The sequence below is a fragment of the Dipteris shenzhenensis genome, chromosome 26 (genome assembly GCF_047967505.1).
Source record: "Dipteris shenzhenensis isolate YYH24624 ecotype China chromosome 26, Dip_SZ_1.0, whole genome shotgun sequence".
Classification (NCBI taxonomy): Eukaryota; Viridiplantae; Streptophyta; class Polypodiopsida; order Gleicheniales; family Dipteridaceae; genus Dipteris; species Dipteris shenzhenensis.
This window is the reverse complement of record NC_141621.1, coordinates 8,211,456-8,273,817: the sequence shown is the minus strand read 5'-3', so window position 1 is coordinate 8,273,817 and position 62,362 is coordinate 8,211,456. Positions and strand designations below refer to the sequence as shown.

The following is a 62,362-nucleotide window of genomic DNA, read 5'->3' as shown; positions in this document are numbered from 1 at the left end:
TTTTCCTTGGAACATAATTCCAAGCGCAATTATGTATCATACATCAATATCGTGGATAAATTTAGAGTATTGTGTCCTTTGTAATGTTGGGTTCGATTCACCAAAAAAATGTGTGATTGGCATGGACTTGAATTCATTGCTTGTTCTTCTTTCATAGAAATATTGTTGTTCTTAATGGTTTCTTCTTCTTACACAAAAGTGGAGCACAAACCCTAAGCCATCATTGTTAATTGGCCAATGATTGCAACATGCAAAAATAGAATGCAAGGCTTTTGAGTTTACAAACCACATGCCGTGTACAATTGCTAAAGACTAAAGAGAGTGAGAGAGAGAGGGGGGGGTGAGGGATTTATATGCACTGCACGCACTCTCTCTCTCTCTCTATCTCTCTCACACACACACACACACACACATCCTCCCATTGTAGGATGTGGCAAGAAAGACCTCAATCTTATAGAGGATCTTCTCGAGGTAGTATGTTAATGTATGATTTTGTTGAAATGAAGATTTAACAGGTACATCAGATTGTGAGAATGTGAATATTTTGACACATGATTAAAGAGATTAATCATAGTCTTAATCATAGTCGGACCATGGGATCCAGATTATTATATGACGTATGATACGAAATTATGTTGCAAAGGTATTATTGGAACTAGATAGAAGTACTAGGGAAAAGAAAATTGGAAATACACTAGCTTGTTACTTCTAGTCATTTTATTAATTAGAAGTGCTCTCATTGTGATACACACACACACATCCTCCCATTGTAGGAAGTGTCAATGAGCATATTGATCTTATTGGGGTCTTTCCCGATATGGTATATTACTATACGATAATTAAAAAATAATAATACACATATCGGATTATGATTAAGAGAATGCTTTGAGACTTGATCAAGGAGAAAAATTGTGGTTGATAGTAAGTGATACATATGTACAAAAGACAATGAGATATGGCTAGCACTTGTATACCAAGGTGTATTTTCCTAATTGACCTTAATTTTTATATTCAGGCCATGAGAACTGGAATTGTATAGGAGCTATGATGCAAAATTATGCTGCATAATATTATTGGAGATAAGTGGAAGTACTATGGAAGAGATAATGGAGTGTAGTAGCTAACTGCTTCTAGTCATCCTAACGATCAAAAGTGCACTCCATACTACAAATTGGACCACCATGGGGATGGAAATGTACCATGAATACATGGAAAATTATACCCGTATGTATAGGGATGAATGTATATTTAAAAGTAGACCCGTGAAGTATACCACCGAATATTGGGTGGACTATAGCTTGGAGACACCAAGCAACATCGATAATACTATGGGTAAGCAATGGATACATATGGGTACCCCTAGATATCGGGTGGGTTTATATAAGGGACCGAGAGAGGGAACGAAAGGAATAAATGAGATTGAAGGTTCTAACTTGATTATTATATCAATTGAAGGAACTAGCCCACATTACCGTTGGATATAGGGACGCTAAGTAATTGAAGAGACTTGGAGGACACCGCTCTACGATAAGACTCGAGATCTCAGCCTGAGCCAATAATAAAGCTGAAGCGTACCACAGGCCCTCCTTGGAGGGAACGTCTCTCCCAGCCCCCAAGAATTTTGGCATCCAAGGGAGGAACTACAACTGAGTAGTGAGAAGCCACAATTCTCAACCCTGCTGAACGTGAAGTCTGGACTGAACTGAGAACACTGGAAGAGATCCATGTAGTTGGTTGTGAGCCCCAAGAATCATCAAGGGACTGCATCGAGTACGTGTGACAGACGATGGACCTCCCACTGGAAGCAACCTTGAAGTACTGGCTGCCTTGGATTATCGAGGTGAATTGGAGTTTCCCAACTTCCCCAGTCGTGTACCGAGGAAATAATGAACACCATTAGTTCTCTCGTGCTACGCTGAGTGGAAATAAGATAGACGAGCAGTCTCCTTTGTGCAGCACATTGCATAATGAGGAGCGGGGATAGTTTGGCTTGCTGCTGTGGGCTCCCCAGTATGATGCTCCATTGCAGAGGGAGAGGGCTGCTCCTCCCACCCGAATTGATTAAAAGTTGGAACGTATATGAGGAGGACCATCCTCCTACCCGAGTCCCACCTCAGTCATACCTAAGAGAAGCCACAATTCTCAACCCTGCTGAACGTGAAGTCTGGACTGAACTGAGAACACTGGAAGAGATCCATGTAGTTGGTTGTGAGCCCCAAGAATCATCAAGGGACTGCATCGAGTACGTGTGACAGACGATGGACCTCCCACAAGTTTGGAAGCAACCTTGAAGTACTGGCTGCCTTGGATTATCGAGGTGAATTGGAGTTTCCCAACTTCCCCAGTCGTGTACCGAGGAAATAATGAACACCATTAGTTCGGGGATAGTTTGGCTTGCTGCTGTGGGCTCCCCAGTATGATGCTCCATTGCAGAGGGAGAGGGCTGCTGCTCCCACCCGAATTGATTAAACGTTGGAACGTATATGAGGAGGACCATCCTCCTACCCGAGTCCCACCTCAGTCATACCTAAGAGCCCCCCGGGAGAGAGTATGCTTTGTGCATTGGCTCACTACGTCGAGACGCTACGTAACGTCTTACTTTGGACGATGGCGTTATGTGGATTATATCTATAGTACTTGTTGATGTCACCGCAGTCCGCGTGAATCGGAATGGAAAGCTGTTTCGTGATCCCTTAAGTAGCCAAGCGTTGTTTACGTGGAAGCTATACTAATTCCCAGTCCTAACGTCCGCGGCGGAGTTGCGAATACTCCATAGCATTGTTAGAAATCGCAAGTAAAGATGAGCCCAAGGCATGTTGAACACTGGCGACGCTCTATATCGGGGATCATTAGAAAAGAAAGCTCAGTGATGGTTGAGGGTGGACTAACACCCTGGGATAACCGAGAGCTGAGAGACCCCTCACAGATGAGGTGAAGACCAAACAGCTAAACTACCGACGGGTAGAGCGATCCGACTTCACGAGAACACGATGATCGTTTCATATTGTTGCCAAGGGGAAGGAATAAATGTAAAGCTTTTGAATCGATTTCATTGTTTGACCGCTTTGAAATAGGAGCACGGTGCATGGCGAGTATGTAAGATTGACGAGTATTTCCTGTTAGGCAACGGCCTAAGGGACAGAGGGATTTACGATGCTTGGATGAAGCGAGCTCTATGCATGAACCCTCCAACCTTCAAGTACGTGATTAAAGGAGTATCCATGCTACTCCTCAGTTGTAACAATCATAATGGAAAGACCGACGGTGATTTCGTAACGACGGTTATCCAGTATTCTGGGGAGATAGTTCATATATTTGCTACTAAGTCCTAGGAATGGCTGAGTGTCTCGGATAGACACAGAAGCCAGAAAGGATTCACCCGAGTCTAATGTTCCGGTAGGATTGGAAAAAGACAAAGGCTCGACGTCTGTAATGATATTGCATTATGCAAACTAAGTAGAGGTGCGATAGCACTCGCATTTACAAAATAATACACTATCAGAGCAACGACGCCGACGTGATCGTTTGTTCTTATACATGAGTCTAGTAATAGAATCACAAATCGTAATCAATAATCATCTAGTTGTCGGGATTTCATGAATCGAGTGACGGAGGTGAAGGCATTCCTTGCATGCAAGCATTTGTATTTTGTGTACCTCCACCTGTTTGGATGGATGCCAATGCGAACATGTTCATACACCAAGCCATGCTTTCAAATGACAATTTGCAAGTCATTTTCGGCAACAAGAGAACATTTCCTAGAACCCCAAATATGTGGCAAAACTATTTATTTGCTTTTTTCCGTGGAACATAATTCTAGGCGCAATTATGTATCATACACCAATATCGTGGATAAATTTAGAATATTGTGTCCTTTGTAATGTTGGGTTCGATTCACCAAAAAAATGTGTGATTGGCATGGACTTGAATGCATTGCTTGTTCTTCTTTCATAGAAATATTGTTGTTCTTAATGGTTTCTTCTTCTTACACAAAACTGGAGCACAAACCATAAACCATCATTGTTAATTGGCCAATGATTGCAAAGCCCATCATGCAAAAATAGAATGCAAGGCTTTTGAGTTTACAAACCACATGCCATGTACAATTGCTAAAGACCAAAGAGAGAGAGAGAGAAAGAGAGATAGGAGGGGGCTGAGGGATTTATATGCACCGCGCACGTGCACTCTCTCTCTCTCTCTCTCTCTCTCTCCCTCCCTCCCTCCCCCCCCCCCTCTCTCTCTCCCTCCCTCCTCCCCCCCCTCTCTCTCTCTCTCTCTCTCTCTCTCTCTCTCTTTGTGTGTGTGTGTGTGTGTGTGTGTGAGAGAGAGAGAGGGGGGGGGGGAGGGAGGGAGAGAGAGAGAGAGAGAGAGAGAGAGAGAGAGAGAGGAGACTAACTGGAATAAGTGGAATAAGAAATACAAATGACTCACTCGAAAGACTCACTCCTCGCACACACTCACAAAATACGAGTAGGATTCTCTCCACTAGAGGCAAAAGAGGCATCTAGATTGCTTCACGCAGAGATTGAATGCCATGCCAAAGACTCTAAAAAAAAAGGGTCCTTGGAAGTTGGCAAGCAGCATTCGGTCACATGCAAAATACAATTGGAGGAAGTCATGCCGAAGCTAAAACGGTTGGCACAAGGCGGGGTCTACCTCTTCTTCATGGGCCGCATCCCATCATTGAATGAATTGCACCAGTCTCTCACGTATGAATGTGATCTATCACAAGATGCCTACACCCCAAAAGTCTTGGGAAAAGGGTTTTGCCTCGTCAGATGTATCTCTAAGCCGATCCACATCGATATGCTGGGGAAGCCACTCATGCTTGTAGGAGCGAAGGTTTTGGTAATTTCATGGAGTCCTTCCTTCTCCATCGATGAGCTCCTATTTCACGACTGCCCAGTGTGGATCAAACTTTCAAGCCTACCTCAGTGGCTGGGTGACTCAATCAAAAAGCTGGCAACTACGTCGGGTAGAGTACTACTTATTCCACCTTTAGTAAGAGCTCCCTTTGGAAGAAAAAGAGTATGGATCCTCTGAGATATGGCACAACCAATGCCTAACTTCATCGAAGCACAGATCCCGGGTGGCCTTATGCTCCCCATCCAGGTTAAGTTTGGGTTCTTCCCAGATTCATGTTTTGTCTATAGGAAAGTTGGCCATTTTGCTAGAGCATGCCTTGAGAGACCGATGAACGTCACCCTGGCACGGGGTGATAAGATGGACCAAGACCCAACCACGAAGAAGACTAAGGGCAAGATGCGGCAAGCGATTCCAAGCCACGGTAGGAGACCCCTATGCATTAGTCGATTGAACGAGAGGTCGACTCGGAGGATGTCATAGAGTTCTTTCCATCAGGTGATGGATCGAAGGTTGTTGGTAATAAAGGTAAGTCAGTCAAGGAACTTTCGACCATGCATGGCTCCGCGGCTAAGGCAGTTAAAGAAGAAGGTCTGAAACTTGCCCCCCAAAGGAAATGGCACTGGATGCGCAGCTGCTTCAACTAGTGGAGGTGCCTATTTCTTCGCAAGCGTCTTTCAATGATGAAGAGGAGAGCCTCCCAGAGCAAATCACAAGAAGAGAGTGCACGAAAATAAGAAAGGTGAAGAGAAGGGGTAGGGTGAAGGCAATGGGGCGTAGAAAGCTTTAGCTCCAAGTAGCCTCACCAGGAGGTTGAAAGACGTGACAAGGAGCATCGAGATGGCCAGAGAGAATAGATTTAATTTTTTCAAAGATGCCCGCAAATCCTCGGTGACAGTTAGGGGTGTAGGGAGGTCCAAGGTTAGGATCCAAGTGATGTTGTGGAATATCAGAGGATGCTATGGCAAATCTAAGTAGAGAGGATGCTTGGCCTTAATCAAGAAGGTCAAACCACATGTGGTTATGTTGCAAGAGATCAAATGCGTGTCCAAAGATGATTTTTGGTTTGCATACAATAAGCTGGGGTCCAATACCTTTGTGAATTTCTCATTAAGAGGCCGAGGAGGGACAGCCATTTTGGTGCACTAGTCTATTAAATCCAAAGACGAGATTAGGGATGATAATGATTGTTGCTGGTGTCTCCAAAATGCAGGAAAACAACCACACATGTCCACACCTGGCAATAGTAGTGCCAGGGTCGGACCTAGGTTGGACTAATGTCAGAAAGATGCAAAGACAACTCAAAACATCAAAAGATCTGAGATCTCTACTTTTACAATAGAAATATTCTTAGTATTCTAATAGACTACAACAACAACCCTCCTTCAAGAGGTGAAGATGAGCCTATAACAGCATCCGACTGCAGTCGGCAATAGTTAAAACTAGCAAACATTCCAAAACATAATGTGGGGGATAAGGCCACTCCTATCGGTTGTTAGGGGTAGTTATAGCTATCCCTACAGTTACAAAATTATCCCACTACTCCTAATGTAACTTCGCTCTACTAGGGGTATACTAACCTCCTGGGGTAAAGCCTACATGGGTGGAGAGGTAACTCTCAACAATGGTGGCCTAGTTGTGGTCTCAACAATGTCTGATGACTTTCAAGTTTTCAACTCTTGGGCCATAATGTCATTGTCATAGGCAAATGCCTTGAATGGTCTTTGCACAATGACAAATAAGCAGTTCTTAAGATTTGTCCATAGTTCCTGAGATGCTTGGACCAGTTGTGTCTTCATTTCTCTTATATCCGAGGAGCTTAAGAAAATGCCATCAATCTCCTCTGCCATCTCCCTGAGTTTCTGGTCAACTCCTTCTAAAGCATTGATCCTTTCTTTGAGTAACAAGTTTTCGATGTTTAAATCCGAATGGGCAACACACATTCAGTCTCCATTCGGTCCAGCTGTAGAAAAAACTCTGTCTTCATTTCCTCTAGCCAATTTGTGATAGTGGGCAAGCATTCTTTCTGAACTCTTACCTGTGCAGTGAGCTTTGAGACATTCTTCTCCTGCATGGTTCTGTATTGGGCATACTCTCTTTTGACCTCCTCGAGTTCTAACTATGTAGCATGTAGTTCCTTTTGTAGGTCGGCCTGCTTTAGAATGTACTAATGACTGGCCCACTTATCTTTGGTTAATTCTTGGACCTGCTGTCACAATTGCTGTTGAATGGTCCTCTGTTCCTCAACATAGTGTTGTAAAACTTATAATGCATGATTAGGGTTAGTGCTGTCCTATACTCCCTCTGTTGTCGGAACCTTCTGCTTCTGTGTTGGTGATGTTGCGACAAGTCGGCCATCCTGTGAACAAGGGAGAATTGCTAGAAACCGCTCCTAGGAGGTGTTGTCAATAAAATGCTAGCAAGGCTATCCTCTGGTTTGTTCCATTTCTCGGTCTTTAGAGGCACAAACTTAGATCGAAGATTGAGCTTGATCTTCTTTGAGGATTTCTATTCGAATGGTGAGGCTAGAAACTCCTCCCCTACCAGGGGTGTATCCTAGAGTCAATCTGCCAGGGACTATCCATATACTACCATAGATGCGTCTTCTAAGGAGTATTGGGCATCTTTCAAGGCTTTCATCATGTCCTTCTTTGCCTTGTCCTCCTAGGGTGTTTGCGCCTGTTTACCTTTCATGTGCTCTGGGCTGAAATGTTGAATTGTGTCCGAGCCCTTTCCATCCAATTGACGTGCAAATTCAAACAGGGCTACAATGAAAGGCCCAATCTTTGAATGCGCATTGGAAGCGCTTAAGTCCTTCTTTGCAATTTCACTCATCAATCGAGAGTTTAGGAGATGCGCCCACAAAATTTTGGTACCCTTCTCAACTCCGTTGAGGGTTGCATAGGAGTCTCGACTCATCATGTTGGTCTTGACAAGCACCTGCACCCACTCAAGATACCATACGATTTGTTGGTGTCTCCTCAAGTCTTGCACGTTGTTGATGAAGTAGTTTTTTTGCGTTTTCGAGGGGCCGAACTCCTTTTGCATGTCGGAGTTCACGTCTTTTTTGTAGATTACTTCCTCATTATTGATAATTGGTAGTTGGAAAACTTGTGCAATAATTTTCGGAGAAAGCATAACGTTGCCACAGCAAGCATACCTCCACTCCTTTGGAAGCTTTCGTACTGTGCGAGAGACTATGGAGAAGCTTTCCAGGATGCCTAGAGGAGACTTGCATACTGCATAGGCCAATCCATTTCAACCACTTCTGATGCTTTGTAGGTCGGGTGTGCCAGGATAGGAGTAGGCTACGAGTAGTTAGGGATGAAAATATATGCAAAAAGGGTTTAAAAAGGCTAAGGAAGGGTAGTCGGGGGAGAGGGAAAGTCGAGGGGGAGGGGTGGTTGTTGAGAGAAGAATACACACACACACACACACACAAACACATACACACACACACACACACACACAAACAGACACACACACACACCGAGGGGGGGTTTAGAAAAGTAGAGAAGTAAATATGAAAAGATTTAGGAATACTTAGAAACAGAAATTAAGGAGAAAATTAGGCCTAATCTAGGAATAATTTACAAAAAATTTAGGAAAGATAGTGAGAAAATAGGAGATAATTTGGGGAAATTAAAAATTAGGATAAAATTAAGAAAAAATAGGGTGATTTAGGAAATGAGGAAAAAAGGAAAAGTATGAAAAATAAAGATAAGATTAGGGAAATTTTTAAAAATAGGAGAAATAGAGAGAAATTAGAAACAATTTAGGAAAAATTAGGAGAAATAGGGAGAAATAGGAAATAAATAGGGAGAATTATGAAATCGGGAAAGGAAAGTTAGGGAAAGACACAGGAGAATGGGAAAGTTACATAAAAATAGGAGAGAATTAGGAAAAATTAAGAAATAATTAGGTGCTAGAGTGGGGTAAACTAAGAGGTTTTACGGTAGTTTAGGAGAAAGAGAGGAGAGAAAAGAGTAGAGAGAGAGTGAGGGAAAAAATCTAGAGAGAGGGAGAAAGAGGGAAAGGAAGTATAAAAGGGTTTTCAAGCGATTATAAAGGGAAGAAAAGTAATTAGTATGTTCAAGAGGAAAAAAGAGGATAGTAAGTGTGAGTGTGTGTGTGTGTGTACCCACATTTGTCCCAGTAGGATACAACACAGTAAGTGAGACAGTAGGTCATTACCTAGTGTGATGACCTACTGTCTACCTGAAGAGAAAAAGAAGTATTGAGAAGTGCAATTTAAAGTAATGGAAAAGGAATGGAAGAGAAGTACTTGAGTGCGGTACGTAAACAGTATGGAAGCAAATTGGTTGAATAGATATATGGGTAAGTTGTGGTTATAGAAATATTAGGCAAGCAAAGGAACTGGACAATTATGACAACAATCTAGGTTAGAAGAGTTTTATATAAAAAGGGAAAAACTAACAAGGTGAGTGTAATAAACCAGTATTGCACAAAAGAGAAATAAAAGGAGTCAACAGGCCAAAAGCCATGATGACTTAAATGTATTGTTTGGGAGGTGGGAGCCGGAATTAGGGGTGAGATGTTGAGAGTTTTGGCTTTGGACTATGGCATCCGATGAATAATTTTTCAAGAACAAGAGAAGGATAAGAAAGATGTTTATTATAAAAAATAAAACAAATAAAGAACAAGTTAAAGAAGGGAGTCAAGAAGCCAAAAAAGGCCTCAATGACTTAAGTGTACTATGTGCAACCGTCCAGAGTTGCAGGGGAAATGACCTGTGTGTAGAAGACTTGATAAACCCCTTTGCATAGTGAAAAGACAAAAGAGCGAAGCTAGACAATGGAATATGACTAATTGTATTAACAGAAAAGTTTGTATAAGTCGATGAATCCCTGTTTATAAAGGAAACTAGCAGTGGGCCATTTTGTAGAAATGGCTTTGTGGAAATTGTATAGAAGTTTTGAGCTTGGATAAGTCCCAACAAGCATCACTTTTATTGAAGAGGGGAGTATGCCTACCTGCCACCATCCCACAAGAAAACATGGTAAGAACCAGCTTAACTTTAATTTGGAAGACAGGTGTCATAAACACCCCTCCCTTGTTATCAAGATCACAATAAAAATTACAACCTAACCACAAACTTATCAAGCTTGATGTAAACTTATCAGTGTCAGCTAGATTGAAGTAACCTTGAGTGAATTTGAGGCTTAAGGTTAAAGGAAGGGTTGGTGAAATAACTCATAAAGGAGGGTTGGGAAGGGTGGAGAGGGGTTGTGGGGAAGGGAGGGGCGGGGGCATTGTGAATTAAGAGGTACTAAAATAAAGGCACAAGTGAATGTAATGGAGGGAATGAGAAACCGACTAATGATGAGAATCATTATTTAAAAGCTCCTTAGAGTCCAAGTTGCTAACTACAAGCCGTGAACCGATGGACAAAGAAGAGTTTACAAAAGAGGCAATGCAACATCAAGTGCAAAGAAATTAAGGAAAAGTACCAGCGAGAAAAAACCTCAAGATTTGTGGCCGGTCATCGAGGGCGAAGGGCATGAACTGGTATGGGGTGGGGTCACGGGATGCAGTAGGCAGAGGTGGGTGGCACCACGAACAGGTGATAGCGTCGCCAACAGTGAACTACATAGAAATTCAACAGCAACACATTAGCGACGAACATAAATGGGGAGGCAAACTCGCACAAGGTTGTTGAGGAGAGATGTTAGCTAGAGATAAGGGGGAAGTAGTTAGAGTAATCGTGCAATAGGCAACAGGACAGTGGAGTGTGGCAGTACTATGCTAACCAGGCTGGGTGTGCCATCGTAGGCTATGAGTAGTTAGGGATGAAAATATATGCGAGGAGGGTTTTAAAAAGCTAAGGAAGGGTAGTCAGGGGAGAGGGGAAGTCAGGGGGAGGGGGGGTTGTTGAGAGAAGAATACACACACACACACACACACACAAGGGGGGGGTAGGTTTAGAAAAGTAGAGAAGAAGTAAATATGAAAATATTTAGGAATACTTAGAAACAAAAATTAAGGACAAAATTAGGACTAATCTAGGAATAATTTAGGAAAAAATTAGGAAAAATAGTGAGAAAATAGGAGATAATCCGGGGAAATTAAAAATTAGGATAAAATTAAGAAAAAATAGGGTGATTTAGGAAATGAGAAAAAAAAGAAAAGTAGGAAAAATAAAGAAAAGATTAGGGGAAATTTTTAAAATAGAAGAAATAGAGAGAAATTAGAAACAATTTAGGAAAATTTAGGAGAAATAGGAAATAATTAGGGAGAATTATGAGATTGGGAAAGGAAAGTTAGGGAAAGACAAGGGAGAATGGGAAAAATACAAAAAATTAGGAGAGAATTAGGAAAATAAGAAATAATTAGGTGCTAGAGTGGGGTAAATTGAGAGGTTTTAGGGGAGTTTAGGAGAAAGAGAGGGGACAAAAGAGTAGAGAGAGAGTGAGAGAAAAAATCTAGAGAGAGGGAGAAAGAGGAAAAGGCAGTATAAAAGGGTTTTCAAGGGATTATAAAGGGAAGAAAAGTAATTAGTATGTTCAAGAGGAAAAAAGAGGATAGGAAGTGTGTGTGTGTGTGTGTGTGTGTGTGTTGGTGCGCAATTTTCCAATTTGTAGTAGAAAACCAACATAAAAAGAATGACAAGTCACTACTTCACACTACAAACAATGTTACTATTAGATTGTACATAGTAGATATAAAGAAGAGAATAAAGCATTTTAATCTTTAGCATAATGATGCATTTATGTCTTATACCACTTGCCCTCCCTTGCATCACCACAAGACTAGTCGCCCTAAGCAAATGCAAAGAGGAGCAGGACGTGACCTCCAATGCTGAGAATTCTCAACTACTGTCATTAAACCCCCAAGATGTGATTGGCTCAATTCACTAAGGGTGAATGCATCTAGGCCATGGGCTTGACCTAGGCGACTAATCTTGCCCCGTGCACAGGTGGTGTCCATGGTGCTCAAGTCTATAAACAGCCTTATCCATGCACTGATATTTGTTTTGTCAAGCACCTCCCATGAAACAATGTGCACCGCTAGATGCTACATCCTAGTCATTGATGGAGATCTATGTAGAAGCCCACGACTAATATGCTCTTATGGATGCTCTGATACCAATAAACGAAAGAGCTAATAGCACATTTTTATATTGCTTAACATCCAAAACAATTCAAATCAGAAGGCATTGCCATATGAGGGTCGTACGCTCCTAACATTATTTCAATTCAGCTACTTCGCTTTGTTTCTTGGTCATGCAACCATACCTCCATACAATCGTGAACATACCATTCTCAATTTTGGCTCCACCTCCGATATTTCGATGGACGAAGGTGCTTGGAACTTGATGATAGAAACTTCTTCTACTAACGTATGGATCAACACCATGACTCGTTTGAAAACCCTTCTTCTCAACTATCCTAGCCTCTTTTTGGCCTCCTTTTTTTGCATTGACTGTGCTAGCTAGCCTCTTTCTGGCCTCCTATCTTATGTTTAGATTGAATGTGATGATGATTATTTAAGTTCGAAAGTCATTAGTAACACTATAACAGTCGCTACGACAATGTTGTGTGCATTTTTGTAATTTCCAAAGCCACTGTTGACCCCAGTATGTCCCCTAGAGAACTTTTAATCAAAATTCCTATCAATTAGTTGTGGAGAAAAGAAGAGGGGTGAAAGGAAAAGGGAAAAGGCATGATTAAACTAATGGATAAATGGGGGAGGGGAGGAGTTTCAATTAAAGTATAATGAAGGGTAGGGGGCCTAAAAGAAGGAGGCACATGAGATTGGAGAAGGGGGAAGGACGTTCCCTTAACAATTACGGACAAGGGGGCATTGCATGTTTTACCACTAAGAATTATTGACCCCTTTATTTTCACTAGCAATTATGAATATGGATTTAAAAGGGAGGCATGTGTTGTTTAAAAGTCACCAAGATGATGAATGAGCTACCCCCTTATTATGATGCTATTGCTAGAAGGCATGTTGCTAGCAATTATGGATATGGATACAACAAGGAAGTTGTTTACAATCACTATTGGTTTAGCACCCAGGAAGTAAAGGGGTGGTCAGCCCTAACAAAACTTGACCTTGTACAAAATTTGGCCATGATATGCTAGAGGCCACGGCCTATGCTACATGCTGCAGAAAAAATCACACCCTACTCCCATCGGAGGAAAGCATCAATGGAGCAGATAGCATGACTGATCACTAATTCAGAGGTCTCCAAAACATGACTGAAGTCGTGAAAGATTACCTTGGTTGCTGCCACAATGGTGGACGGGGCTCTAAATCCCAACTGGATTTCGTGACAAAATGAGTTTTTATTCCTTACCTCCCATATAGCAAGAAGAATAGCTGCCCTCACTTAAGGCCAGCATGCCACCAACATTGAAGGTAAGTGCATAGTATCTCCCAAGAGTGGTAGGCACCACTGATGACCCAGTAAGAACTTGGCCACCATCAGTCCAAATGAGTGGACCGCCAATTCCACTTTATGCCACACCTCCCTAGCTATGGGACATTTCCACAAGAGGTTTCTCACGTCTTCGTTCATCTTTTCACGAAGAACATAGCATGGGTTTACAACCACTCTCTTCCCAATTTTGGCTTTCACAAGCAACCAGTAATTCAGAATTTCCCACATCATGAATTTGGCTTTGCCCACTTTGCACTCTTTCCAAATTCCCATAAACCTCGACCTCCACCAGGTAGACCCCCTCCTAAGGCCCCATATCTTATTTAGTCGAGTGCATGAGCCTTGCCACCCGAGGAGCTACATGTATAGACTTCTAGCTAAGATTTTGTTGAGGGCCGCCATCTTCCCCAACCTCCAATGCACGTTCACACCATCCTCAGCCCCCGCCACAAGGATCGATGACCATCCTTTTGGAATCCTTTCCAAGACAGCCCTAATCAAGTCAGTCTCACCATCCGTCATGCGATACTCGACTCGAAGGTCCTCCATTGGTCTCTAGTCGGCCTTTATCGCATCCCATAAATCAAACCATACCCTTATACCTTTTTTGAAAAGATTCCTAGCCCCCTTCATGTCATGTCGGGAAAATGCTTCACCTTCCCTCTGGGGTGCCTTAGTCCACCATATAGACTCCAACATACTGTTGTCCCCTTTGAGCCGCTTTCTACCTCTCCATTTCAGACAATCAATGCAAAACAAAACCCGAGGTCAATATCGGGAAGGAGGAGAACAGTTTATCATACCACTTTAGGCCACTCCACGAGCCCACCCCTTTACCTTTTGCTCTCGCCAACTTTTCCTTGACAATCTCTACCCAGGGCACCGGCTTCTTGAAGAGGCACGGTAGGAGCTTTCCCAAAAGAGCCGTATTTCTGATCCTAATATCTGGCAACCCAACTCCTCCCTACAATTCGGGAACCTTCAGATGATTCCATGGGATATAATGCATCTTCTTTCTGCCTGGCTCTTCCGCCCACAGGAATAGAAGAGGGCCTCAATTTCTAGCCATTGAGATTTTTTGAAGTGCATGACGATGCCAGCTGAGGCGGCTAGGATATGCTACACCACCAAGCACCTAGCATTCCATCCTATACAGATTCCATTCCAAGCCTTGAGATTAGTTTTGATTTTGTCCTTGGACCACTAAAACCGTTGTCTGAGAGAGATGTCGAGCCCCAAAGGAGCCCCTAGATATCTTACAATCTGGCCTCTAGGGATGACCATCACCCCCTGACTTCTCGCCCAGTCAGGCGTGGCATTCGCATGGTATGGAGCAAGAACATTTTATCCCTCTATTTTAAGGCCCTACAAAAGACATTTCAAACATTTTAGCCCAGCTGCATTTCGATCCTAAGGCCCTGCAAAAGATATTAAAATCACCTCTATGAGGTGCTCGATGCTCTCTCTATCCTCTTGTATGATGGCTAGGGTGTCATCCTACGAAGAGCTGATGAGTAAAGTGATTCCCTAAAGAAAGGCAAAGGCCCCTGATCTCCCCAGTCGCCACTTTCCTCTTGATCATATTCATTAGTGGAATCGTGCATATGGCATACAAAAGGGGGGCGAGCAAGCACCCTTGGTGTATTGACCTCTTGAGTTTGAAGTCACCGACTTCCCCTCTATTGATGTAGAGAACCATCGACACATTCCCAAATAGGCACTGAACCTTCTTCATGAATCAAATCCATCCCAAAGCCCAAACAAGACAACACAACTAGTATCTAATCCCAGCAGACTCTGTCATAGGTCTTATCCATGTCGAGGCCAAGCAGCATGACCTTCTGACCAGATGCAGAGGCATAGTCCAGAGCAAGGGCCACATTCAAGATATTTTCGTAGATGTCCCTACCCCTAACGAACCCATTTTACTCCTCATCCACCACCTTACTACAAATGTCTCGAATCCTAATTGCCATCGCTTTTGCTATAATCTTGTAGGATGTATTCAGCATTGTAATAGGCCGCCAATCTCCCACCTTGATCCTGCTCTGCCTCTTAGGGAAAAGTTTCATAAGTCATGCATTAACATCTTCTGTTAATGGACCTGCCTCAACCATCGCATTCGCCATCTCTGTGAGGTCTCTGCCCCCAACACATCCCAAAAGGTTTTGAATAATTATGCGTTAAGCCCATTGGTATCTGGGACTTATCTTCCACCAGTGTATTTAAGGCCTCTTCCAGTTCCCTCACGTCAAATGGCCTAGAGAGGCGGCCCCTGTGATAATATGACACTCGAGAATCAATTCCATCTAGAGAACAATTTAATGCATCCTCCCAGTCAGAATGCTGAGAGCTGGATCTTCTCCCACAATTGCATTCAATTCCCGATGAAACGGGCATGAAACACTGCCGCCACATGCCAAAACTCGGTCACCACCACACCTTGAGCATCCTCTCCTTTGTCGATTAGATCTCTTTTTTGGTTCGTTCTTAAAGATTGAAGAAGAAAACTTTAGATAGGCAATCCCCTTGATCCAACCACCACCATAGCTGCCTACTCCTAGTCAACCTCATTTAATTCCCAATCCTAGATAGCTAGCTCAGTCTCCACCAAGAGCATACTGAGAATCGAATCTTTTGGGGTGCCTAGTACAGCATTCCTTAGAGCCTCTCTAGTGCTTGAGATCATGTGCCACTTGACCTTTTTATCCCTCCTTGCCTTACGGTATTCGTCCTTTAGCAATGCACATTACTTTGTGGGTAGCTGCATCCCATTGTCAAAGAGGATTCTTTGTGCCCGCCGCCAAAAATTTCCTAACAAGCTTGCAAATTTCCATAACCTTTTTATTGAATTTGAATGGTACATCTTTAGATCTGTCCACCTTGCATGGGAGATGGAATTTCTACCACACAGGGGTGTGGTCTAGGAGGGATGTGGTCTAAGAGGGATGTGGTCTGAGAGGGCGGTAGAGGCAATACACCTCCCTTAAAAGGGTTTGCGAGTCCACCAGGCCTCTCTTGAAATATAGAATCTATCTAATCTACCAGCCCTGAATTCACTTTTCTTCCTACAGTTGTTCCACGTGTATTTTGAAAGACCTTCAGCGACCAACTCCCTAGCATCTATCAAACCCTACTATAAACTTAACTCCTCCCATGCCTCACGCTCTCCTCCCATTATCAGAGCGCCTACATGAGTTCTATCTTCCAACCCTTCCATGGAGTTCCAATCTCCGCCTAGGATCTCCGCCTAGGACCTAGTAATCCCCTACCAAAGCCTTGCTTAAGTCACGCTAACATTCAGTTCTCTCAGCATTGGAATTTGGGGCATAAACATTGACTACCCCAAAATTGAGTCCCTCGATAGATAGAGAGACCCCAAGAACCCAGCCTTGCACACTACTAAGGGTTTCTTTTAGTTGTAACGATTTTAACACTAACACCGTTGCCCCCCCCTTCCCCCTCTTGGGACAATTAACAAAGACTGAATACCCCATTTTATCAAATGAGAACCACCACGAATCTTCACAGCCACACTTGAATTCCTGAAGAAGGATTATGCTAGACTTCACTCTCCTAATGACAAACATGCAATTTGAAGATTCTGTGGGGACTTCCCCTCAAGTGATCTCCTCACAGCATCTCCTCATCCTTGTTTTCACCATTGGGGCAGTTCTGCCCAATGGGCTCCGGGGTAGAGAATTCCTCCTTAGTGATCGCATGTGACAGCTCATCCCTCGCATGTGTTTCATCCTCCTGCCACTTAGCTTTAGACTTACCCTTCTTCCCCACCACCCTCCATTGATCTGGCCCTTGAGGTTGCGGGGTTCCATCGGAAGGCATCCGGCGGGGTTCCTTCCGTTGTCAAGACACTATTAGACTTCTCACACATGTCAACTAGATCACAAGCGGGACTCCAAGGACAGGATCGTCTTTCCCGTTCCTTCATTCGCTACCACCGTCCCTTCATTCACGGGAGAGGTCGTATCTCCCATCGCCAACGATACGTTAGCCGACTTGAGCGGGTAGTTTCTAGCAAAGTGACCAAGCCTTTTGCACACATAGCATGCATCTGGAAACGGACTGAATTTGACCTAAACCGTGAATTTAGCACCATTCCAAAACCTGACGTTGATAAACTCTGGTATTTCCTGCATTCAATCCCAGAGAATCCAGACCCTTTTCCAAACCCATGCGCCGAGAGCCAGGTGGATGGTGGAATCTTACATTAGGGGAGAAATGGGTCCCAAACGGGGGCCTCCAATTAGTGTTTCCTAATTTCAAGGAATTAGAGAGGGATTTGAGGTGTACCAATGAGAGTGCTTCTTTGTGTGGGACACTAGTATGTTGTGTTGTCCAAAAGGACATGTTGAGTATTTATGGTTGGGGAGACCTCTCACCCATGGTTTAGACCCATGGTCCTCACTTCTAGCCACTAATCTGATCTCATCCAAGGGAGGAGGTGAGAGCAAATGGTGCTTCAATCTGGGCCATCCAAACAGGTGCTTCAATCTGGGCCCTTGATCTTGGATCTTCATCTCCACCATCCAAAATGTGCCTTCATCTTAGCCCTCCAAACAGGCGCCTCCATCTTGGCCATTGATCTTGGATCTAGATCAAGGGTGCACATGAAAAGGCACCTTTTCCCTCTTAATGAGGCCTCCACAAAGTCAAACCTTGCCCTCCTCTTGTCAAATCTTACCACTTGGAGCCCACCAAAGCCTTTGATCCATCCACCACCCATCTCCATCTAAAGGCCAAGGTTGATCAATTTCAAACCATATCAGTTGAGTAAATGCTAAGGGACCCTTAGCCCATGGGTTACCATAGTGGTTCACTTGTAATTAACTTAATCCATTTCTTAATCAATTCCTTATGTGGCCCTTTTGAGACCCCAATTCTCCCCTAATGAGAACTCTTCCAAGAGAGACAGCCAGTTTACCAATGTTATTCCCAAGCACCGAGCAGTCATGTAGCAAGAAATCGTCGATGATGAACTCAGGGGACCAAGGAATAATAAGCACCGGGGCTCCGCAAACTGAAAGGCGCAATCCCGTAACTTGCTCTCATACACACCATAAATTCTTTGAACTCCTCATACAACGATATGCGTCCCATAAAGAAGTAGAGGCCACCCCGAGCCAGTTTCTCCAACTCCAGGCGAATCTCCCCCACATCCAACTTGCACTCCACTCCATGCGCCTTACCTGATTCATACCACGGTCTCCGCTCCACTTCCTTGGCACGTCTAGTCGCCTCGTTTTGAATGATTTTCTGAAGATCCTCCTTGAGTAGCAGGGTAAAGCCACTTTGTAACTTCTTCGTAAGCACCTCCACATATGATGGCGTAGCACCTTCCCCATCCTGAGCTCCATCGCACTCCTGATCTATCGAATCCATGGCGACCTCCAATGGACATCGCTTCGTGCACTCATCCTCACCATTCATTTCCTCACACATATCGATAGAGGCTTGGACCATAGAGGTTAATTAACCTATGCTTGTCCATGGATTAATTGACTTATTTGGGTTAATTAATTTATTTTAAGCTATGTCTAAGAAGAGTGCACATTCTTTAAGAGGGTAGGATTGGAACCCACAATGTTGTCTTTCGCACATGCGAGCCCTACCACTAAGCTATAGAGTGGAAGAGTATACCTAGTGCTAACTAAAATATTATAAATTGTCCCTCTTCTCCCTCACCCTTTAGTAGTGCCTTCCTCTTTAAAGCCCCCTTCAAATGGTCCCCATTCCCCTCCCCCTTTAGCACGTGCCTTCTTCTTTAATGTTCCCTTCTTATGTGGTCTCTTAATTGAAACTCCTCCCTCCCCCCTTTATCCCTTAGTTTAATCATGCCCTTTCCCTCTTCCTTTTCACCCCTCTTCTCATCCCAACAACTAATTAATGGGAATTTCCCATTTTATGGTGGGACATTTCGGTGTAAGCACAAAACACAAGAACTAATAATAATGAGACATTTTGCTACATTTGCAAACTAGGCAGTTATTCTGAGTATAATTGCATACGCAACTCATTCAGAAGGAAAAGTATTACAGGAGAACATGCTAGGAACAGGAGGGTGGGGGGGGGGGGGGGGGGCGGGGAGAACAATATTAAGAAGTAAGAACTTCAGTATCAATAATGGTTTAACTTCATTTGCTACATTTCTGTTGGAGATTCCAACTTGGGGATCCAATGTCTTGCTTGGCTTCTAGATTCTAATTTCCCTTGTTAATTCTCGATTTCCCCCTCATTAGATCCATTACTTTGTCTCAGCGTCTTGCTATTCTTCCACTCTTACCTTGCCTCTTTGTAGCCCTATCTTAATTATCAAGTTCTTGTCTTTTTTCACTAACATTTTAGGCTCCTATAACACTCCTTTCTTTCAGCTGGCACATTTCCTTTCTCCCATTGCAGATTATTTTACCCCATTATATGCACAATCATTCGCAGAAAATATGCCATACGTAAATGCATCTACACAAATCTATTTGTTCAAGACTTGCTTATGGAAGCCCGTGCAAACCTGTGCTAGCTTTCTTTGGAATCTCTTCTATTAATTTCTGAAGTTAGTCCTTTGTGAGCTGGCAGTCTTTTGTATTAACATTTCCCTCTACCATAATTGCCGTGACCTGACTGCATTATCTCTATCATTGAGGACAACCACTTGGTAAATGTTCATCTGTAACTGTAAGACTAATGTAACAAATTGGACCTCTCCCATTCCTGAGAAATAATGTACCAGCCTCACTCACTGGCTGCTTCCTTCACATATTAATCTGAATCATTGTTTAATCACCTATCAATCTATCTTCTAAAATATGATTTTAGACATTATTTTACAGGATTTGGTTTAGGCCATGCAATGATGTCATCGGAGGGAACCAAGCTGAGGCAAGACATTATAATAGTATCACACCTTGCTCCAATGAGGCACATGCTAAAGGTCCATGCTAAGTGGTTTTTCAAGTTGTAGGATTGCAATAGGATTTTCTTTTCTCAGAAATAAGAATATGGTTTGTTTTTTTTCACCCCCTCACTCTTAGACCTAGATAGACAGCAAGACTTTCTCTCCCCCACCTGATTTACCTACTTGAATTTGCCATTATATGCTTTAACCTATGTCTGGCCCCAATGTTTCTCAATAGTGTAATGTTCTAAGAAGTAAAAAGAAGTCCTTTAGCCAAGAATTAAAAAACAGCACTGGATAAATAGACTGGTTTGCACAAAATTTTATCCATTTATAAATTCTCATGCATCTTCTGTATTCCTCTACCCCCTATCGAAACAGAAAGCAAATAAATTGCAAAAATCTGCATCACTGGCTAAATACGTTGCTGGTTCATTGTACATCAATTAAATTTGCAAAAGAGTTTGTGAATGAGTGCTCCTCAAGGACAGTATCAGAAACTTGGTAGGACAGCAAAGCTGAAATCTCCAACAGTAATATATTGACGACTACTTTCACTTTCATGCATAACCTTTGTAACCACTGCTTCAATGCATGTACAGGCGATGATCTTTTGAACTCCCCCTGTACTTTTGAGTCTAATAAAGTGTTATAAGGTTTGACAAAGAAACTCTCCTTTTGTAAACAATATTGCTGGAGACCCCAGGATACAAAGATACAAGAATGAATATGCCCTTCATGCTTTCTGACCAAAATTTACAATGTGCATATGCTTTTAAATCCCACTTCTTAAAAGCCTCAACTTTGTGTCAAGGATTGCCCCCACAGTTTTTGAGTAAATCCTGTGCACACCTGTTACAATTCTCGTACTGAAGAACAAACTTGGAAACATGTGTTCACTCAATCAACCAGAACCTTTTGCGGCATACCAATAGCTGTTCTTTACGGTGTTGCTCACCGTTTACATAGATGTTGTGAATGCTGACATTCCAAAGAAACTTTGGAGCAAGGGATGCAGCTTCTTGCACAACAGATGGAGAATCCCGAATTAGCACAAAACCCTGCAAGCCATTGCATACACATCAACTTTTCTAGTATTTGCACTTCTTTTATTTAAATGCAGAAGCCCACATGAAGAAGTTAGTGCCTTGCCAACAACCTAATTTAAGCACAACGGCACACATTATGTATGTTTGTGTGTGTGTGTGTGTGCGCGCGCGCGCGTGAGTGTTTCTAGTGGGGGGTGTGTGTGTGTGTGTCGAGAGAGAGAGCTGAGAGGAGCCAGCCCTTGCAGATCAGCCCGAAAGCATCCTGTAACTAGCCCGTGAGCTTCAGCCCCCTGTTGCGCTGCATCAACGCCCTGAACCTGATCTTTTCGAGCAGATATAAGCAGCCGTACAGCTCGTCAGACCTCCGTACAGCTTCCGTACAGCTGTACGGCCTGTACGGCCATTTTCGCCTGCTGCAGCCTGCTGTTCCTGCATCAGCTCTGGTCCCCGGTCTGTTTTCTGCGCAGGGTTTTGCACCCGGACTACAGCCACGTCCTGATCTTGAAGGCCTTCGCTCCCATCTCTCTCCTCTTCAGTCTCTGGGGCTGCTGCATCTTTCCCATCGCCAAAATCTGCTATTTCCCTTTGAAATATATTTCATCTGGGGTTTTTCTGCTGGTTTTTTTCTCTTTTCCCTCTACAGAACTGATTTCTATCCTATCTTGGCCTCTACATCCTTTTTTCCCTTCTTTCTCCTTACAAATCTACTCTTTTGCTCTTCTCTGTGGGCTTCCTGTGGGCTTTTCTTGGGACTGGTTTTTTTCCTCTACTACCACTTTACAGGTATCTCCTTTCTGAGCTCCAACTTTTACAAAGACATGGTTGAATATTCTTATGAAAAGACATTTCAAAAGGAACGTTTGGTTCACTGCAAGAAACAAAGGCAGGCTGAGGGTCAGCATGACCCAGTTCATGATACTCTTGAGGCCCAACTGGTCTACGATGTCATGCATGAAGGATTTGCAGACACCAGGAAAGAGTGGAAAGACTCGGTTCCATCAGTTGGCCTCATGGTGGAAGTAGATGGAATTGTGGATCCTGTCAGAGAATATGCTAAAAATGCAGTAATTTTATTTTTTCTTGGCCGGATGCCACCTGCTGCAGAGATAGGCAACTGGTTGACTCGCTAAAAATGCAGTAATTTTATTTTTTCTTGGCCGGATGCCACCTGCTGCAGAGATAGGCAACTGGTTGACTCGCACACTGGCTGGCTCGTTTGTTCGCAAAGTGCACTATGCAGCCAGGGGTTTTTTTGAGGTTATTATGGTGGACGAGCTACACAGACAAATGCTTTTGGAACATTCCCCTCTTTTTTTTGGGCAACAAATGGTGCATGTATTGCCATGGTCTCCCACAAGGGACTATCAGGCTTTAATCCGACATAGATGCCCGGTCTGGGTTGAAGTTGTAGACTTCCCACAATGCATGGCCTCACTCTTGCCTAAAATTGCAGCTTCTTTAGGTAAAGTGGTCTGCCCACCACGGCCTAATGGCAATTCAAATCGATTTTGCATTCTTTGGGATACTGATAATCCCACACCGGACTCTTATTCAATCACGGTGAATAATGTGGATATGGGAAGTGCCTTTTACAAACTGAAATGGGGATTATTTGCAGGGGCTTGTTTTGACTGCAAAAAATTTGGACACATGGCTTCACAGTGTCCAATGAATCAGCATAAAATGCCTCCTGCTGTTTTACCAGTTCAAATGCCTACCAAGGATGCTCCTACTTCTATTGCAAATAAAAACAAAGGTAGTAGACAGCTTTCTGGAATTCACGATAAAGGCAAAGCTCAAGTGGTTTCAAATGGGAATGTTTCTTCACATTCACCTCCTGCTATTCAACCTTCGACAAAAGGACAGAAACCTCCAATTGATGGATGGCAAAGTCCAAGAAAAGTTATTTCTGCTAAAAGACTTCCACCCCCTCGTACTTGGAATGGTGCGTCTTCCAGTGGAAACACCCCAGAGGTCAATACAGGAATTGGGATCACATGGGCTGCAGTGACAGCCAGCAAAACACTCTTCCATGAAGAAGAGGTTGCTGCTCTGCTGTCTACTCCTCAAGTGGATATTTCTTCTCAGGGGAAAAACATTAACCCTGAGATAGAAATGCAGGGTTGACATCATGAAATTTGCTGTTGTACATAGTTGTTATATTACTATAAATATCTGTAAATATGACTGCTCATATCAAATGTTTTACACTCAATGTCCAGGGGATGTGTGACAGTAGGAAATGAAAAACAGTGTGGCTGTACATCAATAGATTTCAGCCTGACATAGTGGCACTGCAAGAACATAACCAACATGTCTATGCAAGAAAGACAGGACACTACTGTGGCTATGACATTTTCTATGCTGGAGAGCACTCTTTCTCAGAAGTGGTCATTTTGATCAAACATGAGCTCCAACCAGTTATTGCTTTAAATGACCACAAAGGCAGATGGCTTGTTCTTCAATGCGTTATTCAAGGAGAGGTGTTTGAATTTGCCTCTGTTTATGCACCTCAATCCTCTAGAGAAAGAACTGAAATCTGGGATGCCATGCAACAATATCCATGGAGATATCATGCCTTTATATGTGGGGATTTTAATAATGCTCCTCAACAGGGAGACAATACCTCCAGACATACTCATATGTTAACCCCTGAAAGGCATGCATGGTCACAATTACTGATGCATCTGGATTTGGTGGACCTTTGGAAGGAATTACAGCCTTTGTTACCTGGATACACATTCCAACATAATGCTCTTTCTTCTTATCAGGCACGTCTGGATCGATGGTATAGTGTAGCTCCGCAACAAAATGGGGATTTTACATGCAAAATGTGGATTGACTATGCCTTTGTGCATTCACATCATGCACCTCTATGGTTGCGGTTATCCTTTCATGATATGCTAGATGATAGATTGCCACAAAGGCGCCATTTGATCGTGAACAATAGCTACTTGCAACATGCTGTGTTCAAGGCCATGGTTACTGAAGCATCTCACTCTTTGTCTTCTTGCAGCCATGTTCATATTGATGATGCCTGGGATTCTTTTGTTTCCAAAATGCAAGTTGTGATAAGAAGTTACGGCAAGTCTTACATGAAGACTCTAAGGGAAACTATTGCTCAGGCCAAACTTACTTGTCACGACCTCACTGAACTCAGCCATCTTCGTTCGTTGTCCCTGCATGAGCAAACAACATTATGCCAGGCCAGACATTGTCTTCAACTCAATGATCATAGAAAACTGGTCAAATGGGAGACTAGAGCCAGACAAAGAGCCTTTACAGATAAAGGCTGCTCTTCCAAAGAATTTTTCAAAAGCTTGCATCAGAGAAGATTAAAAACAGAAATTTGCAAGGTGCTCATGCCTGATGGATCATGGACCACCTCAAGGTCACAGCTTGCTTCTGTTTGTGTGCAACATTTTTCTCAGCAATTTGGTTCTGCAGTTCCTCCCTCACAGCAAGCTTTGGTTGCACGAAATTTGCTGTTACAACATGTTTCTCCTATTATTTCCACTACTCAAGCTTTGGAATTGGAGGAACCTTTTACTGAGAGGGAACTGTCAGATGCAATCAAATCCTGCGGAAGATGGAAATCTCCAGGATGGGACGGTCTTACGGTTGAGTTTTTTCTAGAATATTGGCCTCTTTTGAAGCATACATTGCTGCATATGGTGAATTCTGCATGGCAAAATCAGAAAATGCCAGACGCATGGAAGAGAGGTATTGTTAAACTCCTTCCAAAAAAACAAATCTGTGAATCTTTGGCAGACTGAAAACCTATCACCCTTATGCCAGTCATTTACAAAGTCACTACAAAAATGATTGTTGATCGGCTAAAGGGGTTTCTACATGATGGGTTGCATTCTGCCCAATATGGCTTTGTCCCGCGTAGGCATATCACATATAACATTGCTAATGCCTATGTTGGAATTGAATATGCCAAATACACGCAGCAAGATGTTTTATTATTGCAAGTTGATATTGCCAAAGCCTTTGACACGGTTAAATGGGATTTTATTTCATCGACTATGCACGCATTGGGATTTGGCACAAAAATGCAGCAAGTTATCACTTGGCTATATCAAGATAGTAAAGCTGCATGCATACTTTCAGGGGATATTTCTACATCCTAGACTCTTGGCTGTTCTGTTAGGCAAGGATGTCCCCTAAGTGCTTTACTTTTTGCAATAGCCACTCATCCGATGCTTCAATATCTGGACCACCTTTTGGACACTGACCGGTTGCATGGTTTGGAGATTACTGGCAGTCGCAGCATGATCGCTCAAGCATATGCTGATGATTCATTCTTTACTCCAAAAAATACTCTGAGTGATCTGTCCATGATTATGCAGGCTCTTTCTACATATGGATTGGCTGCTGGTCTTCGGGTTAATTTTCAGAAATCCAAATTGTTGCCGTTGCATGAACAGGAATGGCACAGTCTTCTGTGGCCTGGGAAAATTGTCCCCGCCTCTCAATTTATTCGACATCTCGGCTATCCTCTAGGTTGGGAACTCACCCGTTCCCAACAAACTGATTGGGTGTTGACAAAGTTGAGGGAAAAACTTGAATATTGGAAGCTTGCAACTTGGCCACTACATGTTCGTTTGCTAATCGCACCATTCATTTTGATAGCATACATACAGTTTTATCTGCCTCTCATTATGTTCACTAAGGCAAAGATGAACTCCTTTATGTCAGCTATCATGGAAATTTTCTGGTGTGCTAAAACTGGCAAGAAAAGTCTGAGATTACTCTCTATGCATCGTCTCTGTTCTCCAAAGATGCACGGGGGTCTGAACATTCTCAATATTCACATGCATTTACTTGCTCACAGAGGAAAAATGATGTTGCAATTTATGCAAGGAGATCAGCCATGGGCTTTAATGATCCGCTCTCTCTTATTACATATTCATACTTCTGCATTTGGGCATTGGCAGCCCACTCCGTGGGATTTCATATTTGGCTCTATCCAAGGCAAGATCAGAGGCTTCCCTTTTGTTTCTCGCCTGCTTCTTGATTGGAAACATATCTTATCCCACTTGGAATGGCATGGCCGAGACTCTTTGTCGGGAAACTCCTTGAGGGCTGAGAATATTTATTGGTCTAAAGTATTCCACCCTTCTTTGGCCATTCAAGAACCAAGACGTTCTTACTTTCTCTCCTTCAAAGGCATCACTTCTGTGGCAGATGTACTTCAGGATGATGGCACACTTTTATCCTTTTCCATGGCTGCCAGCAAATACGGTTTGGGAACTCATTATCGTCCTCTCTGGCATCATTTTTCAGCAATGCTTCAACCGTTTTTGCCAGTACCTCGCATGGAACTTCAAAACAGGCTTGAGGATTGGTTTTTACACTCTTCTTACTCTTCAGCCCGTCCCTTGAAGTTCACATATTACAGTGCCATCACTCTATAAAGTGCTATTACTTCTGCCTTGGATTTCTAACAAGCAAATACTATTTGGCATATGGATCGCCCACTAAAGTGGTGGAGCAAAAGGCTGCGTCTCCTTTGGCATTACAACGTCCCTCTTCGACAACAACTTTTTCTTTGGCGAGTCCTGCTTGGCATTTTTCCATCTGGCCAGCTACTTGCACACAGACATATTGCTCCGGCTGTTTGTCACAGATGCTTACACCCCACTGAATCTGTGCTACACATTTTTTAGTTCTGTCCACATACTTGCACCTTCATCGCTCTCATCCGACAGAGGCTTCGAGCGAGATTTCCTACTGCTACTTTTGGCAGGCTTTTCTGGTTATTTGGTTTTCATCCACTGAGACAGGGTTTTGATTTGTTTTTTATATGGGTACGCTACTGGGCACTATGGACTTTATGGATGGACAGAAATCATAGAGTCTTTGGTGATCCCCTTTTTTCATCCTTTATCTTTTTCAAACGATCTCTGCAGCAATCATTCTATGATTGTGTTCAGACTCGTTTGATTGATCAGGATGTGTATACAGCTTATACTGAGATCTTTAGTTGAGTAATAGTTACCTCAGTTTAGAAGTAACTATGAATGTAATTATTTCACAGCAATAAAAGATTTCTTCACAAAAAAAAAAGTGTGTGAGCGTGTGCGTGTGCGTGTGCGTGTGCGTGTGCGTGTGCGTGTGCGTGTGCGTGTGCGTGTGCATGTGTAAATTTTTTTTCGTACAGTCAAAAATCCATACGATTTTGTCCATACAGCCGGGAAAAGTCTGTACAGTTTTGTCCATACAGTCCGTAAAAATCCATACCGTTTTGCTATCAGAAATTCAGAGGGGAGGGGGATCATACTATCAAAAATCCGTACGATTTTGTCCGTACAGCCAGGAAAAATCCATACAATTTTGTACCTGTTGTGCTTTCCTCCTTGTAAAGCGTTGCTGCTTCCAAGCTTTAACTCGAATGGCGGATTATTCCTATGAGAAAACCTTTCACAGTTTATGAGGTTATGCATGAAGGGTTTGAAGAAACCCGCAAAGGTTGGAAAGATCCACTTCCCACCACTGGCATTATGGTGGAAGTGGATGATATATTTGATCCAGTTAAGGAGTATGCAAAGCATGCAATTATAATTTTCTTCCCAAGACGGATGCCTACTGCAGCAAATGTTGGGAATTGGTTGACTCGAACCCTGGGTGGTTCTTATGTCAAAAAAGTTCATTATGCAACGAGGGGTTTTTTTGAGATCATCATGGTTGATGAGGAGCACCGTCAGGTTTTGCTGGAGCACTCTCCTCTCTTCTATGGCCAACACATGGTCCATGTCCTGCCTTGGTCTCCCAACCGGGATTATAAAGCATTGATTCGGCATCGTTGCCCTGTTTGGGTAGAAGTTGTGGATTTTCCTCAATGCTTGTCTTCTCTTCTACCTAAAATTGCAGCTTCCCTCGGTAAGGTGGTATGTCCACCGCGACCCAATGAAAATTCGAATCGCTTCTGCATTTTGTGGGATACGGATCATCCCACTCCAGCTTCATATTCGGTTACTGTGAATAATGTTTCCATGGGGAGTGCCTTTTACAAGCTCAAGTGGGGACTGTTTGCAGGTGCTTGCTTTGAATGCAAGCAATTTGGGCACATGGCTTCACAATGCCCTTCCCGAGCTCCACGGATGCCAATGCAAGCTGAAATGGTTCAGCCTTTGAATAAGAATGCAAATGCCTCTTCTGTGGTCAAAGACAAAGGGGTCAAACAGTTTTTCTCTGTTCAAGACAAAGGCAAAGCCCCGGCTGTCTCAAATGGTAATGCTTCTTTTCCTGTACTTTTGTCCTCTCCACCTCAAGGGAGGGGGGAAATTTTTTTGATTGATAGATGGCAAACTCCTCGCAAAGTGATCTCCCCCCGGCGACCTTTGCCTTCTCAAACTTGGAGTGGTGCATCCTCTCATGGGAAAATACCTGCTGAAAACTCTGGTGTTGGCTTGACCTGGGCTGCTGTGACTCCAAATTGGACCTTGTTTCCTGAAGAAGTAGTTGCACTTTTGTCCTCTCCTCACGTATTACAGCCCATGCTTCCTAGCTATACCTTTCAGCATAATGCTCAATCTTCTTATTGGGCACGCTTGGACAGATGGTATCAGGTTGATCCATAGCATTGTGATGCCTTTACTTGTCAAATTTGGGTTGATCATGCTTTCACACATTCGGATCATGCTCCTCTTTGGTTGAGGCTTTCCTTACATGAATTTCCCACTGACAGATTGCCTTGCCGAAGGCTTTTGCTGATTAATAATAGTTATCTAGAGCATGCTGACTTTAAAGCCTTCGTCTCTAATGCTATTCAGCCTCTCTCGTTCTTGGTCAACATCTCGTTCGGAGCTTGCTGATTTATGTGTGCAGCACTTCTCCACTCATTTTGGGCATGTGGATACTCTTTCTCCTCGGGTCGTGTCTGCACGTCAACTTCTTTTGCAGCATATTCATCCAATTCTATCTGATGCTCAGGCTTTGGAACTTGAACATCCCTTCACTGAAAGGGAATTGTCTGATGCACTGAGATCCTGTGGTAGATGGAAATCTCCAAGATAGATGATGCTAGTACTGTGCTCCCCTTTTCTCTAGCAACCATTACATATGGATTAAGCCCTCATTATCGTCCTTTGTGGTGACAAATTACTTCTATGCTTTCGCCTTTTGTTCCGATTCCTCCTTTGGAACTCCAGGACCGGCTGGAAGATTGGACTTTGACTTCTCCAGAATCCTCTTCTCGTCCTTTGAGGCTATCTCAGATTACTGTACCTGCATTGTATAAAATCCTTTTGCCTCAGCCTTGGGTTTCAAAGAGAGGTGATTCTGTTTGGCGAATGCATCGCCCAGCCAAGTGGTGGAGGAAAAGATTACAGCAACTTTGGGCCTATAAAGTACCGCTTCGGCAACAGGTTTTCTTTTGGCGAGTTCTTTTGGGAGTGTTTCCATCTGGACAACTATTAACTCATCGACACATTGCTCCTGCACTTTGCCACAGATGTTTTGCTTCTTCGGAGACTATGCCTCACTTGTTTTGGCATTGTTCGTAGTTTTTTTATCTGCTTCGACAGCGCCTGCGAGCGAGATTCCCATCTATTCCGTTTGGGAAGTTCTTCTGGCTATTTGGGTTTCATCCATCCAAACCAGAGTTTCATCTTTTCTTCGTTTGGGTTCGCTACTGGGCACTATGGACTTTATGGACCTATAGGAATTGTAAAGTCTTTGGTAATCCTACTTTCTCTCTGTTTGGCTTTTTTAGGCGTTCTTTGCAGCAAAATTTCTTTGATTGCTTGCAGACCTGCTGCATAGATCATGAGGTCTTTTTGGCATATACTGAAATTTTCAGTTGATGTAATTGTAGCACCTTATTTTGAGGTTGCTACTCATATAATATAATCAATCAAAGATCTCACCCAAAAAAAAGTGTGTGTGCACGCGTGTGCGTGTGCGTGTGTGAGAGAGAGAGAGAGAGTGAGACAGATTATTACCTACATCTGTATATATGTATACACACACACGAGCTCCACTATCAAAATTGTGCTCTCCCTTGAAGACAAGCAATAGTCACGCTGGGGAGGCGCTTTAGGATGAAGAAATGGTAGGTTGTATTGTGCGAGACTGGGTTAGGGGAATCAAGAGTGGCTAAACCATTAGGCCACAAGCTCAAGGATAGCTCAGATTAAAAATTATCACAAAAACGTGAATAGAAACTGGATCCTTGGACCTTCAGGAATAGGAAGATCTCTCGCTTCGTTGGCTTTCTATTCATGGAGGGGTTGCAACTAATAACTGGAGAAAGGTTCACCATTATCTTATTCAATTTTGTCTTACAGATATTGTTTCAGTTTCCCAATTCATATCCCCCTGAGCACCAGTGGATATGACCCGCAGATCATTGCCAGTATCATTGCCTGGCAAATCTGGAGAGCTAGATGCATACAGGTCGTGGAGATAATACACATTCATCCTTTTTCGACCTTTTGTTGCACCTGGATATAGCATAATGGCTACATTGTCAAGAATCCAGGGGTCTTCCAGATCAGCAATTGCAAAGAGGAGGAATTTTCTCAGAGAACCGGAGACACAGCCCCTTCTACTGTAAGTCACCCTCTGGTTTGTTTTGGCATTTTCTGCCAACTTCTTGGTTTTTTAATGCTTCTCATTGTGTATTGAACCTTGAGCTCATGTATTGGTTATTTCATACTCAATAGAAGTTTCTTTTGGGGGGGGGGTGCAAAAAAGGAATTCAACACATTTGATCGATCCGCAATTAAAAAAGACGATCTAGAAGACATGGGACACTAAATCGTGTGAATGAGGTCACATTAGCAAGCTTGAGTAAGTCGATCTGTCATATGTTCACAATAATCAAGCCTTCAAGGTTGAGTTAGCAAGCTCACCACATAGCCAGGAGTGTAAAACCCCGAAACTTGAGGTCTAGAACACCTTGGAAGCTGGTCCATTTGATGGTCTGAACATGGTCCATTTGATGGTCTGAACATGGGACCCATATGACATACCCCTTCTACCAAGCTAGTGCTCTTGGCCAGCTGGTCTATATGCTTTGAAAATTTGAAAGGCATGCATGAGATTAGGAGGCTTTATGAAAGCCAAAACCTTGTTGAAAGTAATCCTTGCAAGTGCTTGAACAACTGGTAGACGGGGAAAATTCCACATCTAAGGGGTAGACAAGATCATGAAAGGACAAGAAATCAGTCATTTTCAAGTTTTCAATGACTGCAAGTGCTTGAGTTTATGAGTGCCAGTATAACAAGAAGTCAATCACTTTCTAGCAACTCACAACACACTACCTCTTGTGACACTGTGAGATCGCAGGGGGCACCCATTTTGACACTGGCAGGTGCTTGCTTATTGGCCAACCTACCTTACCAACTCAATCTTTGGTACACATTAGGCTATCCTCAGCTTATGTTTCATCAGATGCATGCTTTGTGGACATGCGATTTCCAATAAGCACGTAATTTAATTTACTTGAAAGTAAAGAATGGAATAAATTCAGAACAACAAAAATATGTATATCACACATGGCTTACACAGAGAGTGGATTTAGAGAGAATTGGAAAATAAAGACATAAGACATGGTATGGGGTACAAATGAGGACTATCCCCTACCAGGGCTAAAAACATTAGTATATCACTTTTGAGTAAAGAAATACTTAACTTGAATTCAATAGTTTTGGACAAACCATTCTAGTATTCCTAAAACATATGACAGCTCAATTATAAATACACTTATTTCTCCTCCAAAACAGACAGAAATGACTTCGTAGGTCCTCTATCAAGGAGCTAGGAGATGTCCAAATAACCAAAGCATCTCCCAAAACGCTCTATCCATATGGAAACTCGAGAAGGATGACCTGAGAGCAAAAACCTCAACCAACGGGTACAATCTCTTACATTAGTGTCAATTTCACCAAAAAAGGATTCTTGTCCTTTCAGAAAGATTTGGTAAAGCTGTTCTCCACGTAAAGTCTCTTGGAAAGATCAAAGAGCAAACTTTGGAACTTCTTTCTCAATGGCTCTTAACAATTCGAAAAAGAAATCCAAATTTTTATGCTTTTCAAAGAGAGTTTCCTTAGAAAAGCAGTAGGGAGGATTGAAGTGTATGCAATAACAATAACATGTCCTGAGGATTCTTTCAACAAAAGAGGGATATTTTGAGTCCTTACAACAACAATGCTACGTAGGATGGCTGTGTTTTCTATGCTTCGTAAGGTTTCTACAAAAAAGTTTGTTGTGCTAAAATTTTCAAGTACTTCCAAACAATCATAGGATGATTCCAAATCCCTCTAACATGAGGAATAACAATCATAGCTTGAGGCAGCCTCAATATAGAACTTGGACCCATTCTGTCAAGGTCACAAGAAATAGTGATCGTACACTTTTTCTTTGGATGAGAAACTTTTTTTAAGGAGAAACTTGAGGTTTCAAATCCTTTCTAGCAACCATGACAATTGGGTGTAATGTAGATTACTTAATTAAAGATCTTGGAAAAGAAATCTTTCTAAAGTAAATAAAGTAGAAAATAACTTAACTTATTTTTTCCATGACCTTAACCAAAAACATTGAGTCGTCATTTATTCCATAACTTTGGAAACAAAACTATTTGAAAACCTTCTTGATCTACCTGGAAATTCTCTATTCAAGTCTTCATAAGAAAACAATGTGAAATATTTCTTCCAACTCTCACCAGGGGACGTAATATGCGATCCATCTCCAACATGATGTCCACCATGTGACAACCCTTTTTCTTAGTAGACAATACACGAAAGGCATGAAGAAGATCATATGACCTTGGGTATGTTGAAAATGGTTCACACCTAGAATGTACCATCCATGAGAGAAGATACTTTAAAAACTCCACTCGCAATAAACAAGATCCGTACACTAACAATTAGAGCAAGCATATGCAATCACACAAAGTTGTAGCACCTTTAACTTCACAAGATTACAATCAATGGGGAAAGGGTCATTCTATATTCAAGCATAGATGCATAATAAAATCATCCTTTTTTTCAAATGCAGCATCTGTTGGTAAAGTTGCTTGAGTTCGCCACAGAAAGGCATTTGTATATAGTTCTCATTCGTTAACATGATTTTCAAAAAAAAACGTTATGGAAATCACAGTTAGCACTTATCCTGTGTTCGACAGTCAATACCATTTAGATATTTCCTATGTAAACTATCCCATGGAGCATTGGTTGTTCCATATAACACTCCGTGTCCAAGTCTAAGCTTCTAGGAGGTTGCTTTAAGCCTTCACATAAACAAACCTAGGAGCTTTTTTCGACTACAATTGACTCAAATCAACTATGTAGCTTCAACCCAATCCTACAAGCTTAGTTTGAGATTCTTGCACATTAGCAAGAAACAAGATCCTCTAGTGTCAGCTCTTACACTTCACCGTGCCTAAATATTACCAAAATGTCTTGCACAAACTGAAAAAATTATTTGCATGATGTGTAAATGGGCATGGGTGCATCTAAATGTGTGAAAGAAAGGTTATGAAAGTCTTTGAAAGACCAAAGGTTCTATGAGACTGAATGAGAAAAAACCTGAATGGGTGGAGCCACTAAGCGGGCATCCATCTAAGAAAAATACAAATACTAAATATTGGAACACACACAAAGAAAGAAAGATCTGCAATAAGGTATCTCTATGGTCATCCTCTGCGTTTGTCTGAGGCACCAGGTCCATTGGTCGATTGAGAATGGATAGGAGGTCTTAGCAAACAGAGGCTCCATTGGGGATCTCTGGTCTCATCGCAATAGCTCTCTTTTAGACAAGTGTCACCCCCATCAACTGTGTCCTTAGTCCATCAACCATGGAGGGGAGATCCTTAAGCCTCATCTATGTATCAATGTGCTTGCGAGTTTGTCTTGTCTCTCACTCTTGGTCTGTGCCCACTGGGCCTCAATGAGTGGGAATGGAGAGGGCCTCAAGGCTATAATGAAAAGGAGGTAGTTTGTCTATCTGAAGCCTAAGACTCAAAAACCATCTACATATCCGCATACCAACATCTCTAATCACCCTCAACTGCTCATGTCATGGACACGGATAAGACCAACCATGATAACCTAGGTTGACCTAAGGTCGTGCAACCAAAATCTCCAACTCGATGGAGGTAGGTGATCACCTAGAATGCTACCTCAAGCTGGAGTGGGGCTTCCTAGAACTTAACGAAGATGATCTCGTGTGCGTCTAACAACCTATTGCGAATCATCGTGCCAGTTATAGAACCTAGAGCCTCTCTACCCAAGCACGATCCACCTTTGATAAATCAAGGCCCAACATGGGCTGCCATACAACCAAAAAAAGAAAAGGAGAGACTTAGACCGAGGATCCTAGAAATAAGAGTGAAAGCACCGGCGCTCGAACCTAGCACGCATGGCATATCCCCTGCTCAGTCAAGCTTGCATCCTAGTCTCATTGTGAAGATCAGGACGGAGAAAAGCACTCCCATGGAGGATCCTAGTGCCCGTAGATGCAAATGAACTCAAAGCATGGGAGGAAAAAGACAGACACTCAAGCCCTTGCCATGATATAGAGACGACGGCAAATGCTATTATTCCTCACATCTAGACGACAAATACGTCAACAGAGGCATGGGCTATTCTGAAGGATTTATATGAGACTGACAAAACGTCGCATATTCTCAACCTCCAGCATCAGCCCTATAACATGGGCATGGATGAGGGAGATACCATCCATGACCACTTAACAAAGGTCAAGGTGGTAAGAGCTCAACTAGCTTCCGTTGGTCAGCACATAGACTCATGTCAATTAAACATTGATAACACTTGGCATGCTACCAAGGAGCTTCAAGAGTTCGCCACGACTGTCACAACAGGACAAAGGACCAAGCCTCTCATGTTTGAAGAACTCGGCCCCTTATTGCTGCAAGAGGAGAGTCGGAAAAAGCTATACAACAAAGAGGGCGACAAAGCTCTTCTAGAAAAAGACAAACCTAGCAAGGGTAAGTCTAAGGACTTCAAGCGTTGCAAAGCAAACGACGGAGGGAAGAAGAAGATGGTAAAGTGCTTCTACTGGGAAAAGCTCGGTCACTATGCGAAGAGCTGCCGGAAGAAGAAGGCAGAATTAAAGCGGAAGCGAGAGTCCAAGGACAAGGAGGAGCAAAAGACAAATTCAGCCAATGTCATTACAGGTGAGCTCTTTGTACTCATTGAGCACTGCTCTGCCTATGCAGTGAGTGAGGGCAAGGAGGACTGGTATGTGGACAGCGGGGCTTTGAAACACATGTCCAACAAAAGAGAGTGGTTCAAAACAATAGAAGGTGCTCATCCCAATTCAAAGGTGACAGTGGGAGATAGCCAGACATGCCATGTGAAGGGTATAGGCAATATACCATTCATCACAACTGCGGGAGAAGAAAAGGTAATTTCAAGTGTACTTTATGTGCCGACTCTTTGCATAAACTTTCTCTCACTGAGCCAGATGGACAAGCACAAGATGTCAATACTCTTTGAAAATGGAGAAGTCACCGTCACATCCAAGGAGAATGGACAGTTCGTGGCCCAAGGAGTCGAGGAGGGGGATCATGGGTGCATCATAAGGCTGCAGCAAGCAGCAAAATGGCTGCACATCAGGGCTCCATGGCAGAATGGAAGGGTGCAGCAGCAACAGAGTAAAGCACCCCCTGGCAGCCCTATTTAAGACTGCCCAAGGGGTCAATATGGCCAAGCCTGAAAACAAGGGCCGAGAAGGGCATCTATAGAGCCCCCCTCCAATCGGCTGGTAGGGGGGAATTCAAGTCGGCTAGGATGCCTACCTGGTAAGTTTTTTCAAGGGGGGTCTCAGCCCCTATATAAGGGGACCTTTGGGCCTCCATTTGGCATCACTTGAAGCAGCTCTCAGAGAGCAAAGAGAAGCAGCAAGAGATCCTCACTTGGGCCTACATTCAAGAGGTGAAGGAGGGATAAAGGTGCTGTAGACTAAGCTTGAGGTGCTGCCCATCTAGGCTGACTACAAGTGCAGCAAGGTGGAAGGGATCATTGGAGAGGTGCCAAGCAGATAGTAGGACTTTTGGTAAGATCGGAGGACCACTGTTTGATGGGACTGCATCTCTTTTGTATTGTGTCCGGTTTTGGATGGACAGAAATATATCATTGTTTCTTCTATATTTGTCTTGTGGATGCATTGTCTATTTATTGGTCTATACACACATATATGATTGTGAAGTACACACAAGTTAAGAAGTTTGATTCTGTAACGAAACACTTCCGCGTGTAATTCATGTGCTCATCTATCAGTCTTCCACCTGCAAGATACCCTCTAGTGGGATTGTGCATTTCTAACATGGAATCCGAACAACAACAGAAGTTCACGGGAAGTGGAGCTTGAAGGCAAGGATTGCTCAAGGACAACCTTGATTTGCTCGGGGGAATTAACTCGACGCTCTACAGGATTGTATCCAGGCAAGAGGCTGAGGTTCAAGTAGGTGTGTGAAGGATTGCACCCAGGTGGGAGGCTCAAGTTCAAGCACGCATAAACTCTGTTCCTTTCAGTTCGTTGTCATGGTCAAAAGATATCGAATCCCTAATTATGGTAAGCTGGGCAAGCTCGATGCCTCAACCCACCGTGACTACTCCAGCCACAACTACTACAGCAACGGTGACGACACCAACAAACCCAATGTTAGTGAGAGCATGGTAGACCCATGATGCAGAAGCCCTAGCTACCATTGTGGGCACCACTGCAGATGCAGTGCTTCCTCACATATAAATGGTGAACACTTCTTTCCAAGCCTGGACAACATTGAGGGACATGTATGAGCTCAATAACGAGGCGAGCATCTTGGACCTCGAGATCGAGCTGTATGGCATGAGCAAGGATGAAGGGGCATCAGTACATGAACACAACACCAAGATGAAGGTGGTGCAGGATCAGCTGCTGGCAGCAGTTGGTCAAAGGACGAGCTCGACCAGGATGGCAAGGCTATTGTTGGGAATGCCCCCCCAGAGCTATAGTAGTTATGTTACTACGAAGCGGCACCAATGACTTTCGAGGAGCTGGTTTCATTGTTGCTGCAACAACAAGAAAGAAGTATGATAGAACAGATTGAGATGATAAAGCCCTAGTAACTCAAGACAAGGGCAAAGGCAAGGGCAAGGGTAAGCCCGGCAAAGGCAAGCCCAAGAAGGAGAAATCTAACGACGGAGTGGACTCTTCATATGAAGACAACAAGAAGAAGAGAAAGAAGAAAAGAAATGCTTCTATTGTGATGAGCCAGGGTATTTTGTGACGGATTGCAAAAAGAAGAAGGCTGAACAGAAGAAGAAGGGTGCCATCTTAGAGTCAGAGAAGTCAGCTCAATTAGTGGTGGAAAAGAGGAACTTTTCTTGGTGACTTCTCCCACTGTTGCTGAGATTAGGTATACCGACCCGGTGTTACTGTCGAGATGTCCGACATTGAGAGAAGGTCAAAAGAGCAGTCAGAATCCTTTGTGAAGGTGATGGACAATGATGAGTGCCTGAGTTATCTAGGTACTTGGCTGGTGTTGCTGACACAGAGGGGGATTCTTCAACAGAACCTGAGCATTGGAAAGGTCACCTCCCCATCTGTAAGCCCTAATATGAGGAGAGCTTTGGGGGGGAGGGGGGAAACTAGGGTCTGAGAGAAGGCCACATGGGCAGCAATATGGCTGCCATGGCGGCAGAAATCAAAGAAAGAAAAGGGAGGTACCTGGAGTCATAATGGCTGTGATAGATGGAGCTGAAAGCCAGGAGAAGAAAGAGATGCACACAGCATGGATCTGGCCTGGAAGAGGCAGATCTGGAGCAGCAAACGTGACGGGGTATCCCAGGAGAGAAGACGGAACTTGTGGGCAGGATGAAGACCTGCAGCAAGTACTGTACATAGGCGCAACAAAGGGGCAGAGGTGGAACCACCTGGCCATAGATGTGCCCAAGGGTGGGGCCCAATGGGGGCTGCCCTTGGGGCCTGGCAGCAGTTCAAGAGGGCCAGCAAAGGGCCCTTATATAGGGCTGCCTGCATAAAGTCGGCCAGGGGGGGTCGGTACAAATCCCCCTACTGGTCGGCCAGTTTTGGAGGGCTCAGCCCCTATAAAAGGGAGGGCCTTGTGCCCTCATAAATCATCACTTGGAGCAGCACTTCAGGGAGCAGAAGGAGCAGCAGACCAGCCACCTGTGGGCCTCGTCCAAGAGAGACAAGTGGGCTGTAGAGCTGCAGAACTAGCTCCGCAAGGTGCTGCCCACCTCGGCTGGCTTCCGGACAGCAAGGTGGAAGGGATCGGGATGAAGAGTCTACATACGCTCGAGGTGGAGCACGCCGGCTCAAGTCTAGAGATATCCGGCACATAGTAGAAGTACCTTGTGGTAAGATCAAAGGACCACGCTCTGATGGGACTTTGGATCTATCTCTCTTTTGTATTGTGTCCATAGCTTTGGATGGAAATATATATTTTCTTTTGGTAGCTTCTATATCTGGCTGGATCATTGTCTATTGATGAGTCTGCACATCTATGTGATGCACATAAGTTTAAAGAAGTTTGTGATTCCACTCCCCACACACACTATGTGAGCTCCTCGGCTATTCTATCAATATTCCGTAGTGCGTACCCTCTGTTGGTCCATTTCTAATACTAAGGAGTCAAGGTCAGACGGAGGCTGTGACTTAGAGGGAAACGACACATAACAACACTTGGAGCTTTAAGGTCCTGGTAATCTAGATTTATGCTTGGGATATAATGTCTCGGGTATGCTGTTTGGTTGCAAACCTAGCTAGACGGAGGACGGCGGGTTGAAACAGACCCTGAGAGTTGGTGCCTGGAGGACTTTAGGCTATTCACCCATCATGAGGGGGACAGTTGGAGAATGCTGGTACTTGGAGAGCTCAAGTTCGAAGGTGGGTTCGTCACTCAAGGTGGCGGTACCATTAGGTGCTACCTCGGATGGACCTGTGTACTAGACTAGTGTGCTTATGCGAAACCGGACCCGGCAGAGCAGGATCCACTGGTTGAAAAGCTAGGAAACAACCATGACAACACCAAACTGTTCCAGACGGCATGACACTGGAGCTACTAGAGCATCTTCACCAACAGATTAGGATCAGGCCAATGTGGGTCGGTGAGAGGGGGTGTTGGACTAGGGTTAGTCACCTCCCCACCTGTGAGCCCCCAAATGAGGAGTGCATCGGGGGGGTGGACCATAGGATACTAGAAAAGGACATGGAGCTGCCACATGGGCAGTGCATGGGCTGCCATATGGGCAGCAGAAAAAGAGAGATCCCTGGTAGAGGAAAGCCTCCATAGAGGGCAGCCCTGGGGGAGACATTTCCAGAGGCTGTCCATGGACAGAAAGGGTTAGATCTGTGCCATGTTTCCAGCAAGCACAGGCTGCGTGGATAGGAGGTTGACATTAGCCTATGTACGCATGGTACGGAGGGGTTCTATTGGCCATACGAACCCGGAACAAGGGCTGAGCAGAGGCGGAACAGGCAGGAAGAAAAGGTACAGCAAAAAGCGGCTTTTGGAAGGCCTATGGGCTGGACTTGGGGCACACAACAGGGCTGAAGCAGCCTGGGCTAGTGGCTGGATGCCATGTGGCCAGTGATACGGGTCCCCAAACCTCGAGGGCTTCTTCTTTGCTAGTCCACCCAGCCACAGATTCTCTATGGAGCTCCCTCTCCGTCCTGAGGTCCTCTGTTTCCAAAACCTCCTTTTCTTTTGGCTCCCCCTAGAATCCTCCCTCCTAGCCCACTGCATGCCATGTGGACTTCTAGATGCCAAGTGTCCTTCTAGGGGACCTTAGTCTTTACCTCTTCTTGGCATCCCTCTCTAATGCTAGGCCCCGCTTGTTCCTAGCCACACTTAATTACATCCACCGTTGCAGTGTCAAGCCCTCTTGGTTTCCCACCTCACCATAATCGCACCAATCGACTCCCAGAGTATGGCTGACGTAACATTCCCTTCCCCTTAAGAATGGTTTACGTCCTTGAAAACAAAATTGGAAAACCTCCTCTGAAGACTACTTACCCTTTCCCATGTTGAACTCTCTTCAAATATATCTTTCCACTTACCAGACATTCTTGCCATATAGTGTGTTGCGTTCTTTTTTCTTGTCTATCTAAAATTCTTTCTGGTTCATGTGGTAAAGATGCAATTTCAATGAGTTCAACTAGGACTTCATTTCCAATGAGATTATCATCATCTCCTAATTTTCTTTTTAGCCTACTGACATGAAAAACTGGATGTACTCTACATCCCTCAGGTAAGGCTAATTTGTAAGCAAGTTCTCCAATCCTCTTAAGTATTGTGAATGGCCCATAATACCTAGGAGACAACTTCGGACATTTACCTGTCTTTAGAGATTCTAAAGATTCGGATACCTTAAGGTAGACTTTCTCATTTACTTCAAACTCCAACTTTCGGTGGGGGTTTGCATAACTTCGTGCTCTATCTTGAGCTCTTCTTATGCTATCTTTAGCTAACTTACGCGTTTGATTCATATCTTCAAGAAAGTCTTTGGCCACTTGAACCTTCTCTTTTTCGAGTCCCAGTGTCATTGGGGCTCTTGGTTGAAATCCATACATCATCATGAATGGACTAAAACCTGTAGCTGAATGTTTGGCACTGTTATATGCAAATTCTAATATGGGCAGATACTCTTCCCAATTAGTATGCCGTTTACTTACATATGCTCGAAGCATATCCTCAATGATCCGATTGACCCTTTCAGTTTGACCATCACTCTGTGGATGATCCGCAGTGCTCATATTCAATAAAGTTTCCAACCTCTTAAACACAGCCCTCCAAAAATGGCTGTTAAATTTGCTATCCCGGTCACTAACAATACCAACTGGTAGCCCATACAATCTATAGATATGCTCCACAAATAGCCTAGCTTATTCTTGAGTTTTAACATCTTCACTGACAGGAATAAAATGAGCCATCTTGATCAACCGATCCACAATTACCCACACTGAGTTGTGCCCCCTGTGTGTCTCATTTAATCCCACAATGAAATCCATGGAGATGCTTTCCCATTTGCTAGATGGAATCTCCAATGGGTATAGGAGATCTCCTACCTTAAGGCACTCAGCCTTATTGACCTTGCATTTTTTGTGCTTCAATACATAATCTTGGACGTCCTTACCTATTCCAGGCCAAAAGAATTGTCTTTTCAGAAGCACATATGTCTTCTGAATTCCCGGGTGTCCAGCACTCGGACTATCATGACATTCAAAAAGGATTTGGCGCCTAATGTCATTATCATCCAAGACACATACTCTACCCTTGTAGAGCAGGGAGCCATCTTCAATAGTATATTTTTTCCACTTGAGTCCTTTATCACCAACCTGTGGTAGGTCGCCATTTCAATGCAACTCCTCAGTGAAAGCCTCTCTATTAGTTGGATCCCTATTTTTAATTGCTTCAGAGAAGTGAGGATCAAACTCACATTTCCCCTTTAAGGACTCTAGGAAATCATTCTGAAATTGAGTAAAACTCAATTCATTTACAATTGGCATTCGGCTAAGAGAGTCTGCTACCACATTGAACTTCCCTTTCCTATATGTCAATTGTATATAAAACTCTTGCATTAACTCAGTCCATCTAGCTTTTCTACCTTTAAGCTCTAGCTGATTACAAATCCACTTAATGCTCTCTTGATCAAAGATGATCTCAAATTTTGCATCATATAAGTAGTGTCTCCACTTTTTTAAAGCATAGACTATAGCACATAGTTTCTTCTCATATGCCAAGTAATTCCGTTGGGCACAGTCCAACTTTTTGCTTTCAAAAGCCACTGGTCGATCTTTTTGTATAAGTACCGCCCCTACAGCAAAATCACTAGCATCTGTCTCAACCACAAATAGTTCATTGGGATCCACTACTTTTAAGACGGGAGCTGCCGCGGCCCGCTATAGCTACCTTTAATTTTTCAAAACTTCTCTTTTGAGATTCATCCCATATGAAGGTGCTTCCCTTCCCCTTAAGCTGGTCCGTCATCGGAACAGCAATCCTAGCGTAATCTTGGATGAATCTCCTATAGAATCCTGACAAACCTAAGAATATCTGTAATTCTTCTAGATTTGTAGGATGTGGCCATTCCACTATGGCCCTTACTTTGTCAGGGTCCATACGAACCTCTTCTTGGGATATTATATGTCCCAAGTATTTCACTTCTTTTGCAAAGAATTCACATTTGGATTCTTTAGCAAAGAGTGAATTATCTCTAAGCAGCTGGAACACTTTTCGCAAATGTTCCAAATGCTTTTTTCTGGTTTTACTATAAATAAGGATATCGTCTAAAAATACTACAGCAAATTTTCCTAGATACGCCCTAAAGGCACTGTTCATAAGTGTCATGAAAGTTGATGGAGCATTTGTTTATCCAAATGGTTTTACTTTAAATTGATAATGCCCATACCTAGTACGAGTCTTAGGGACATTCTCTTCCCTAATTTGTACTTGGTGATACCATGATCTTAAATCAATTTTAGTAAAGTTTTTTGCCCCTTGCAATTGATCAAAGAGCTCATCAATGCGAGACATAGGATACTTACTTTTTATGGTGATTTTATTTAGTGCTCGGTAATCTATGCATAAACGCATAGTACCATCCTTTTCTTTACCAGTAAAACTGATGCAGACCAAGGTGAGCTACTTGGTTGGATTTGGCCCTTTCTAAGATCTTCCGTTAACTGTCTTTCGACCTCACATTTCTCCGTTTGACTAAGCCTATACGGGGGTTTACAAACACGAGTAGATCCAGGAATTAAATCTATTTTATGATCTACTTCTCTCTCGGGAGGTAAACCATCAGGTAAATCAGACGGAAAAACATCTTTAAATTCAAACATTAAATCATTGAAAGAAGATTTATACTTTTTAACATTATCAAAAACAACATTACTTCTTTCCGATGCAGAAGACATAAAATCACCAATAAAAGTATGTTCACAAAGATATACCTCGCATTCCTCTTGGTGTAGTAGTCGTTCCAATTCCATCAAACAAATAAGAGGAGAGTTAGACACATCATGTTCTCCTTGAATCTGGAAGACTCTACCCTCTTTTTCAAACATAATGGAGTTATCAAGATAACTCCTCTTTAAGCTATGCCCAAGACTATACGGCCATTCTCGACCAAGCATTACATCTATTCGGTTGAGATGCATGATTTGGAAATCCAAGGCATCCTGATAATCTTGAATATCCACCTCTACACCATATATCATGGTGTCCCAAACTTTTTTATCACTGCCCTTTGCCAAAAAGACCACATATTTATGGGCACTAGGACTCTCAGGCAATTTTAATTTCTTAACTAATGAGTAGTTCAAGAAATTATGTGTTGCACAATCATTGAACATCACTCTTACTCTTTGCCCCTTAATTTTTCCATGCATCTGTCACGTACCGGTTAGAGGATGCACATGTGTTTAAGAATGATGCATAAATTGGGAAGCATTGGCCCTCCAAATGGGATGGAAGGAGTACCCACGTGTGTACTTTTGCTATTGACCAATCTAGAATGCTCATGTAATCCCCCCAAACCACATATGAATGCATAATACCACATACATACACTCCATGCATACGAGAGGTCACAACCTCTCATGCCTCTTGGGATCCATCCCTTGGGCATACCCCATTATTCTACCCTTAGCCTATGACTCTTTTATGCCTACCATTTATTAATGCACCCATGCATTCCTACCCATTCCTATCCTAGGACCTACATGTGTGAGTGCACCATTTATTCCATATCAATTAATATATCCAATACATTATTCATATGGCATTTAGCCATTTAAACCTACCTAGCCTACCTTCTAATTAATGCATTTGATCATGCTAGCCTAATACAATCTAGACTACAAAATCGTGTCGTGACATGCCCTCTTGCTTGGGGCATAGATGTCCTCATCTATTAGGTACTCTCCTTTATCTTCATGATCTTTAGCACTCATTAGGTTCCTGTATAAGCTTTCATACAACAACTTTAATCTTTCATCTTCATGTTTGATACTCCTGCCAACAAGTCTAACATTAGTATGTTCCTTTAAATCAAATTTAAAAATAAATCAGTAAGAAAGACATAGTACTTATCTTTCATGTTGTGTTGTCCATGTACTCCTTTACTTTGGACATTCCTACAAAGACTAGTTCAACTTTATCCATTAGGGTTAGTAAGAATCCATTTCCGTTCTACTTTTCTATTCCAATAAGATACTATTTCCTAATCTATCTCTCTCATATGCATGCATTGGTCCAAGTTCCAAGTGACCAGTTTGGAACCATTAGTTTTAAGTTGATCAGACCTAAAACTTACAAGATAGGCCTAACTTACAAGATCAAGATCACCAGATCTTGCTTGAGTACTCATTCTAGACCACCAGGTCTAATTGTGGATCCACCCATAGTCATGCGTCCATGACTTACCAATTACTTGAGATCTCTCTAAGGTCACCAAACCTTACTAAGCGCTTACATATCCACCACCTATGGCCATGTATAGCACCCTCTTGCTTGGGAAGAGCCCAAGTACTACCTTGGTTCATCAACCCAACCTAACAGAATGACTTAACCATCTCTAGTACTCCAACTTCAAGACTCTTGGCACCATGGATGCTTCCCAAAGAATCCTTATCAAGTGTCTCTATATGATACCATTGTGTATATTTCCAAAGTAATAATTGTGCATGTGCTCAATTCTTGAGTTTTTTTCTACCCCAAGTGTATGATCCTACATGCAAATGCATTTATTACTTCATTAGCCTACATGCTCATCTTCAGTTTAAGTAGATCAATCCTTTGACCCTTGTCATCATCACGCAATTGTGTATACCATTCTTTTCTAGATGACGAGTCACTTTTGTAGCCTTCATTCGAGTTTCCTCCACTTTTGTAGCCTTCACTTTTTTTTTTAATAGTGTTTTGTAGCAGTCCCCTCCTTGCTAATTGTGAAGCGACCATGCTTCATCTATGATACCCCTTGATTTTATGTTCTCACAACCTTTCCTAAGTTCTATAGCCTACAAATTACTTCTTTTTTCAAATCCCAATTCTTTTTATTTTCTTTGATATTCCCTTTATTTTGTATCTCGAATAATGTAACTATTCTTTTTTCCTATCACGTTTACCAGCCTATTTTTGTCCTTTAATTGTCTAACCTCTTTTTTTTTAATAAACCTTTTTCTTTTTGTTTTCTCAATAATCTCCCCTTTTTTTTTAAAAAAAATGTTGTCTTTTATTTTTTTTGTTTTTTTTTCTTTTTCTTTTGTGCTTTATGTTTTAACTTCTTTTTATTCTATCTTTTCTTATTATTTTCTCCATTTTTTTAATCTTTTATCTTTATCTCTTTTTTTTTTAATAAATAAAATTGCAAAGTAAGGGAATTAGAGGGAACTAAAGGGAATGGGACTAAGGAGAGGGAACTAAGGAGAGGGGGTACTTAGAAGTTAGAGGAGGGAGGGGGTTTTTGAAATACTAGGGGGAGATAATAAAGCTCTGCAGCCTGCATGAATTTCGGTGAAGGGGACTTAGGGAAGCACGAATTTTGGGTGAAGGGGAGGGAAAAAAATAATAGCCTTAAATGTCAACGGCGGCAAAATGGGATAGAGGGCAAAGGGAGTAGAAACAGGCGTTGGCGGGTTTGCAGGCGGCGGGTAGACTATCCACGTGGCATAGGGCGGCTGCATTGACACGTGGCAGAGCCGAAGGGAGAGGCAAGCTGGCGGACAGTGGCTAAAGCTACAACAGCACGATTGGCGATGCGGCTCGCGGTTGCGTGACCCGTCACAAAGACAGCAGTCTGCAGGGATTTCGAGAGCCACATTACAAGGCTCCCCCTTTATTAAACAAAAGTCCTTGCCCCCCCCCCCCCCCTCTTAATTAAAGAAGGGAAACAGACTGGGGCTAAATGGGGCAGAGGCCAGAGGTAGCGGCCGATGTAGATCGTGGCACACATGGCAGCATGCCACATGGCATACAAGGGCGCGGAGGCAACAAGCTACAACGACTGCAAGTTGATGCGCAAACTTTTAAAATGGAAAATTCTATGGCCCCTATTAATTAAAGGGCGAGGAAAACAATTCAAAGGCCTCGCTGCTTCGCTATGCTATTATTTCTCTCTTCTATTATCTCTCTCTTCTATTGTTTTCCATTGTCTTCACACAAAATTGACCATGCTAAAGGAGAAAAAGAAGAAAGCTCCCTGGAGAATGATTCTATGCTAATGTCGACATTTGTAACAACTTCCACATGGCAGGTCCACATAGTCAGAGAATCACTGCTTTGATACCACTTGTCACGTACCGGTTGGAGGATGCACATGTGTGAAAGAATGATGCATAAATTGGGAAGCATTGGCCCTCCAAATGGGGTGGAAGGAGTGCCCACGTGAGTGTACTTTTGCTATTGACCGATCTAGAATGCTCATGCAATCCCCCCAAACCACATATGAATGCATAATACCACATACAGACACTCCATGCATACGAGAGGTCACAACTCTCATGCCTCTATTCTACCCTTAGTCTATGACTCTTTTATGCCTACCATTTATTAATGCACCCATGCATTCCTACCCATTCCCATCCTAGGACCTACATGTGTGAATGCACCATTTATTCCATATCAATTAATATATCCAATACATTATTCATATGGCATTTAGCCATTTAAACCTACCTAGCCTACCTTCTAATTAATACATTTGATCATGCTAGCCTAATACAATCTAGACTACAAAATCGTGTCGTGACAGCATCCTCATTAAATCATGAGGACCAAAGGTGGGCTGCCACATTGCCGATAATATACAGCACATGTGGGTGCTATCCTCATGATAGATCTCTACCTCAGTGTACTTTTCAGTACCATTAAGTGACAACACTTGCACCGCATGCACTTGTTTTTGTGGAGGTCTATTTGGGGCTTTAGCTCCCGCTGGTTTATTTTTAGGGCAGTTCCAAGCAGCATGGTCTTTGCCTAAACATTTAAAGCAAAGATTTTCTTGCCTGGCCCTTTCATAATCCTCTTTCTTCAAGAGAGGATAATTTTGTGTTTGAGGTTTCTTAGGTAGTGCCTGAAAAACCTCCTTCTTAAAGTGCCCCTTCCTTTTCAAATTGGAAAATTTATTGAACTTTGAAACAAAACCTGTTTGCTCTGAATTTCCTCGTCGTATCATTGTATATTTGGGCATACTTAATGGCTTCCTCTAAGGTTTTAGGAGAATTTCTTTCCACCTCAACCTTATAAGTGTCTTTAAGACCTCTCACGAAACCCCTTATCTTTTGAAATTCATCAATTCCCTTCAGCTTAAGGACTGCCTCCCTATAGTTTGCTATGCACTGCACTGGACTAGAGTGTTTTTACCCATAGTGCAATTGTCCCAAGCCTCCCACGCTCTTTCTAATTCATTTTCCGGTAAAAACTCTTTTAGGAAGGCTTGTTCAAACTCAATCCAATACCTAGGAATTCTATCACTCTCCCTGAGGCTCATCCACCATTTATAGGCTTTATTTCCAAGGGAAAGACTTGCTTCCACGACTTGATTTTCAGGAGAAGTATTCCTGAGTCGATGGAAGTCTTGCCACTTTTGCAAGAACGTATTAATCGCATCTTTATTACGCTCCTTTTCTTTCCCATTGAAAATTGGCAGTTTTAAGTCCTTAAGGATGTTCAAGGTTTCTCTAAGTCGAGAGGTGAACCTCTCAACTTGATTAGGAGGAATCGGTGATTTTTCAGTAACAGATACCGATTGAGAATCGGCTATCTTAGTTATAGCTTCAACTAGGGTTTTCAATGTATCACTAATAACTCCTAGCTGTGTTTCTATATTTTGTGTTCGAGTTTCAAGTTTAGTGAATTCCGTATACGGAATTCCATAATCACCGTAGTCTATGTCCTCCATTTCCATATTATCCTCTTGAGTTTCAGTGTGTACCTCCTCATGTATTTCCTCTCCAACTATTGCTTTTCCATTTCTAGCCCTTTCCTCGGCCTCCCTAATCATACCATCCCTTTCTGGAGTTGTCATTTTAAAGACACATATTTTCCACAAATTACAAAGCAAAGCGCTTTATGTCAAAGAGAAAAATGTGATGCTCACTTCCCTAGTATTTGTTCGAGGCGTTAGATTCGTCTTAAAAGTCATCTCGCTTTCTTTGATTCACGGACTCGCCTTTCAATTTTGTGGGGATTAAAGGTCACTGTGCCTTCACCCCGGTTATGTACAATACTCAAATGCATATATAAATGAATGAAAAAGAAGATTAGGGTGTTCTGCACCCACCAAAACTTGTGTGGCTCTCTGTTTCTCTCTCTTCCTCTTCCGTTCTTGCTTCTGTTGAGAGCACTCTCAACTGGTATCAGAGCCTGGGTGATCTAGCTGAGCGTGCGTGAATGCTTGGAAGCTCAGCAGCTTTGTGGGAGGAAGGAGAAGCTCTGTGGGAAGCTTTGTGGGTGACTTTACTTGCGTCCGAGTGTGCAGAGACCTTGGAGGAACCTTTGGAAAAGTCACTTTGGTTTTGCGAAATTGTTTTGAGAGCCTGTTAAGTGTTTTTCACAAAAAAAAAGTCGTTTTTTAAGCTTTTCCCTGTTCCGTTCGACGCCAGAGACTCCGTATTGACTTGTAGAGGCAACTATTGCTTGCTTTTGGTGTCCACTTCACTTCAGGAGCTTGGAAACACCTTCATTCTTGAATCTGGGATCATTTCATTGGATTTCTGACTCACTGTGTCAGTTTCTGCGTTTTTCTGCCCGGGTGTTGGAACTCAAGTTTGGAGCAACCATTTGCAGATCTGTTAGTTCCGGTGGATTCACGAGGTCCTAAAACTTCTATGTTGCTCATCATTCGCACTCCGGTGGAGTTTACAAACAGCTCTGTTTCCAAAAACGTTTTCAGTCCGTGTGTTGGACCCAGTGATTGAGACCACGGTTTCCAAAACCGTCTGTCCCATTGCGTTCCGAACGTCCAAAAACCCCTACATATCAGTTCTTGCGCGATTCAGTGGAGTATTTTCAGAGTTATAGATCTCTGTGTATTCGATTTCGTCTCTCTGTTATGCATTTTTCATTCTAAGGTTTTGAAACCTTAGATTTATGCCACATGGCAGTGGATAAGTGTTGACTCCCATTTCTCACTCATCGGTTGGGATTTTGGAGTTTTGGCAAAAGAGAGATATTTGCAAATTTTCTTGCTGAGTCCGATTATGCAATGGCGCCCATGTTTTGAGGCATCTCAGGTTCTATTTTCAGTAGCGGTCTTTTCCGTGGGACCATGATTTCTTGAGCATACCTTATGCAAATCACTCTGGTTGCAGTTTGAGCCATGTGCGCTCATTCGTGGTATGCATTGGGTTGCAGTAGATGATTTATAGGCCATTTGGATGCATTGCGATCCTTATTGGATGCGCTGATAGGCCCAGATTGCCTTGTGGGATGCTATTTTTATGGACGCTTTGCACATGGATGCTATTTTATGCTAAGGGACAGCTTTGACACATTGTAGGTGATGCACTGATAGTGTTATGCTCTCTTGGATGAGATATTATTGATGCATATGCCCATGGAAAGTGTTTATGCTTGAGCCATTTGGCACCTATTGGCATTTTGGATTGCCATTGCAGTTGGCATTTTCTTTTGGGCCAGATTTGCTCATATGGATGCATAGTACATGCACATGCGTCAACTGCATCTTTTGATGCTTTGAGCTTTGATTTTTGGTGATATTTCAGTCTATTGTAGCATACACATTTGGGTGCACCTAGTATTTGGTGTGATTCTCTCTTAACAGGCACTAGTATTTGGGATTTTGCTTTATTTGCATTATGACATCCTCTTCCATGTCTGAAAAGGAGTTTTTCAACATTAAAAAGTTTGATGGGACAAACTTTTCTTTGTGGAAAGAACAGATAAGGGATGTGCTTATTCAAAAGAAGTAGATTAAACCCTTGGCAGGGATTGAAGCTAAGCCTGCAAATATGTCTAAGGATGATTGGAATGAGTTGGATGCATTAGCAAAGTCTACTATTAGACTTCATCTTGCAGAGTCAGTTTATTTCACAGTAGTAAATGAGCAGACTACGGAAGATTTGTGGAGGAAACTGTGTGCCACTTATGAGAAGGAAACTGCCTCTAATAAAGTTTACCTCATGAAGAGATTGTTTGAGCTGCAGATGAAGGAAGGGGTCTCCATTGCTTCTCACTTGAATGAATTCAAATATTATTTTCAGCCAGCTTCAGGCTCAGAAGATGAATTTTGATGCGGAGACTAAGGCAATATTTCTCTTATGTTCATTGCCATCCTCATGGGATACCTTCCGTACAGCTGTCAGTAACTCTGCACTTGGTGGAGTACTGAAATTTGATGATGTTGTGGGTAGCTTGTTGGCCGAGGAGATTATACGGAAGTCTATGGACGGCAAGAAGCAGGATGCAGCCTTAAATGTGCAAAGGGGAAGATCACAGTTCAGGGGGAAGTCCCAAGAAAGAGGGAAGTCTCATAGCAAATCCAGGGCACGGAACATTGAGTGTTACCACTGTGGCAAGAAGGGCCATATGAAAAAGGATTGCTACAAGCTGAAAAGAGAGCAAAAGGATAAGAAAAAGAATGCAAATTGGGGTGCAAATCAAAAGGAAGAGAGTCCAAGGGAGGACAAAGGAAAAGTGAAGATCGAGGAGATCAATGCAGTCACACATGATAGTGACAATGACGTTCTCTTCATGTCTAGTTTAACTACAGAGTTGCTTACCACTTTAGATGATGCATATTCCCAAGATTGGATTTTGGATTCTGGTGCTTCATTCCATGTTACTCCCCGTAGGGAATGGTTCTCCACTTATGACAATGGAAAGACAGGTTGTGTGCATCTTGGAAATGACTATGCATGTGACATAGTGGGAGTAGGTGACATAAAGTTTTCTTTTGCAAATGGGCCTGCATTTATTTTGAAACATGTGAGACATGTGCCTAAGTTGACCAAGAGTCTTATTTCAGTGGGTCAGCTAGATGATGCTAGTTTTCACACCACTTTTGGCTTTCAGAGTTGGCCAGTTGCAGAAAAGATAAATCGTACCATTCAAGAAAGGTTGCAATGCATGCTTTCCAATGCAATTATTTCTGGTGGTTTTTGGGCTGAGGCAATGAAGACTGCAGTGCATGTGATCAATAGATCCCTAGTAAGAGTTTGGATGGTGGTATTCCTGAAGAGGCATGGAGTGGCAAGAAGCCCTCTTACTCTCATTTGCGTATATTTGGGTGTGAGGCATATGCACATGTGCCGAAAGAGCTTCGAAAGAAGCTAGATCCTAAGTCTAGGAAATGCATCTTTCTGGGATCCAGAAGCAAAGAAGATCATACGCAGCCATGATGTAGTCTTCAATGAGAAAAAGATGCATAAGGCACCCATGAGGACTGTGGAAATGAGGAGAATCACTTTCCAGGATGTGAATCCATCTGCATATGTTGATAGACAGCAAGCTGTCCATGCACCAAATGTGCAAGAAATGGTACCACCAAATACTCCCACAAGTATACAATCAAGGGTAGATGATGGATCATCTATTGGTGGAAATGATGAGCCAAATGTGGCTGATATGCAGGTGGGACAGCAAGCTGAAATGCCCTTGAGAAGATCATCTAGAGTGTCTAGACCGCCTGATAGGTTTGTTCCAAGGATAGACTATGTGATGCTTACTGATTGCGGGGAGCCTTCTTGCTACAGAGAGGCTATGATGCGCAAGGATCAACGCAAGTCGGAGTATGCTATGCACTCAGAGATGAGTTCACTTATGAAGAATAAGACTTGGGACTTGGTTTCTTTGCCACATGGAAAACAAGCATTGCCATGTAAATGGGTCTACAAGATGAAGGTCACAGGTGATGATGTGCCTAGGTACAAGGCTCGTTTGGTCGCTAAAGGGTTCAAGCAAGAGAAGGGTGTGGACTTTGATGAGATATTCTCTCCGGTTGTGAAGATGACCACACTTAGATGCATGCTTGGACTAGTGGCATCAGAGGATATGGAGCTTATGCAGATGGATGTCAAGACAGCTTTCTTGCATGGGGATTTGCATGAGGAAATTTACATGGTGCAGCCGGAAGGCTTTGAAGAAAAGGGCAAAGAGCATTTAGTTTGTAAGCTGAAGAAGAGTCTCTATGGTCTTAAGCAAGCGCCTAGAGAATGGTATCAAAAGTTTGATGCTTTCATTCGGTCCCAGGGTTTTAGAAGGAGTGAAATTGATCATTGCCTCTATACTAAAAGGGCTAAGGATAATAGCCTGATAATCCTAGCACTATATGTGGATGATATGCTATTGGCTAGCAAGGATACTTATGAGCTAGATGCATTAAAGGCCAAGTTGCATGAGGCCTTTGATATGAAGGATTTGGGACTTACAGGTCATATTCTTGGTATGCGCATCACGCGTGATCGGAGTAGGAAACTCCTTTGGCTTTCACAGAAGGAGTATGTTACAAAAGTATTGCAGCGTTTCAATATGGAGGGAGGGAAGGCAGTGAGTACTCCATTGCCTCCATATGTGAAACTGAGTCATACAGATAGTCCCAAATCAAATAAGGAGAGGGCCATGATGGCCAAGGTTCCTTATGCATCAGCAGTTGGGAGCCTTATGTATGCTATGATAGCTACTAGACCAAACATTGCATTTGCAGTGGGAGTTGTTAGCCGGTATATGGCTAATCCAGGAAAGAGGCATTGGGAGGCAGTTAAGTGCATCATGAGGTACATGAAGGGTACCAAGGAGATGTGCATCTGCTTTAATAAAGGAGACATGCGTGTACTTGGGTACACAGATTCAGACTATGCAAGGCATGTGGATAGTAGGAGATCCACTTCTGGTTATGTGTTCACCTTTGCAGGTGGTGCAGTGTCGTGGATGTCTCGCGCACAAAAGCGCGTTGCTTTGTCTACCATAGAGGCTGAGTATGTTGCAGCCACAGAGGGTTGCAAGGAGGCTATATGGCTTGATCGGCTAGTGGGAGATTTGGGGATTCATACAGGTATACCGACATTGCATAGTGATTCCATGAGTGCTATTCAGCTAGCACGGAATCTGGTCTTTCATGCAAAGACCAAACACATTGAGGTCAGGTACCATTTCATCAGGGAGGTACTTGAGGACAAGCGCATAGAGCTTGTCAAGGTTCATACAGATGATAACCTTGCAGATATGCTGACGAAGAGTCTACCTAGTCAGCGGTTTGAGTATTGTCGTGTATTGATGGGCATTGAATAGTATGCTCACTGGTTGTTCTCCCTTAAAGGCACATTGTCCTTTCAATGGGAGGTTGTGGGGGTTAAAGGTCACTGTGCCTTTACCCCGGTTATGTACAATACTCAAATGCATATATAAATGAATGAAAAAGAAGATTAGGGTGTTCTGCACCCACCAAAACTTGTGTGGCTCTCTGTTTCTCTCTCTCCCTCTTCCGTTCTTGCTTCCGTTGAGAGCACTCTCAAATTTCGCTCTTTCCCGTCTTTGGATCTCGAACTCCTCGGTCTTTTACTTGAAATCGGCGAGGCTAAAGGTTGGAGAACCTTAGGATCTTGAAAGAGAGAAAGGGGTAAAAAGGTCCTTAGATCCTTCGGAAAAAGAGGGAAGGTCTTAAACTCTAGAGAGGGGTAAAAAGACTATGGTGACATGGCTTTTTCTAAAGGTCAAAAGACCTTAGATGATGTGGCTTCTGTCCTTCTTTGCAAATTTTTTTGTATTCTATGTCAAGCTCGGGCTGCTTCTTCACGTCGCACAGATCATACAATCCCAAAGGCAAGTCTCCAGTTCATTAGCTCTCTCATAAGATCTTTCTGTAAATTCTGTGAGCAGGTCCTCGAACAGCTCAGCTGGACATCTATTGGAATGCGGAAACGGTGAATCTCTTCCCTTCAAGCGTCCAATTGACAAACCAATCAAACCTCATCATCTTAACAAACTCCATGACTCCGATGCCAGCGAAGTCTCCACTGCCCAAAACCATGGAATGTATTCACAAAAGCGCGAATATTGAGCAGTAGACCAGCTCTCTACTTCTGGAGTTTAGTTTCCTTTGAAACTTCTGGAGCAGCCGCAAGAAAGAAAACAGAGAATTTTATGCCTGGCAAGGGAGAATTTAAAGAAGTCTTAGCTTCTACGGAGGTTAGCATGGAGAGGAGCAGTTGGAACGTTCAAGGGAAAAGGATGAGAAAGTTTATGCTTCTCTAGAAATCAAGGACGGAAAAAGACAACAGCACCAGCGATGGACAAGATGAGAGACAGTAACGTCAAATACATTCCTCCATAAATTCACAATTGCTGGCTCTGATACCAATGATACTGGTCCCCAAACCTCGAGGGCTTCTTCTTTGCTAGTCCACCCAGCCACGGATTCTCACTGGAGCTCCCTCTCTGTCCTGAGGTTCTCCTTTTCTTTTGGCTCCCTCTAGAATCCTCCCTCCTAGCCCACTGCATGCCATGTGGACTTCTAGATGCCAAGTGTCCTTCTAGGGGACCTTAGTCTTTACCTCTTCTTGGCATCCCTCTCTAATGCTAGGCCCCGCTTGTTCCTAGCCACACTTAATTACATCCACCGTTGCAGTGTCAAGCCCTCTTGGTTTCCCGCCTCACCATAATCGCACCAGTCGACTCCGGGATTATGGCTGACGTAACAGCCAGGCAGGCCAGCGAAAGCCTGAAAACAAGGGGCCATAAGGGCACTTATAGAACCCCCTCCAGTCGGGGGATTCAAGTCGGCCAAGATGCCTACCTGGTCGGTTTTTTCAAAGGGGTTCTCAGCCCCTATATAAGGGGGCCTTCGGGCTCCATTTGGCATCACTTGGAGCAGCCTCAAAGAGCAGATAGGAGAAGTAGGAGACCCTCACTTGGACCTACATTCAGGAGGTGGAGGAACAAAGGTGCTGTAGAGTAAGCTTGAGGTGCTGCCCACCTAGGCTAACAGCAAGGTGGAAGGGATCACTGAGCAGAGAGTCTACATAAGCTCAGAGAAGCCACAAAGGAGAGATTTTGTTTTTTGCACTCTAAAAATGGGACTGAAAGCACTCACTCCAGCCTCAACAAGGTATTCCCTTCTATAAATCAGAAGCCCTCTGTCCTTTGGGCGGTACAAAAGGAAATCCCTTTTGTAAAACAGATGCCACCTCATCACAGTAAACGAAGAAGGGATAGAGGGCATCCCTGCTTCACACCAATGGTGCTACTACCTTCTCATGTATTAGATGTGTGGCGCGCATTCTGCCTATCAATCTTGTATAGGTCCATGACGGCCCACGAATTTTAGTTGCAGAATTAAGATACCATTATACCCATGGAAACATGAAACATCGAAAAACAAGCAAGGCTTTCCATATACCTAGATGAATCCAGAAACATTCCCAAACTCATCCTCTAAAAACACAACATAGTGCAGTTTCAATCTCATGATAGTCACTCACAAGGTTGAAAACCATAAACTCCATCATGCATAGGAGGGACTAGCTACTATGACATCCCCACTGACATCATCAACGCCCAACAGTGGGTGTAGACCATAGTATAAAAATATGCTCTCACACATACAAATCCACACACCCACACATATGTACTTGAGCATCCATTTATACAAAGTCTTCGTACTGAGTTTCTATTGGCACTCCGGAGGTGAAGGGCAGACTCAGCCATGACGAAGGCTAGCACTAAAGGAGAAGGCTAATCAAAAGGTAGTCCAAAATCTCTTCATTCAAGCTACAACTGCTTGTGAAGTCTAAACGTTTTCATTTTAGTCTCTCCCCAATAAGCATATAAATCTAAATCTAGCTAATAGGGCAACACACCATTTAAGATAGAAAGAATTATCACAATACCAGCAGGCCGCAACTTGGACGAAAACTTCACAAGGTGAAATTTGCATGTCCGCTAATACAGCAGCAGAAGCATAGACTTAGATGAATCCAGGAACATTCCCAAACTCATCCTCTAAAAACACAACATAGTGCAGTTTCAATCTCAAGATAGTCACTCACAAGATTGAAAACCATAAACTCCATCATGCATAGCAGGGACTAGCTACTATGACATCCCCACTGACGTCATCAGCGCCCAACAATGGGTGTAGACCATAGTATAAAAATATACTCTCACACATACAAATCCACACACCCACACATACTTGAGCATCCATTTATACAAAGTCTTCGTACTGAGTTTCTATTGGCACTGCGGAGGTGAAGGGCAGACTCAGCCATGACGAAGGCTAGCACTAAAGGAGAAGGCTAATCAAAAGGTAGTCCAAAATCTCTTCATTCAAGCTACAACTGCTTGTGAAGTCTAAACGTTTTCATTTTAGTCTCTCCCCAACGAGCATCTAAATCTAAATCTAGCTGATAGGGCAACGCACCATTTAAGATAGAAAGAATTGTCACAATACCAGCAGGCCGCAGGCTTTCCATAGTAAGAAAATGATTGCAAGTGTTCCAGATTTACCAGTCATGGAAAGTACCAAGCAACCCACGATCATAAATGATAGGCAATGTGTTCTTTCCATTTGAAGGCACTACATTCATCACCCATAAGGGTTTGTTGATCATGGCTGCTGCAAATCCACCGTAATATGCGTTCATATCCATCACATTGCGAATAGAATGCTCTGAAACTTTCAAGATACTCCAATAAAGAGTCACCTGCTCCTGCCAAAATGATGTATCTGCTTCAAATTGAGCTGTGCTTCCTCCTGCACCTACATCACACAATTCCAACAGATCAGTTACACATCTCCTCATGCCATCTCTGAGCAATCCAAAACTGAAGATTTTTCTCTTCTTGGCCATACCTACGAGACGTTCAGAAGCTGTCCAAAGCCGAGCTGGCCAAGGAGGGAGCAGCTTTATATCTTCATCCCTTTGAGAAATGAAAATGCAGTTTTGCATTGTTTTATTCCAAGGCTTGTCTGGATCATCTTTATCATTACATAATAGAGGAAAGTCTTGTGAATGCTCTAATTGGCAAGATCGATTAGATGTTTTCTGCCAGATAGCTGTTTGAACCTCCCGACCTACAAGCTCCCAGCACATCAAATCTGTAAATTTCATGATCGTATTCCATTGCTGTGGAAAATCTTTATCCGATCTGTAGGCTGGGGGAGCAGAGTATACAAAATATCCTTTTGGTCTCAAAACTCGGTCAACTTCCTTCAGCAATATCCCATCTGCAAAAAGAGAGTCATCATAGAAATCAGTCATTCCACTATTTTCAATTCAAAAATACCTAGCCAAAGATCTTATTTAAGATAGTCCAAAAATTAAGTTAACTGCACTGGTTAAATAAACTTGCTCACCAAATTCATGCCAATCAACTCGACAACGCGAACAGTGGACAAGTTCGAAAGATTTGCTGGGATAGGGGAGACGAGCAGTCGCAAGAACTAACAGCATAGCTAATATACCCCGCTCCAAAGCAAACTGAAGCTGATTTTCATGCTCATCTCTGGGTGCGAATGACATGGTATTGATCCCAAATGGAGATAGATAGGCAGCAAAGCTCCCCACTCCACAACCCACATCCAGTACCTGTACCACACCTGCTGTTCTAAGAGTCCCTTGACCCTTAGTTATTATTCTCCCTAACCTGTGTCACCCAAGCTCAGACATCACAAACTTTGGCAAGATTGAATTCATAGAGGTCCTTTGTCTACACAATTTGTAAAAGTTGTAGACAATCGTATGAGGACAGAAGTAATCACGCTATTAAACTGAGACTATCAACCTCAAAACTTTATCACTGCGAGCACATTATACTAAGATACGAAGATCTGAGATACCCGGTCAGCTACATAATACATCATCACGTGTGTTGATTCTTGTTTGATAAAAGCTTCACAAAGAAAAAGAAGCCAGCAAGAAAGCATTTTACAGCCAAGAGTTCACAAAGTGCAGGCCTGTCTATTGGAGAAGGATTTCCTCCAGCTGAGAAGGGTGCCCGATTACTTTTCCAGATCAATCTTGAGGCGGGCTAGAGTGCAATGCAGGTGCTTTCGTATCAGACCTTTTCAAAAATTCAAATCTCTTTACTGCGTTTCCTATTTCGTCCTATAGAGTTCAGAGGATTGAGTTACCACCTTTCAATGTACTCTAGAGCACCGTGCTTGAAATGAGTACCCCCGCCTGGAAACCACCATTTCGTGCCATTCTCATGCACCCAATTCTGACCTGCTTTGACCTCTGCAAGCTTGGAATGGTTTACATTGCTTCTCCATACATAATCTCTGCTCTTTGGCCATCTTATTGGCAGCTTATAACCTTTGGGAGGGGGCACCAGACAGAAGGGCCGATTTTCAGGAGGGGGACAGTGTCTCTCCAGATCTTCCTTGCGCCGAAGATCTAAGTTTTTGGAGAGTGTCCTAGTCAATGCCTTATCATGGCAAGGGATGTACTCTGCAAACTGACGCGGGCAGACGTACATCCCACTTCCAGGAATTTGCATGGGATCATGATGAGGAGGTACTGAGATCGGATTCGGCAACCAAGACTCGTTAGTTCCTACCTTCCCTGCAAAATGTTAGCCGTAAAAAGCTGTTATGACCATTGACGTATCACCACAGCGCAATCGAAAGGGTGAAAGAGTATCCAATACCGGTTGCTTCCTGCGTATAAACAAGACGCCGTTCTCCATACAAAGTACCAGCGTAAAAGAAGAAGATTATCAGCGCAAAAGTGCCGATGAGAAGCTTTCCAGAGTGCAGGCCCGGAAAGTTGTTTGCGAAGGAACTAAAATCGAACTGCATGTCGGTGAGGATATATGCAGCTAAGGGAAATGAGCCTTGAGCTAAAAGGACCAATTCAAGGTGGTGCAAGAGAAAGCATGGAGCACATCTCGGGTGCCAGAAATCAAAAGCCAATGAAGAGCAAGGGAACCCAATTCAGCGACTGAGAAGTGGCAGCTGACTGATGGCAATGCAGGCAAAGGAAAGTTAGGCCATGGAAACTGTGAGGTGATTTGTGGGTAGCATTCTTCACACAGCAGAGCTGCTAACAAAACTGTTAGAATTTGTACGAGATCAGCTTTGCTCTACAACTACTAATTATTAGTCCTTGCTAATTTCAAATGTGAACCTTCAAAACTTTTTTTGAATAACTTTTTTTATTGTTTTTTTTTCTCCCCTCTCTCTCTCTCTCGCCTTAGCTAGTTTCAACTTGGGCAAACCAAAAATAGGGCATTTTTAGAATTTTTGAAAGTGCATTTTTTCTATTGGACAATATGTTAACAAAGTGAGTTTCATTCAAAAGGCCTACCTTGAAGGGATAATGAAATTTGTGTGAAGAAGGGAGTGGTGAGACCAATAAATATAATTTGTTCCAAATAATTTGTGATATTGTGGTTTGTTTGTCCAAATGTGGTCAAGAGTCGATCCGTGCATGGTCATTGGTTTCATTGATTATTTGTGTCAAATTGTAATATTTCATGAATGTATTAAGTTTTGTTTGTTAGCATTTAGTCAATATTGAAATCACCTATGATTGTTGTTGGTGGTGTTGGTATATCATGTAGGAGTTAGGTGATTTGTAAACATTGAGGATAGCATATTTTTGTCCATTGCTTTGATCAAACATTGTGAGCAAGCATTAACATGATTCTTGGAAAATGTATTTCTCATAGATTAGTTGCACATGTGCTTTGTAGCAAGTTGCTAGTCCAACATCTGAATTTTTGCGAATGCATGAGAAATTTGGTAGTTGTAATGGTCTTGAGTCTTGTAGATGAATTTCTTGGAGGCATAGAATTGTAGTCGAGAGGATGCTATTGTCTGCAAGGATGTCTTGCAAATGTGAGGCAAGCGAGCGTGTATGAAGGGATTTTATTGTTTCAATTTTGTTGGTGTTAGCAAAGAGGTTAAGTTGTCTAGGAATCCATTTTTTGTCATTGCGCAACCTTTCAAGTTCTCGAAGCACTTGAATGTCTACTTTGATGTGTTATTGCAGAAGAGGTTTGATAAGGAAAAGGTTGTCAGGGTCTTGAATACGAGATAGTGCTGTGTATGTGAGTCCATGTGACTTTATGGAAGAGGGGTCCAAGGCGAGGGAATCCATTATCAATCCTTGTGATCTGTGTATAGTTCTAGTAGCAGCTGGTTGAATGGGAAATTGATGCCGAGAAATTGTGTTGAGGAAATTGTTGCCTATTTGAAATTCTCTTGTGATTGCAAGCATAGGAGTCCAATAGTGAGGAATATGGTTAGAATAAAGGTGTGCATTGTTCATTCTTGCCTTTTTTCCTATGTTGTTGTTGTTAAAATGAATCCAAACAACATTTGGCTTTATTGCTTGGTTGGAGCTCTTGAATATGCCATCAGAACCATTAACTAGTCCATTTGAAATGTCCAAGTTTCCTGAACAAATTTTGACTATCATGCCTGGCTTTAAATGCAATGTTTGGTGTAAACCTGTTGTGCACTTTGGGTTTGTTGGGATACTTATTGTTTTACTGCAAGTCTTGTGTCTTGTGTCAATTGCTTGCAAAATATGTGGAGGTTCTTGCAAGAGCTCGAAAACTTCCTTGTTATGAATATCTTTTAAAACATTAGTGTAAAACAAATGAGGAATGTTTTCTTTATTGAGTGGTTGTCGCAAGTAATGGTTGTTTATATATTCAATATCCGTGTGTTGACCTATTCTAATTCTATTTAGTAGGTCAATGAAGATTTTGTTTTTTTGTCTCATTGGTATAAGTAGTTCATATAGCAAGACATTTTCCTTCCAATAAGACGACATCATTTGTGAGTTGCATGGTTGTTCTACAAAAGCGCATGAATCCTTGGTTGGGGTTGCTTGACAAAGATCTCCACAAAGAATTACATCTATGCCTCCACATGGTTGAAGATGGTTATGTTTAATCTCATGTAAACACATATCTGTAGCAACCAATGTGTTGTGTCCTATCAAAGACACTTCATCAAAAACAACTAGTTCAAGGTCTTTGTAGAGTTGGGATAGTTCTTGGAGCTTTTCAGCTAAGAGACTTGTGTAGTGGGATGCTATTAAGGTTAGGTGTAAAGCTGCATGGATTGTTGTACCACCAATATTAAAGGCAGCTTTGCCTTGTATGTAAGAAGGAGAACTTTAGGAAGATCAATGTTGGAAGTTTCTTTATGTGAGTAGAATCTTAAGAGTGATTGCACAATAGCCATCAAACTCAATGTTTTCCCAGTTCCTGCGTTGCTTGTCGAAGGCAATTTTGGAATAAGTTTGTTATATTTGTCCTTTATTATGTCTTTGTGTTTGTTATACATGTCATGCCAAGTAGGTAAATTATCATCCAATGTTGGCTCACATTTGCTATATGGCATGTACAAAGTGCAAAGCTCTCTATAGTAATTTTCAGGATCAGTGAATTGATTATAGTTGTTGAAACGAATGATTTTAGCGTTTTTTATTTTTCTTGTTTTGGATTTTGAGATTGAATATTCACTAGCAAATGTTGCAAGACAAATATTTAAAATGCTGGTCACGTTTAAGATATTTGGAGATTATGTCTTTAAAATATATGTATGTGCTCTCAAGAGGAAGTTTCTCTAATTGTTCTTGTCTTTTTAGCAAAAGCGTGCGATTGTTTGCTATGTTTGTATTTATATATTGGAATTGATGTGTGGAGCTTGTTAATGGTAAAGAGAGAACAAGGTATACTGCTTGTTGGGAACTTATGTGTTGGGTGTTGAGGATTGCATTGCCAACTTTGTGAATGTGCTCATTTGGTGCTGCATTTGCCATATTGCTTTGGGAAATAGCAATTTTCACTGCTTCAGTCTTTTCCTTGTCTATTTTGGTAATATAGGAGGTGCAATATGATGCAGCTCCATGTGGTTTAAGAACAAATTGAATGTCTATGTTTGCACCCCATAATTTTGACAAAGTTGGGTTAAAATTGTTTGTAAAAATGTCCTTAGGTTGTCTTTTTAAGAGTATAGTTGGTTGTGAGATTGATGCTTGAATTGTTGAGATGTATTCTTCTTCAGTAAGACCAATTGCTTTCAAGAAGGAATCGTAGTCCAATAACATTGTAGATTGTTCATTTAGAACAAGCTGTATGTTTTTCATGTTGTTTTTGAGGGCATGAAGTTTGTCATGAGTTTTAATTGGCAACAATATACATGTTTTGGCCATTGGTGGTCTTGGAAA

At 42.7% G+C, this 62,362-nt stretch overlaps 1 protein-coding gene across 2 annotated transcripts; it reads right to left on the bottom strand.

The window, feature by feature from the left end:
• Window positions 1-20,552: 20,552 nt before the first annotated feature.
• LOC147884621 (putative methyltransferase PMT6) lies at window positions 20,553-59,224 on the bottom strand. Of its 2 annotated transcripts, XM_087397666.1 has the most exons (7): window positions 58,824-59,224; window positions 58,309-58,738; window positions 57,529-57,818; window positions 57,025-57,399; window positions 56,679-56,931; window positions 32,904-33,033; window positions 20,553-21,241 (listed from the first exon to the last, which is right to left on the bottom strand). In XM_087397666.1, the coding sequence occupies exons 1-7, from the start codon at window positions 58,972-58,974 to the stop codon at window positions 21,077-21,079; spliced, it is 1,794 nt and encodes a 597-aa protein (XP_087253792.1). In that variant the 5' UTR covers window positions 58,975-59,224; the 3' UTR covers window positions 20,553-21,076. The 2 variants fall into 2 exon arrangements, with proteins under 2 accessions (XP_087253792.1, XP_087253793.1); XM_087397667.1 differs by lacking the exons at window positions 20,553-21,241; window positions 32,904-33,033 and having other exon boundaries at window positions 56,717-56,787; window positions 56,876-56,931.
• Window positions 59,225-62,362: the final 3,138 nt, after the last annotated feature.

What these genes read in the sequence shown, in the direction of transcription:
- LOC147884621 (XM_087397666.1), bottom strand. Translation starts at nt 58,974, where the DNA reads ATGCAGTTCGATTTTAGTTCCTTCGCAAACAACTTTCCGGGCCTGCAC. An exon ending in AGTTGATTGGCATGAATTTG is followed by an intron (nt 57,400 to 57,528) that starts GTGAGCAAGTTT and finishes CTCTTTTTGCAG; the next exon opens with ATGGGATATTGCTGAAGGAA. An exon ending in CTTGGTACTTTCCATGACTG is followed by an intron (nt 33,034 to 56,678) that starts GTAAATCTGGAA and finishes GGTACATTCTAG; the next exon opens with GTGTGAACCATTTTCAACAT.